This window comes from Sceloporus undulatus, chromosome 3 (assembly GCF_019175285.1).
Source record: "Sceloporus undulatus isolate JIND9_A2432 ecotype Alabama chromosome 3, SceUnd_v1.1, whole genome shotgun sequence".
In the NCBI taxonomy this organism is placed as follows: domain Eukaryota; kingdom Metazoa; phylum Chordata; class Lepidosauria; order Squamata; family Phrynosomatidae; genus Sceloporus; species Sceloporus undulatus.
In genome coordinates, this window is record NC_056524.1 from 259,633,864 (window position 1) to 259,705,952 (window position 72,089).

Consider the following 72,089-nt stretch of genomic DNA (forward strand, 5'->3'; position numbering starts at 1 on the left):
CAATGCTCTGTCCAGTGCATCTTTCATTTCCCATTTTGTTGCTCTCTGCCTTCCAGTCATTTTCAGTTTATGTAGACCCTAAGGCAAATCTTTCACAGGGTTTTCTTGGCAAGATTTGTTCAGAGGGATTTGCCTTTGCTTTCCTCTTAGGATAAGAGAGTGTGACGTCCACTGTGTCATTCAGTGGGTTTCCATGACGTAGCAGGGATTTGAACCTCAGTCCAGCAGAGTTGTTGTCCAGTGCTCAAACCACAACACCAAGCTGGTTCTCTTTAAGTTCCCATAATCATGCAATTTCTATTATATCTATGATTGCTCATCCACATTTTGTAGACATTTTTCTTCCAAAAAAGGAGAGACTGGCTGGTGATGAGAGGTTAATCATATCAGTATCCCATTTTTGAGGAAGCTGACCAAATATCTTCAGGATGTTCAAAACCTGGGTCTCAAAGCAAGAAAACGTTCCACAGCCTCCTGTCACTCAACCAACAGGTAGTCTCTTGCATTCTATCCCTGACTTTTCCATATGGCCATAATGATTAATTTCAAAACCGAATCTTCCATGACTTTATCTCTCCTTCATTTTAAGGCCACCAAAGACAGTAACCATCACCAAATGTTATGACAATGAATCCAAGAAATCAGATCTCTTTTGACTTTGACCACATAAATAGGAATAGGTGAAACTGCTAGTTTTTCTTTTACACACATTTGAATTTTTAAAATCCCATTCTCTTTCCATCACATTGATGACAAACTATGAATTTTGTTAGGCTCCTGTTGAAAAAGGAATATACTGAGATCTTCAGTCATCTACATGGGCCAAATTTTGTTGCTGTTGTTACATGCCATCAAGCTGCTATTGTTGTGTGTCTTCAAATCATTTCTGACTTATGGCAATCTTAAGGTGAAAACTGTCATTGGGTTTTCTGGGGCTAAGAGTATGAAAACTCATGTATTATTCTGTTTTAATGATATATCTTTAGCATGAGTGCAAACAGGAAAAGAAAGATGTGTTGATTATCTATTTTAAAAACGACTTCTTTTTTTTTTTTTTACTTCTAACCAGGCTGCATCTGCAGAAAAAATGCAGTTTGACACTGCTTTAACTGTCATGGGTCACTCCTATGGAATTCTAGAATTTGTAGTTTTGTGAGACATTTAATCTTCTGTTTCAGAGAGCTCTAGTGTCACAACAAACTACAGATCCCAGAATTCCACAGCATTGAGCTATGGCAGTTAGTGATATCAAACTACATTATTTCTGCTGTGCAGATTCAGCCCCAATAGAGGCAAAGGGTTTATTTGGACAAACTATAAGTCAACATTCCTACCAATTTTTTCAACATCTGCTTTATTGAGAACAAAGTGGCATGCTGCTATCTGCTTTCTAATTGTTCCCACTGTACGCAAGTGCATCCATAAAAAATGAATGTTCTTAAGTTTGCATAACTTCACAGTGAACCTGAAACTTTGGCTTGTTTTTTATCCCACATGCCCCTCCCCTCACAAAATAGACCAAGAAGAAATTAGTTTATTTCTCTGGCTTGACAAAGAAGAGGAATGCCAGAGGGCCAGCTCTGGATTTCAAGAGAAGCTATGATGGTTGTCTTGTTTCTAAATGCTAAAGTATTCTGGCTTGCTGTTGCAGCCAAAGTCAATGAAATTTTAGAGAAGAACATTACTAAAAACTAGCAACCCATAAGATCAAGTGTGCTATAGTGGTTTGAATGTTGGCTTAGGACTCTGGAGATCAGAGTTCGAAACCCCAATTGGCTGTGGAACGCCCCTGCATGACCTTGGGAAAGACACACTCTCTTAGCCTCAGAAAAAGGCAAAGGCAAACCTCCTCTGATTAAATCTTGCCAAGAAACCCCTGTGATAGCTTCACCATAGGGTCACCATAAATCAGAAGGAACTTGAAGGTGCACAACAACAACAACAACAACAACATACTTTGATGTTGTTATTGTTGTTGCATGCCTTTCAGGTCATTCCTGACTGATTTCTCTAACTGGAAAAATATCACTTAATGTGGGAAGTTGTTGAGAAACTTCTGTTCAACAGTAACAACATGTATATAAGGTTGTTTCTGTAAGCCAGTGTTTCATTCTGCTATTTATGCAATATTCTCTCTCTCTCTCTCTCATGCCTCATCCTTTATTTCTCCCTCCTATTTGTAGACTTTCAACACTATAATTTATATTTCAGCAACTTACTAGCCTAGATGAATATACTGAATACATTTTTCATAGCTCTCCCATTGTTACTGATGAATAAAACACTTATTTACAAGAGAGGTGGATGAGAGTTGTATGCCAGTTGTTTCAAGGAGTGGTTTCTAATTTAAGAACCCTTCTGGTAAATGCATTGGAACATTAAAAACAATTAGGCCAAACACTTGCACAGGTATCAGTTTTGCATATGATGGACAAACTAGATGTTTCTCTAATACATTAGCAAATGACACTATATACCATGCAGCAAAAAACTATATTTAAACACTGCCTGACATGATCTTCATCTTGGTAACTTCAGCCTTATCAAACCCAGTATCTCTAGTATATTTGGGTGCCTGTATCTTTCTTTCTTTCTTTCTTTCTTTCTTTCTTTCTTTCTTTCTTTCTTTCTTTCCCATATATTTGTATAGTAGTAGTATTATCTCTGCAACCTTCTTTTACGTCTACTTGTGATCCAGTAATGGGACTCAAGCCATGAACTGAAGGCCAGTGTTTTAAAAGATATGGTACATGGCCTCAGATGGGCAACTGGAACTTCTCTCTCAAATAATGGCCAGTTGAAAAGACAAACCGATGGGTCCTAGAGCAAGTCTGAACTTTTCCTGAAAGCCAACCCAATGAGGCCACCATAATTTGAACACATTGTGAGAAGGCATGACTTGCTAGAAAAGACAATAATGCTAGGCAAGGTTGAGGGTAGTAGAAAGAGAGGAAGACCACATGCCAGATGGATACATTCAGTTAAGGAGATCATGACCCCAGAGCCTACAGGACCTAAGCACAGCAGCTGAGGACAGAGGGGTTTGGAGGTGTCTCATTATTTTTCCCATTATTAATGTCTCCATTATTAATATGATATGTAAATACATGCCCAAACAAGTGTAACTAGTTTGTTGGATTTGTCACAGGAATGGCAGATCTCAGCCTTATTTGTTGCTGGAAATGAATAGTGCTATATGGCTTGAATTGCTCTACCAAGGCTAACCACAATTATTGCTAACATGCCTGCAAGTAACAGTCATCTTGAAAGAAATACAATAGAATTTTCAGGTATGGTTTATGGTGAACCATTTTTTTATTATGCACAGTGATGTGAGATTTGTGTATCTACAGTACAATTCAATCACAGCTTGATGGGTGAATATTTTCCAACTGCTATATAGCCCTTCATGCCTATAACTTTTGACTGTTGATGCATCTTGTCAGGGAATATGAAAAGGGAGGGCAGAGAATTATTTTGGCTCAGTGTGGCCCAGCCTATCAACAGATTCATTTTTGTTAAAAGAAAGAAAGCAAGAAAGCAAAAAGACAGCCCAAATTATATACTCAACATGTTGTCAGTTCTGTTCATCATTCTTTCCTCCAAGAATGGCATGATCTCTGGCACAATCAGGTGATTAAAAAAAACACATCAGAATAATTCTAATTTTAACTTGACTCTATTTAGCATGATTGAAAAGGAGGTTGCTCCTGCAGGGAGCTTCATGCTTTTGAAAGAAAAATGCTAATTCAAGACGATCAGAGCTGATTAGATAACACAATGGGAGACTGAAGAATTTCCTTCTGCCGACCTACCCAGCCCCAACTCCCATAATATGCTTGAAAAGGAACCATCCTGTAATTACAGATTTAAAGCTGCTTTCTTTCACAATGGAAGTGCCTTTAAATCTAAACAGGGCTCTGCAAGCAAAGAGAAGAATAACTTACATTTCCTTCCTTCAAACCAAGATAAGATAGCCATGTGTTTGACTTCATCAAGCTTGGAACTCTATTTGGATGGCTGTCACAGGCCACTCCTCTGTTCTAAGCCAACCTCTAAATTCAGAGAGGGGCACCCTTGAGCTGGGCAGATGTTGCTAAATTACTACTTCCACCATTCCTCACCATAGACTAAGCTGGCTAGAGCTGATAGAACTGGAATTCAACAACATCTGGATCAACCTCTCTCCTCCAACAGGTTCAACCTCTCTTCTCCAAATCTGACTTTAAAAACAACAACAAAAGAGTGCATAAGTGTTAAAGTTTCCCCATCAGTAGTTAAGCATCTGGACAGCAAAATAAGCACATACACACTCACCTAGTTAGTCAGTCTTACTATTGTGAGATCTGTAGTATTGCTATTTAAATTACAACAATTAGTCCTAAATTGGCATCTGTACGTGGAAATCAGCACATCCAAATTGTTGTAGATCCATTTAGTCCTCCTTTTACAAGATGAATTTCCTCATTCAGGATGAAGTTTAAGTGAACATCCTTAATAAGGATATAATTTAAATTGAAATACACTCAGATCCTTAGGTTCAGATCCTTAGGTTCAGGTAAAAATATCTGGTCATTCAGTCACGCAGTTTGTGCTATACTGACTGTTTCTAAGGTTTTCAGACAGATAGTAGAAATCTTTATTTTATAAACACCACTTGTACAAATGAATGAGAAACTTTAGGATTGTAATCACAATCATTTTTATGTTCATACAATTACATTCCAAAACATTATGAGTTCTTAGAGCCTGAGATGCTGGTGGAAGTGTTGAATTCAGCTCATGGTGAAGCTCCTGCAAAAATGGGATTGGTGGCCTATCAGCTGTTGTTGTTCTGTGCCTTCAAGTCATTTCCAATTTATGGCAGCTATTACCTGTATCTGATTTTTTTTTTCTGAACTTGGTGGATTTCAATAATGAATTGCTTTTGGGGGCAGAAATTAAATTTGCCATGTTGTGTTACCTTTGAACAAGTGCAAGTGGGCCAGATTTGGAAGACAGAGATTATCTTTTGTGTCACATATCACATTACCTAGCTCCCTTGGGCTGATTCACATATTAAAAATTTAATAAGTGATACATACATAGAATCCTTCATATACCTGTAATGGCCACTGTTTCAGAAAACTACTACAGGCTTTGAAGATTTGAGAGCCACCCATGCCCACTCATTCTCATTGCAATACTGTTCTTTCTTCTCTTCCTCCAAGAAAATCAAATCACTCCCTATTTTCTTTTTCTTCTTTTTTTAATGTGTTGCTTTCTTCCCTCTGGCAGTGCAGCTTTTCCATGCTCTTCCTTCCTCTCCCACCTACAATGGTACCATCACTCACCCACACTGCTTCAGGAAATGTACTAGAATGCAGCATGAAAAGAATCTTCCATTTAAAAAAATTCCTCATACTCGAAATGCCATGGGACTGCTTTGGCTGTCCATGCCACTTTTTCACAGTCAGACTCAAATAAAATTACTGTAATGAGTATGAGCAACATAAGAAAAAGCTAAAGATGAGACCTACTGCCACCCAATAAATCTTGCAAGAGCCTAATATTCCTAAAAATGGTGCCTTAGGACCCAATGCTTAGTTAATGAAGCAATGTCTGTGTTACTGAGCTAAAGGGTCTCTCTGCCTTTCTCAGAAGATTATCACATATCGTCCTCAGAACGTTCCAAGACGGAACGTTCTGGGAACGGATATTACTGCATTGAGGAAAGTGGAACGTGATGGGAACGCATTTTACCGCACAGCACATCCCTTTTTCTTGAGGACGTTCCCAGAACGTTTTGCTGTAGCACATGCGTATTTCGTTTGGAGGACTGTGTAACGATGACATCTCCACTCTGTGGTTGTTTACATAATTTTCCCTGGGTCCTCTCCGCTCCTTGAGTCTCCGCTTTGGCCTCTGCTGTCTCCGCTGTCCTTCTGGCTTGCCTCAATCGTTCCTTTCATTGTCTTAGGGCTCATTCCCACTGGCGGTTTTTAACTGGAAGGAACTGGGAAGATTTGGTTTCTGCCTCTCCAAATGCCTCTGGAAACAAGTGCCCACTACAAATACCTCAATCCGGGTATTTAGCCCCGGCAGCCATTGCATCTCTTTAAACGGGTTTGAAAGGAAGAGTCCTCTGCTGTCACCCCAATTCCCCTTTTTGGCAGCTTGTCACCCTTTTGCCTCCTGTGTGTGTGCATGTACTGTGTGCCTTCAGGTTGTGAGCTTCCCTCCCCGCTTTAACTCTCTGGCTCTTTGCTATGGAATTCTGGGAGTTGTTTGCTTGCTTTTGTGAGGTGCTCCAAACGGAGGGGCTTTTGTGAGTTCCCTCCTGGAACAGATGCCTCCTCTCTCTCTCTCTCTCTCTGCCCTGGTCCCCTCCTTCCCTTCCTTCTCTCTTTTCCCTCTGTTTTGCCCTCCTCCTTCACTCTCTCGCTGCTCATCCTTCCTTCCTTCTCTCTCCCTCTTTCCATTTTCACCTTCCCTCTCTCTTTCTCTCTCTTTCCCTCCTTTCCTCTTCTCTCCCTTGTCCCACCTTTCTTCCTTTTTCCTTCCTTCCCTCCCTCCTTCTTCCCCCCCTCTCTCTCACACACACACCTTCCCTCACTGCAGTCGCTCGCCTGCCTGCCTCCCTGCCTGTCATTCTTTCAGCCAATCAGGAGATGGAGGAATGAGAGAATGGATTTGGGAACGGATAAGAATACTGCACAGACCTCTTTTGGAATGTTCTGAGAACGGTACAGCTCGCTGGGAACACATCTAATCTATCCCCACCCTGGAACACATGTGGAACACATCAGGAACGTTCTGGGAACCCGATGGGAACACATACATGCGGTATACTTAAATGCGTTCCATTTCCATTTCCCAGAACGTTCTCAGAACGCAGTGCGGTATTCTCCTCAGTCTCCATTTCTTCCTAAATAGCTACCATTCTTGGGAAGATGATCAATTTCTCCATAAAAAAGTGTGTGTGCTGGTAGAGCCCCTGTGTTTAATAATAACAACAACAACAACAGAAACAACAACAAAATTTTTATGACACCCTTTCCACCAAAGGATAGAAGGTTTGTCACCTACTGACTCTTGTCCTATTTGCATTTGTTTGTTTGTTTGTTTGTTTGTATATTTATATCTTCCCCTATATCTAAAGATCTTAGGGCAGCATACAATAAAATCAACACAATCATTTTGAAACAATTTAAAAGAATACAAAAAAATAAAAAATAAAAGCATGCTTTATAAATAAAGGTTAATAATAATAATAATAATGTTAAATAATTTGACAAGTTAAAACTAGGCATTTAAAACAGAAAGTTTTTAAAGCATAGGTTTCGGTGTTGTGTTGTTTACTGTAACGTCCTCCTGGCTGGGCTTCCTCTTTCTCACCTCCATCCTTTAATCTCTGTCCAGCATTCAGCTGCATGCATTATCACTTCCACCCACCGCTCTGACCACATCTCTCCTGTGTTGGCATCCCTTCACTGGCTCCCCCTCCCTTTCCGCATTCAGTATAAGCTCCTGCTGTTGACATTTAAAGCCCTCCATGGACTGGCCCCTCCTTACTTATCAGACCTTCTTTCTCCTCACCTTCCCACCAGGGCCCTCCATTCTGGTAGTCAAGGTCTGCTGTCTCAGCCCACGATTTCCTTTGCCCCATCCCGGATTCGCCCCTTTTCACTTGCTGCCCCTCACTCCTGGAACCTTCTTCCCCCACAAGCAAGAGCCATCACTTCTTTAACCAGCTTCAAAACGGAGTTGAAAACCATCCTGTTCAGAGAAGCGTTCCCAGGCACTGCATAATTGGCGCTTACTATTTGATGTTCATTTGGTGCCTGTTTATCAAACCATTTCCTGTATTGCTATGTACTGTATATACATTATCCTACTTGAGAGTATGTATTTTCCCTGGATGAAGATTAACCTTCCATTTTGAAGCCATGCCCTCCCTTCAGTCCATCTGCCTTGGTCCAGGCCTTGGAGGTAGAGAGGAACTGCTGGACCTCTTACCCTTTCCCGCCACCACTCCCTTCTCCTTCTGTGTCATGTCTTTTTAGATTGTAAGCCCGAGGGCAGGGAACCCTCTAACTAAAAAGATTGCATGTACAGCGCTGTGTAAATTTACAGCGCTTCATAAATAAAGGTTAATAATAATAATAATAATAAAAATAATAATAAAATATTTTTAACATTTTTATCTTTTTAACTGTATTTTATTCTTTTAACATGTAATTTGTTTTAATATTGTGATAATTCTATTTTAATGTATCATTTTTGTATGGTTTTAATTGTTATGTTTTTTTAATGTAATGAGCTGTTCTGAGTCCCAGTTTTGGGGAAAGGGTAAGATATAGATTAATAATAATAATAACAATAAGAATAATAATACAAGACATTTTAAAAGTAGTTGAAACTATTTAAGTCAATGTAAAACCATGCATATGTGTGGATTTGTATGAGACCAATTAGAACCCAAGTCCGCCTAAATCCCTAAAGGCACTAAATCTTGTTTCATCTTTGAAACTAAGCAGGTTTAGCCCTGGTTAGTAATTGGATGGTGAACTACCAATGAGTACTACGTGTTGAAGGCTACGTGTTCAACACCACCTCTGAGTACTCCTTGTCTAAGAAAATGCTGTGAACTCCATGGGGTCATCATAAGTTGACAGGCAACTTGAAGGCCTACTTAGGACCCAGGCAGTTTGACTTAAAAAACATGTTTTTACTTGGGGCCAGAATTACACCAGTGTTGGAGGGTGGGTGAGGGGAACGTGTTCAGCAAAAGCACTACAGTAGAGGCCCTCTTCTTCCACATTCTCCCATAGTCTATTATACCCACCGGTGGAAGACCACGATCCATATATAGTAGAGCTCCTCCAGTGGACCTTAATCTTTGCGTGGTCATGTATGTTATCATATGCTACCATAGTCAGCTTTCCAGGATCTCACAGCAAGGGCTTAATTTGAGCAGACACTCCCTAGTGCTCAGCACTAGATGCTATGTTGTGAGCCAGAGAAACAATCTCTGGAATGGTCCTGGGAAATAATGCCTTTTGACTAGCTGATAGTTATGACCTAAAAAGGCTCAGGCCCAAGTTATATGAAGGATTGTATTCTCTTACCAGAGCCTTTATGTTTTGATTTCCTAAGGAATCCCTTCTCTTATTCCCATCCATCAGCTCCCAGATGTGCAAATTCCTTTCCACAGCAGACTAGATTGGTGCCATCCATGCTATCCTTCTATAAGCATGTGAAGACCTGTTTCAGCAGATCTTTGAAGTCTCATTCCTTGGGGAGATAAGGGCCTTTCAGAGTGTTATATTATTTATTTGTTGCTTTTTTTTTTGGAACAGTCATGGTTTTCAACTGCTTTTAATTCTATTAATGCCTATAGAATAATAGGTGATTCTATCTAATTGTATTTTTAGCTTTTGTATAGTATGAATTTTTAGGTGTATTTGCTTTAGCCTTTGCCTTGCATCCTATACGGGGGAAAACGTAGAATATAAATACAAGAACAATAATACGAAGAAACAATTGACACATTTTTAGAACATAATATGTCAGACATAACTGTAGTTGAGAAAAGGAGAGCTTGGCCTATAGATGTGGGAGGCCCAGGGACCAAAAGAAGTCAAGGAAAAGAGAGGGAAAAGATTATGATATAAAAACCTATACAGAGCTCTTGGGAAATCATAGAATCAAAGAATCATAGAATCGGAAGAGACCGCAAGGGCCATCTAGTCCAACCCCCTGCCATGCAGGAAATCCAAATCAAATCATCCCCGACAGATGGCCATCTAGCCTCTGTTTAAAGACCTCCAAAGAAGGAGATTCCACTACACTCCGAGGGAGTGTGTTCCACTGTCGGACAGCCCTTACTGTCAGGAAGTTCTTCCTAATGTTGAGGTGGAATCTCTTTTCTTGTAGCTTGCATCCATTGTTCTGGGTCCTAGTCTCTGGAGCAAGTTAAAATAAGTCAGCTCCCTCCTCCGTATGGCATCCCTTTAAGTATTTAAACAGGGCTATCATATCACCTCTTAACCTTCTCTTCTCCAGGCTAAACATCCCCAGCTCCTTAAGTTGTTCCTCATAGGACATGGTTTCTAGCATGCCCATGTACTTGCAGGTCCTTGACAGGATCCTATCAAGGACCTGCAACTGCCAGTGGGATGCCTCTTGATGAGAGAGGTGGGAAATCATGCTAAACAGCCGCTATTTGTTTAACAACCTAAGGATGTTTAGTGTCTAGTATATAGTGCCACTATATTCTGCTCTGGTCAAGCCCCACCTGGAATATTGTGTCCAGTTCTGGGCACCACAATTTAAAAAGGATGTGGAGAAACTGGAGCATGTCCAAAGGAGAGCGACTAAAATGGTGAAGGGTCTGGAAGCCATGCCCTACGAGGAACGACTTAGGGAGCTGGGGATGTTTAGCCTGGAGAAGAGAAGGTTAAGAGGTGATATGATAGCCCTGTTTAAATATTTGAAAGGATGTCATATTGAGGAGGGAACAAGCTTGTTTTCTGCTGCTCCAGAGACTAGGACCCGGAACAATGGATGCAAGCTTCAGTAAAAGAGATTCCACCTCAACATTAGGAGGAACTTCCTGACAGTAAGGGCTGTTTGACAGTGGAACACACTCCCTCGGAGTGTAGTGGAATCTCCCTCCTTGGAGGTCTTTAAACAGAGGCTGGATAGCCATCTGTCAGGGATGCTTTGATTTGGATTTCCTGCATGGCAGGGGGTTGGACTGGATGACCCTTGCGGTCTCTTCCAACTCTATGATTCTATGATTCTAGTGTTTGCAAGCTTAATATACTATATTTATGCTGTATTAAACCAAGTCTATGTTATTTGGATATATGGTTATCTGCAAGTAATTTAATGATTGGTATGTGGCCTAGACATTTGAGAATGACTGAAATGGAAATATACAGACTAGCAGTTGGTCATTACCATGAGCATCCTTCCAATGTTTCAGTTCTTTTCTTTTCTTTCAAGAGGAGGCAACTGTATATATTGTTGCTGCAGTAACTCTAATAATAACTAAAATTACCCTTTCTAAGAAATGCTGTTTTTAAAAATTACTTCCAGGGGCCTCTTCTTGGCTTCTGAAGGTTACACAAGAAAGGGATTGACATTATGTTGTGTAGTTGTGCTCCAGTCTAGATGAAGGCATATCTTTTTGTCTGTTACTTCATGCTTCTGAGGACAAAGTAGGTAAGCTTTACCTAGCTTGTTTTGAATGAGATCAAACATGATCCTTATATCAACTGCTGTAAGCTGGTTGTGTTCCTACTTCAATGTCTCATCAGAGACCCCTTGCATTCAATTTCCACTTTCTGCATAGTCTCAGTGCTATGGTTATTCTGTTTTTATAACCTACTTCAGATACTCTAAATTTCCAGTGTACTTTTTAGCAGTGGGGAAAAAATCTGTGCAGTTATTCCGATAATTAGAATCCAATAGAGTGCCTTACTATAGTTGTTTTTCCCCTCTTTAATGCCTACTGCACTTAGGTAGAAAAAAATGAAATGCATAGATATAAGATGAGGGACACTTGTCTTAATGAGACTACATGTGAAAGGGATCTAGGAGTCCTAGTAGATCACACGTTGAACTTGAGTCAACAGTATGATGTGGCAGCTAAAAAGGCCAATGCATGTCTAGGCTGCTTCAATAGAAGCATAGTGTCTAGATCAAGGGAAATAATAGTGCTACTCTATTCTGCTTTGGTCAGGCCCCATCTGGAATACTGTGTCCAGTTCTGGGCACCACAATTGAAAAAGGATGTTGAGAAGCTGGAGCATGTCCAAAGGAGGGCCACCAAAATAGTGAAAGGCCTGGAAACCATGTCTTATGAGGAAAGACTTAGGGAGCTGGATATGTTAGCCTGGAAAAGGGACTATTAAGAGGTGATATGATAGTCCTGTTTAAATATTTGAAGGGGTGTCACATTGAGGATGGAACGAGCTTGTTTTCTGCTGCTTCAGAGACTAGAACACAGAACAATGGATGCAAGTTACAGGAAAAGAGATTCCAGCTCAACATTAGGAGGAATTTCCTGACAGTAAGAGCTGTTCGACAGTGGACCGCACTCCCTCAGAATGTAGTGGAGTCACCTTCTTTGGAGGTCTTTAAGCAGAGGTTGGATGGCCATCTGTTGGGGATGCTTTGATTGTAAATTCCTGCATGGCAGGGGGTTGGACTGGATGGCCCTTGTGGTCTCTTCCAACTCTATGATTCTATGATTCTATGATTCTTTTCTGCTGTAGTGATCTGCACTTGTAAAGGAGTCAAACACTTGTTATTGTTGGTGCGGTACATACCGCCATAAAGTAGCGTACCTACGCCGATTCTAGGGTTAGGGACCATGCAACAACCGTGCCTTATGCCACTTTAGGGACTGTGCCTTATGCCACTTTAAACACTGCTATACTTGTGTATGTCCTTTCTTTCACCACCAACAGCCCTTCCCCCAGCATGTTACCTCCTTCCCAAAAGGTGATTTAGTGGCTGGTGGAGATCAGGACTGAAAAGCTTCTGGCTGTCATTCATTCATTCATAGACAGCTAGACAGACAGACAGACAGACAGACAGACAGACAGACAGATAGATAGAGCCATACACACAGTGATGAAAGCATCCTATGGGAAGTTGGAAGGTGACATTGCTATAGACATACAGTCTGTCCTTGTCTTACGCGGGGGATCCGTTCCGGATCCCGCCGCGTAAGGCGAATTCTGCCTATGCTCGAGCCCCATTGGAAACAATGGGGCTTGTGCGCGGCGGCACGGTGGTGCGGGAGCGCGTGGAGCGCAAGGGGCGTGCGTGCCCATTCAATTGAATGGGACGCACTGCCCCTTCCGCCCCGTGTGTGCCCCGCGGCTTGAGCGCGTATGCTCAAGGCTGCGTATGTCACGCCCGCGTATGGTGCGGGCGCGCTGTATAACCAGAGATGTATCATAGTTCGTGCATAGTAAATTTACAATTCATCTGCTAGGATCCTGGCCAATGTTTTCAATTCACATCCAGGATTAGTATGGCTGATTATCAGTTTTGACTGGAGAGCCACATTACCACACTACACTCTTATAGTGTTGTTATTTATTGCTCTGGATGCCTCCTGTTGAATTCTGAGGTTTGTAGTTCAGTGAGGCCTAGGAGCTCTCTGTCTGACAATTCTAAATGCCCTTCCTTAAACTATAAATCCCAGAATGCAACAGGAGGCAATCAGAGCAGTAGAATTGGAATAGCAGCACTATAAGAGTGTAGTGCAGTATTCTAGCCAGAATCAAATCCATCTACACATGAAGCTCACTGGAGACCTGCCCTCTAATACAACCTAATTGTGAATGCTGTGGGTAGAGATTGATGAAACTGTTTAAGCTTCTTAAGAGCATACGTGAAGTGGAGTGATTGTTCACTTAGCATCTTATATGCATAGTTCTTTATAAATAACAGGTAAGATGGTGGATATAAATGCAAAAAAAGAACCACTAATTAATGCATTAAGAACAGCAATAGCAAAAATAAAACAAAGCACCCAAGGTTTAGTTCAGTTTAGGGAAATTCTCAGTGTATGAGAATACCAGTTCTAACCTCTTGAATTTATCAAACCTTGTAAAAAGAGAAGCAGAGACTCAAGACTGTATGGAGCACAAAGAACAAGGATTTTATTCAGCAGACTCTGTTCCAGTGGAGTGCTGATCAGCTTGCACACAATAAACTTTAGAGTACAATTTTCATATCCTAAATTAAAGAAATGTGTTTAGTGATCTAGATTTAATGCAGTAAAAAGGAATGGTTACTATAGCCCAGTGCTTCTCAATTATTTTCTGTCATGCCCCCCCTAGGAAGAAGAAAACATTTCGTGCCCCCTGCGTGACTGTAAATAGTATCATTTGTCTATAATATTGTTATAAGTACACCTCTGCATAACAGAGCCTCGCGCCCCCCCTGGGGGGGCCCGCCCCACTATTTGAGAAAGGCTGCTATAGCCCCATATAAACAGGCCAAAATAAAGCTGCTTTGAGTCACTTTGGATGCATGTATCCTAAGAGTCCGGAGGCTGTGTCAAAGCCACGCTGCTGTCCTATGCAGTCGAGTTCCCCACATTTGGGGAAATCATAGGACACATGCATCATTTAAACAGCATACCTCCAAAGTGACCCGAAGCAACTTTATTTTGCCCTGTCTGTATGGGGCCTATGTTCACATTCATGAAAACATTTCAGCCTTGCTATTAGTAGCCATTGAAAATGCTCTTGCAGTCATTCAGAACAGTGCTATCAAGGATGATCTCCCAAGCAAAGCAAAACCAACAGCTATAGCAGTACTGAAGAGCAGAGAAAAGACAAGGAAACAGAACATTTTTCCTCCTCTTCTTGTACATCTCTGTAATAGTACCTGTCAGGTGAGTCAGGATTAGGATGGGGCTGCTCAGTTTGCTAATATTTACTTGTATGGCATTCCACCTCCCCCAGAAGCTGCACCTTGAAATGGCATTAATGGCTTCTTCCATTAGACATTCCAGGAGGATGTCATTGTGATGTGTGAATTCTTTCCAGTTTATTTTATTTTAACTCATCATTGGCAAAACAGTGCCATCTACAGGAAACAGAATTCAGATGCTCCATTTTGCAAGGCCCCCACGTTTGCAATCAAGAAGTAGAAACCACTGATGTTGAAAATGTAAGTGTCAAAAATTAGCCCTGGTCGATCAGTCTGACAAACTGTGCTATTTTACAAATTGTCCAATATCATGGCTCACCAACAAAAATATTATATTAAGCCAGCTGCTAGTGGTGATTAGAGTTGGCTCATCTCTGCTTTCAGGGAGTTACAAAGCACACAGGGTTCCTCTTTGTTGCAATGCAATTATGCGTTCTTGTATATGGTTACCCAGTAGGCTCAAATTGTTTGCTGAACCATGTGAGAAGTTGCATGTTATGCATGCAGTGAGACACATGCACCTTTCTTTATAGGACTTTAAAAGGCAAAATTTCAGCTAGAAGCCCTGATTGCACAATAAACATATCTCTTGAATATATAAATTGGGAGGGGATGAGACCATCTGTTCCTATCCCTACCTGCTCTTAATCCAGTCAGTCAGCCTTTTACTCATATCCCACCTTCGCCCCCAAAAGGTGAAGGCATCTATTTTTACAAATACCAGCTATATTTGTAGAGTAGCCATGTGTCCTACTATGTCCTGAATCCTATTGGTTAGTTCCATTAAATCAGTTGTCAATACATAGGTCACAGAGATTAACATAGGATTTAGAGTTGTAAATCTTACATTCTGTACATTAGTAGAGCAGAAACTTTCAAGGCTCAGGTGATACTTTTGCATTTGAAAGCATTTTCTGTTCCTAGGGCAGGGAATCATATCCACCTTCAAGCTGCATCTGCATTTCAGAAATAATGCAGTTTGGCACTGCTTTAACTGTCATTGCACAATGCTATGAAATTCTGTGTTTTATAGTTTTGAGAGATATTCAGCCTTCTCTGTAAGAGTGCTCTGGTGCCACAACAAACTACAAATCCCAAGATGCCATAGGATGGAGCCATGGCAGTTAAAGCAGTGACAAATTGCATTATTTTTGCAGTGCGGATGAGGCCTCAGATGTTGTTGGCCTACCATTGCCATCAATACTAGCCAGCATAGTCGGTAGTGTGGATTGTTATGAGTTACACTTGAAAACTCTCTGGAAAGCCATATGATTCTCATCCCTGCTGTGTTGAGCTGTCCTGTCTTGATCTGATTTAATGCTAACCTTTTTTTTTAAAAGGGAAAGCAAAGACTTTGGGGGTTGCTCATCAACAGCCACTTGGACAGGAGATGGAGTAGGTGATAAGATCCATTATGATTCTTTTGAAATAATAGTAGCTATGTGTAACTTTGTGTCTAGGGATACACATTTACAGTTCCCCTTCTGCCCTATTTTGCACTTTTCCTTGGTGATGCATTTGACTGTTTTGTCAGTGCATAAGTGGCCACAGTTGCTAGTTTGTTTGATTGTTTCAAATTTATCCCATCACATAATCTGTATACTCTGGACAGTGTGTAAATTAAAAACATAAAAATTCAAAACAGCAGTAAAACAAGTCTGTTAAAACAAGATAAAAGATGTCAGATAAAAACCAACATAAAGTCAACCAGCCACAGCATGTAATAAAACCAGAGGAGCAGAAATAAAACATTGCAAGATGTTGAAAGCAATAACAACAACAACAAATTAACACTAGTCTGTGATGTTGGAAAATCTCTGTCCTTATTGTAGGTCCATTTTTTGTCTAGATGTAAATGTTAAGGTGTCATAAAGTGAAGTATGGACAATAGAGATACTGGAAGTTGTAGTCCAACAACATTTGGATGGCCACAGATTTTTCTGATGTCTAAATTATAGCTGAACATTTAAAATGAGTTCCTTTGTTTGTTCTTGTGGGTGAGAGGCATAATCAGAAATCACTTCAGGCTACTCACTTCTATAGTAAATATGAAAGATTTATTTAAATCTTACTAGATGAACAGAGAATTGGATCTGTGAGATGAAGGCACAATAAACAAGAAATCAGAAGAAAATAAATGAATTTTAGAAAAAATATAATGAAAGGATTAAATGAAATGTGCAATGTAGAACAGCTTGGATTAAGGCATTAGATGAAGTTGGCTCTTACAAACAAGATTTACAATAAGTAAAATTAGCTACAGTCCCTTTATAAAACACCACATTTGCCCTAATCTTTCACCAGTCCTCAAGTTAAAGCTTCCTATGTTCATAGCTGAATAGTAATTCATACTGAATAGTAAGAATGGGAAGAAAGACTTGGCACTTACCTTTTTCAGTAAGTCTCAGCCTGGGAGAGAGTTGAGATATAAATAAAGGGGGTAGGTGGGCAGGAGAGCAGGTGAATAAATGGAAGCCCTCAGTTCACGTAAAAATGGCCTTGGGTCTGCATGTGACATGTGGGTCATGCATTGTCCTCTCCTGGTGTACACTAACTTGGCCTTCTTAGAGATAAGACAGTACATATATGTTGTTACGATTGCCAGTGAAAACTGGGACAGGGCTTCTTCCCTCATAACCTTGAATGGTACAGGAGTCTTGTCTGTTTTTCACATAGCAACCTTAGCTGTTGTACTAGGATGTGTTTTAACAATTAAAAGACAGAGTGATATTTAACAGACAACATGAACCCAAATAATAATTAAATTGATTCCAAAGGAGTGCAGGGATCACCAGAATGACCAAAGTGGAGATGGAAAGATATATTTATTAGATTTTATGAACAAAGTTGGCTGTTGAACATCCAGAATTCAGACTGGAGGTGTGTGGATCTGAGTCACTGGCAGGAAGCTGGGATGCAAGCAAGACGGGATCCATCTAATAAACAGAATAAACACATTGGAAGTTTATATTATGACATGAAATGTACAATCCAGAGAAGATTTGACTGAAGATTGAGAAGGAAACAGCCCAATTTATTCAGCAATTGACTTTCCAGTGTTAAATGTGAAATGAATTTCATAGCAGTTAGCATTCCACTATGCAATCAGACATTAATGTTTGGAAATGGAGTGGCAGAGAAAGTTTGCAGAGTTCAAATACAATGTCAAGTAAGTTAAAAGCTTTAGAGAAATTGGTCAGTGTTCTATCTTGGGGTGGTGGGGTAGAGAAAAAGTACGAACATGCATCAGTGGCTGAAGAAGCAGGACATCACCAAAGTGAAGTTTTTGACTTTGACAAAGAAGCAGAACAAGAGAAATTAAGGAGTGATCAAGGAGGCATTTTGTGGCATGTGGCAGGGAGAGGTGTCAGAGGGTGAAGTAATCAGATTGAAAATGTGACCTTTGCTTCTTCGTGAGATAATGTGCTGAACTTAATTCAAAGAAAGTAATAAAACATTATTTGGACATAATTGGCACTCTGAATCCAGCAAAAAACATGTTTTAGAGAAGTGATGAGAATGAAACACAATGAAAAGAGAGGAGGAAACTGCATTTTTCCATTTATAAATTTTGCATTTCCACCCCAATCATCCCATTTATTTATTTATTTATGTATTTATTTATTTATTTTAGAGTATTTATATCCTGGTCTTCAGGCACAGAGCAGTTTACAGACTATTATTCTGGCAGTTCCCTGCCCTCAGGTTTACAATCTAAAAAGACATGGCACAAAAGGAGAAGGGAATGGCAGTGGGGAAGGGGATCAAGTCCAGTAGATACTGCTGGTTCCTCTCTTCCTCCAAGGCCAAGATGGCGGCATATGGAATGGAGGGAGAATTTTCTACCCTCTTCTGGATCTAGGCATGGTGGAGTTGTGCCTGCCTTTTCTTCTCTCCCTCCAAGTCCAGAGTGGTGGCAGTTAAGATGGAGGGAGAGGTTAGGGAACCCTGGTGGCACAGTGGTTAAATGCCTATACTGCAGCCACAGCATTGTAAATTTGCTCCTAGAGAAGGGGTCAAAGGTCCACTCCATCCTTTTGTAGATTGGTAAAATGAGTTTCTAGCATGTGGGGGTCATTTGGCTTACATATTGAAAACCGCTTTGGGAATGCGAGTTCACTGGTAAATGGTATAGAAATATACTTGCTATTGCTATTTAATCTGTTTCTACAATTACATTGTTCTTCAGTGTAGATATTAGAGCACACTACACACATTCAGAGATTAGTATTTGTTTAATTGCTTCACTTGTTTAGATTAGAGTAGATCTAGAACAAACCAGTGCAGGGTTAGATTAGAACAGAGCTAGAACAAACCTAGAAAGACTAGATTAGCCAAACAAGTTTAGATTAGTCAATAGAGATGTTTGCTGACTCTGCTAGATAGCCGTCTTGAATTCTGGAAGTCTATTTTACTGGTTAGGATTATCAGAGCAGAAAGCCAAGTTACTCTTCCAGAGGTTTGTTGTTATCATTTGTCATAACAAATACAAAAGCAATCTACTGCAATCATCTCATTTTGGAGGTGCATGACTGGAATTCTTCAAACTATAATCAGGAACCCAGAAAGTAGGAGGAGTTCCAGAAAATGCAGAGTTTTGTAAATATATTCTATTTCACTGCATTTCAGATCTCCATGGAAAATTAACTAAGGTCCAAAACACATTGCAGAAATAATCTAGTTTGAGATCGTTGTAACTGCCTTGGCTCAGTGCTAGAGAGTCCTGAGAATGATAGTTTTGTGACAAATTTAGCCTTCTCTGTCAGAAAGCTTTGATGCCACGATAAACTACAATTTTCAGGATTCCCTAGCATGGAGCCAGGGCAGGTAAAATGGTCTAAAACTGGCTTATTTCTGCAGTGTGTTTTGGACCTGTAATCACCAACAAGGGCTGGACATGTACAAATACTGATTGCTTGGCTTGTGTGTCTACTCCACTGCCAGTTAGCTCTCATGTGTTAGAGTTCAGCACCTTGGGTAGTTCTGCCAACAAGCCCAGGGGAATGTACCACCTCACCATTGATCACTGCCCAAAAGAGATTCATGATACAGAGTAAAGAAAGCTAAAGAGATGACACCAGCAAATGCCTACGTAGAACGGTTAGTTCTCAGCAGTGACCATGTAGATGAGAGATTCTGGGGAGCCAAAGTCCAAAATAATATATTTTCCAAACTCTAGTCTTTAGTCCTCTGCTGATTGGGAGAGAGTGATTGCTTTTAGGTGGACCAAAATAGATGTGAAGTGCATGGTTATGACTGGATCTCTCAGCATCCTTATATATTTTTCCTAAATACAGCTCTGTGGGTGATTTGGGGGAAAGAGTTTAAGCCTCATGTGGATAACCTCCCCCAGAGCTGTTATTAGCTTCATGGTGTGCAGAACAGCATTACCACCCACTCAGAACCGCATCAAACTGGAACTCATAAAGGTTTTCAAAATAACTATTATCCCCTTCAGCCTCACAACTCTGAGCAGTCTCCCTCAAATGAGAGAATCCTAAAATCTAAAACCACCGGGAAGCTGGTATACTAAGTTCACATGCCTGGTAGTTCACCTTTCCTGCCCCACATCTATCCTCTTGTCATTTAACATATATCCCTCATGAAGATCGATGTGATAACAAGCTTTCCCTGTCCCCAAGCAGAGGTAAATGCTGCCAAGTCTTTAAAATTTATTACTAACCAAACCCTCTAATGTTCTCATCTATGAAGACATCCCACTGACAATGAGTTGACAAATAGAGCCACAGCTCAGCTATGCTTCTTCTGGATTTACAAACAGCTGTTGTAACCCCAGGTTTTTGCAGGCCAATAAAGCAAAGGGATCTTCTTGCTTCTATTGCATTGAGAATTTTGACAGGTATTTGTTCAGGGAGGGTTCTTGAAGTGGAACACAGGGAGTTCCAACAGAGGTAGCAGTATGCATCACTGAAACATCCAAGGCTGCAAGGCAAACAAAAAAGGCAGGGCTTACTCTTCTAAAGGGCTGCTGCCAGGCACTGAGTTTGGCACAGCAAATGCAAATGCTTGGGTTTGAAGAACCCTGGATGATAACCATCCTAAAAGCACTAAGCATTAACCAAACCTAAGGAAAGATTTGCAAAAGGTTTAATTGAAAGTAAATCGATTACAGCCTTTCTAAGAGCCTGGTTTGCACATCTATTAATGAGATTTTGTATCCAACTTCCACATCCCAGAGGAATCCAAGACAGCCTGCTTGAAGAATTTAAAAACAGGATAAAGTGAAGTGATTTAAAACTAAGACAAAAGATGAATTGCTCTCCAAAAAGGTTAAAAAGAAAAACCACCATGACTGAAATTCTGTTGGTTAGTCCTCACCAGACCCATTGAATTAGTTGGTGAATGGTGAGTGAACACCTATAAAAATCCAGTCAATTCAATGGCTCTACTCTAATGGAGACTAACAATAGGATTTAGGCCTTTTTAAAAAAAATAGATGAGAGAGAGAGAGAGAGAGAGGTGTGCAGCTGCAACTCTGGAGACCAGGGTTCAAGTCCTGCTTGGCCATGGAAACCCACTAGGTGACCTTGGGGAAGTCACACATTCTCAGCCTCAGAGGAAGGCAAAAGCAAACCCACTCTGAACAAATCTTGCCAGGAAAAACCTGTTATGGGTTTGCCTTATGGTCACCATAAGTCAGAAATTATTTGAAGGCACACAACAACAACAACAACAACAACAACAACAAGAGATGGGGGAGATGGCAGTGTAATGATGGAAACCCATATTTGTAGGTGAGTAAGATGTGGGGTGGAAGTGTAAATGGAAAGCCCCCAGTAGTAATGGTGAGGACCCAATAGGCACTTTAAAACTAGCTTACTTCACATGGTTGTTAAGCTGATAAAATGGAGGCAAGAGCTATTTTATGTCTTCTTTTGTCACAGAATTCACACTCAGCTTCCATGCAGTGGCAGGGAGAATATTTTCCTTACTACAACACTAAATTAAGGTAGACATTCAGAGATGTCTGACTGCTAATCAATGACAATTAATGAACATTTTTCCTTATTTGAATGGGGAGCATGATTCCAAGAGTTCTCTTTCACATGCTTACCAAAAAACTTGTGCAAGAGAATCCCTCAATACCAACACACACACACACACACACGGATTCTAGCCTTTATTCAATATGCCATTTTAAAATTAGCTTTGGACTTACCTGAGGACCAATTTAAACAATCTATATCTTTCAAGAAAGTGTGATGGGATGATAAACAAAAGTCACCCCAGGTCCCCATAGGCTTAATGTGTTTTTTCCCCTACAATGCACATTTCAAAAAGAAAGGGAAGAGGAGATTCATATTCTATGCTTGAAAGGTTTAGTGATGATATTCCAACTTCTTTAAAAATCTATTTCTGAATTTAGAAATGTGTTTACAGGCTAACTGTAGACTAAGATTTGTCAAATAAATTATTCATTGTAAAGTTGGATGTGTGTCTCTCTGTGTGTGTGGGTGGGTGTGTTATTGTTGTTTTCCAAGTAAGCAGTTAATTGCTACAATCTCATGTCATTTTGGGAATGACAGTTTTTATGTATTTACTTTACTCCAACATGAAGTTACTTAAACACACACACACATCATAGTTTAACCTCAAATACTACTCATGGACACATGGGATTGTTAGGTTCAGATCTGTTCATTCTCTATGTCATTTTAAGAGCTCCATGCTAGAGAATAAGCTGGAACAGGCTCCCTACCCTGCTTCATTGGGCCTTGTTTTCTAACCCTTCCCTTCTACAGAGATGAGACACAGCCCAAGATTCACTTGCTACCAGAGTGCAAAAGCCACAGATTATAAACTATAATGATTTACTATTTTTGTGTCAAGTAAGATGCAGCGACTTAGTGGTTAAGATGCCAGTTCTGATGACTGGAAGATCAGAAAGTTGGTAGTTTCAGGCCCAAGTGCTGCATGATGGGGTAAACTCTTACCTCTAGTCTCAGCTTCTGCCATCCTAGCAGTTCGAAAGCATGCAAATGCAAGTAGATAAATAGTTACCACTTCTCAGTGGGAAGGTAACAGCGTTTGGTGCAATCATGCTGGCCACATGACCATCAGAGCAGTCCTCAGACAACACTGGCTCTTTGGATTAGAAATGGAGATGAGTACCAGCCCGTACAGTCAGTTACGACCAGACATTCATATCAAGGGACAACCTTTACCTTTACCTAAGATTCCAAGAACCACCTTCCCACTGATCTTGCCTAAATGAGCTGAAGATGAAAAAAATCAGATGGTTGACTTATGCAGGAGTGGTGTGTCAGATTCTGAGCCATTCACTGTTATCATGGGTAAGCTAGGAACCAAGAAAGTGAAAAGCAACGCATTGGAGCTGAACACGGAGAATTACAGAGAGCCAGGATGTGTGTTGCTACTCAGACAAATCACTATAACTGTTGCATGTCACTAGAACTCTTGTAGAAACACATATCCTACCCAAACAAGAAGTTTTACTGTTCAGGAGGGGGCAATAGTTACCCTATATGTATAATAGGGTCATATGATGAGGTCAAATGAGAATACTTCCAGGAAGATGTGCAATAACATAAAGTAGTCATACACAAAACCAAATGTTCCTGGTTCTAGTACTTGCAATGCTAACAGTGAATTCCTCCAATTGAATTCTTAACCTATACTTTATTGGTTTTAATCTGTTCAGGCATAAGAGTTCCTCCATTAATTCCGGAGAGGGGACACTGCAGTTTTCCCAGGCTGTGCAAGTAACTGCCTTATGATGAACATAATGAGAACTTTGTTTGTCACTATAACTGTTGTCAGTACAGAACATATTAGTGGCAGCCCAGAGATTGAAGAAATATAGAACTTTATTGCATGGGCCCTAGAACGGGCCTGTCGCATTCCAAAAAGGGAACGTGGCGAGAACGGGATGAGATGAAGAACGCATCTTACCACACAGGGGAACACCACCGCTGCCTCCGGATGTTCCCATCGCATTCTACATCCATCCCAGAGGGGGTGATTTTTTAGAAGTGTTCAAAAGCGTACTCAAAAGCGGCAGCAGCGGTAGCGTTCCCCTGTGTGGTAAGATGCGTTCTTCGTCCCATTTCGTTCTTGTCATGCCCACTTTTTGGAATGCAATTGGCCTGTTCTAGACTGCTGTGACTCACCCCCCCCTCCCCAATCTGAGTATCTGAGGATCCATCCCAGTTGGACACACATGCAACCACAGCAACCAGAGGTATGCCAGGTTTACTAGGTCAGCCACAACCTGTATGCAAGGGAGCAAGCAGAAAGAACCTAATGAGAAAAACAATTACCACTAAAGAAATTCTGGGGATTTCCTTTACTTCAGGGTAGATCCTGATGTACAATTGCTGATATATCTCCTCAATGATTCCCTGCAGGGTTCATCACCCCAAAGCTATCGAGAGAGAAAAGAGAGATTGGGTTTTAGCCTGCAACCCATGGAAAGAGGGGAAGGGGAGGGGAGGCAAGGGGACAGAAAGGAAACTTTCATCTTTATATTATTGGGTGCAATTGTTCCCCCACTGAGGACACAACCAATGTCTTAGGTCTCACCCTCTCTGTTTATAAGTTCCCTTTTCTCCCTTTGCCATCTTCCTGGGTTTTGTTCTGTCACACCATCTTTGCTTTTGGTTTCTGCTTTGAGCTCTAATACGTTCCTCTTCTTTATCTCTTCCACTGAAACTTTTTATTTCCTCTATTATGGATCTTATCACACTAGTGGAATCCCAGTAAGAAACAGGATTTAAAATAGATTTAAAGTAGAAAAATCCCACAAATGTGAGAGGTTTATCACATGGCATTTCTACAAACCTGATATAACATGAAAATAAAGCAAACATAAAGGGAACAAAAATGACAGCTTTTTACTTTCAGAAAGTTCCATAAGTAAAAAGCTGTTGTTTTTGTCCTCTTTACAAAAAGCTGTTTGTTTTGTCCTCTTTTTCTGTCCACTTTAGCCCTGCATCCCACCATCATTTTTTCACCAACATCCTCTGTTCTGGGGACCCCAGTGCAGCCACTAGCTGCTTGTCAGCTTCCAACTCAATTGTTTGGGGCTCCTGCTTCTATGGGGTCCTTCTCCATTGGTGGGGTAAGTCTGTGGTTGTGAGAATGGCAGGAGCAGGCACCCTGCAGCCCTTCTTGATCCCTCACAAAATTCTTTTTCAAATAATAATATTTTTTTTAAAACAGGACCAGCGCTATGTATTGAAGTGCTTGGTTATGTGGCTCTACCTGTTAGGGATGTAATTGTCACTAAATTTCTTCTCAAAGTAAACAATGAATAATTTTTATCATTGTTCTTTCCACTTTGAGAAAGTCTTTAAACCACACAGTTTCCAAAGCCTATTCTCACTTTAGAACTTTGCATAGTAAAAATATGTAATGGTTTTTAATCAGGAACAGAATATTCTGTACAGAAAATATTTCAGAGGAGAATGTTCCTATGCAGAGAATACGGTAGTCAGTGCAGATCAACCATGGTCAGTTTTGCACAGAATAAGTCCAGGAATGCAAAGATTCTTGCCAGTCCAGAGTTCTTCTTATCAGGTTTTCTCAACACTGGAAAAACATGTTTTTAGATGTTTGGGGGCATTTTAAAAATATTCTTAATATTTTTTTTCATCCCTATCAACCTTTGCCATGTGCAGTATCCCAATACTGTTAAGTCCCATCCTCAACACATAACTCACTAAGGCTTAGACTCACTGGAGTATAGATACATTCTACTGAAGTGAAGATGGTACTAATTGCCACTGTTTCACTCTATACTTCCATTCTCAGGACTGAGATGAAAATCATTGCCCATTCCTACTGCTGCCCATTGCTGCCAATCCCACTTCTGTTAAGCTTATTTAGGGCAAAGGGGTTGATGGCTCAAATGTCAATAATCTGATGAGTCTGATCTGGTCTTTAATCCAGATTTGAAATGAGTCATTCAAGGTACTGTACCCTATCCTCAGAATAGGTTTAACACTTTGGATGGCACTTTTAAAGTTTGGACTTTACAGAGTGAATTCACTTTGCCACTGACATGGGAGACCCCCAGCACCCACTGATTCAGGGACTCAATAAATTGTTACTTGGAGTGGGTAGCACAGGTCTCTTTGTCCAGGGTCTCCTCAAACCCAGCAGAGTCCTGCTTGTTATCCATATAATACTTATAGGTGTGTTTTTTCCTGCCTGTGGTTGACAGCACAGTAGGAGATTGAAATAAAAGCATTGGTGCTGCATCCCTGTCATTTATAGAGAGAACAACCACCTTGACATTTGACCACCCAAAGCTAAAATGTCATTAGTCGTGTCATGGCTAACTAGGTGATGCATGATTTTTGCATTGTGCTTGTGGCATTTTATCCTGTATCTGGATGAATTACTTTGAAAGGATGACATTTAGTAAAATGGACACTGGAAACTCTAGAGAGAAATTGGTCATCATTAAAGAAGAAAAGGAACAAAAGTAGAGACGAACAGCCAACAGATCTAATGGTCCATTGTTCAAAGGGTGGTAGCTCTTCTTTAAAAAGGCAGAAGTGTGTTATGAACCAAGAAAGAAGGAGGAGAAAGTAAAGTAATTTTGATCAGCATTATGTTACAAAGGAGAAGAATCAAGGTTCCAAACTATCACTGAAAGAAAAAGATCAAGAATTCAACATGTTGTATGGGTTTAAATCTGGAGATAACAAAAAGTCTTGTTTATGAATAAAGGAGTGGTGCAATCCAGTGTTGATATAAAAATTAATGAACGATATAAAGAGAGAAGAAGAAATACCCATTATAATATTTTGTAACATCTGAAGTATTAGCTTAGGGCAAATATGGAAATTATCTGAGCTTATAAGAGGTTTCCTATAATTATATTTTTACACATGCAAAACTTGTAGTTTTAGCTTGGGTTTATCAGGTGCATTTGGTGTCATAAAGCAGGGATGTGCAGCTACTTTAGTTGAAGCCTGAATACAGTACCAAAGTGACTTCCTTTAAAGATATTTGCATTTTGGGACACTGGGGCCAAAAAAGACCAAAACAAAAGTACGAAGTTGCATAGAATTATGTAGGGATAGATAGTCCTTTGTCAGTGAAGCTCAATTTTCTGCCAACTATCCCATAAAATGGCAATGTCAAACAAGTATGAGAAAACAAAGAAGCTGATGGTGGCATTATGACTGACCATTCTACCTTCTTTATTGAGGTTCACAATGTACTCTCCTCACATCCATCTTGTCCTTGCCTCAATAGCCACAACAGAACAGAAGGCAGTAGTATGAAGCACTGCACATGTCCATACATATGTGCCATTTAATAGTGCTACATCAACATTTTGCAAAGCTGCACCCCAGTACAGTGGTGCCTCGGGTTACGAAATTAATTCGTTCCGCCATTCCCTTCGTAACGCGAAAATTTCGTAACCCGAAATAGCTTTCCGTTAGCGCTGGAAGCCTATAGCATTTGAATTTCGCGCCGAAATGAATTTCGTAACCCGAAAAATATTTTGTAACCCGAAACAGTTTTTGCCAATCCAACTTTTTCGTATCCCGGAAATTTCGTAACCCGCGCATTTCGTATCCCGAGGTACCACTGTAATTATAAAAAGAGTTAAGAAGTTACAGTTACACCACACATTGTGAGCTGCAGTCACAATGTAATTTAAAAAATGAATTTATTGGGCAAGTCACACCTACTCCCTCAGAGAATGGCAATGGAAAACACCCTCTAAAGAAACTTGCCAAGAAAATCCTGTGGTCTTACAGTCTCAGAATAGACTTGAAGGCACACGACAACAACAGCAAACTAGTCATATGCTAATTAGTCTCATCCATGACTGCTTTCAGATTCTGAAAAGCAATGATCTACTCAATGATGGATGAAACAGGAGTCATGCAAAGCTCACATCACCCACAAGACACTTTCTGAGTGAGGAAGAGGAAGAAGCAATACAAACTGCTTCCTTTCCAACTCACTCCTACTCCCGCATGCCACAGCGCTCAAACAGATTTGTGTTTAACATAACTTCTTATGTTAACACAGTCACATCTGAAATTGTTCAGGAATCTGAAATGGAGATACCACCATGATGTATGGCATGCTCAAACAAACTGCCCACAAGACCATAGCAAGGGGTGAAATCACACTTTTTTTAAAAAAAGGTCTCCTTCAGTAAAACCTACTATGGGTATAGATGGGCCAGTGTGTCATAGTGGTTTGAGTATTAGACTGGGATTCTGGACACCAAAATTCAAATCTCCACATGGCTATAGAAACCCAGTAGGTGACTTTGGGCATGTCACACAGCCTCAGAGGAAAGCAAAGGCAGACCCCTCTGAACAAATCTTGCAAAAAAAAAAAAAAACCATGTGATAGGTTTGCCTTAGGGTCACCATAAGTCAGAAATGACTTGATGGTAGACAGCAGCAGCAACAAAAACAACAGCAACAGAATGTAGCTGTGATGAAGACAAGGGCATTATCCCCAAATATGCATTGAGTCCCCTAATTAATTTTCCAGCACTCCCCAAATTTCTAGTATTGTAGAGTGTGGCACTGAAAATAATTCATACCTAGAATTCTAATATTTGCTTTGCTCACATTCCCTTGGAAACTTTGCCTGCCCCTTTTCTTTGGATGCCTACACTCTAAATTTCTAAATGCTCACCTTAAGGTTTAATTTACTTCAGTGCTAGATATTAGAAGATGACCAATGACAACAACAACAACAACATTCCTTTCCCTACACCCTGGGAGGGGTACATCATGCCTGCCAATATACATTTCAGGGAAGATGTTAAAGATTGATAATCGATTTCTTCAACATAGTCATAGATCCAAAACACATTACAGAAATAATCCAGTTTGAGACCACTTTAACTGCCCTGGCTCAGTGCTAGGGAATCCCAGGAATTGTAGCTTATTGTGGCACCAGAGCTCTCTGATTGTTAAATGTCTCAAAAAACTATAGTTCCCAGAATTCCCTAGCATCGATCCAGCCCCATTAAAGTGGTCTCAAACTCGATTATTTCTGCAACGTGTTTTAGACTGTAAAGGAGGTTTCTGAAGCTTCAGGCTTTCAAAGGTGAGGTCTGCACTGGATCCAAACTAAAGTGAGGAGTTGATCCAAAGTACTGTATTGAAGTGGTCCACTCTTCAAAGAACTGAAATGGAGTCCAAAGATGTGTATGTATGTATGTATATCCGTTTCTTTCTATACCTATCTGAGTCTATCTCTATAAGCACACCATTGCTGAAAGGGACGGCAACTATTTAGTTCATTCCTCCAAGACTAACCTCCAAATAATATGAAAAATATCTGCAATAGCAATGACCTATTATTTTCCATAATATTTAGAAGTTATATATATATTTGCAAGGGGGGAAGAGAAGCAAACATGTCTATTTCTGCATTTCTTTTTTCTTTCTTTCTGTAACCATGAGAAAAAGAAACTTTTAAAAAGGAATATCAAGATTATATTCTCAGGACTTCCTAACGTACAAGATCACAAAATCTACCTGAAATCTTTGTCCAACTCCTCTTAATTTCACTAGAACTTTCTATTAGGAGCATTGTACCCAGCAAAGTCAGAGTTAACCTGCCAGCTGGCGCAAGCAGGTTTCTCTCATGTTTTCAAAGGGTTCTTATTCTGAAAGGTTCAGTAGAGAATTTACAAGTTGTACCTTTTACACTTGGCAGTAAAATTAAACCTAGCCAGTATCCATATAATTTCACAAATTTTAATCGTAAGAATCAGAGATGTTTTGTGAACAAAAAAGGCAAACGGCATCCTCCAGGCTTCACTGATCCTTGTTCTAATTCCCCTTACTTCGGATTACCCCACGGATGAATCTGACCCTGTATAACATCTCTATCACTTGACTGACTACAGAGAGAGAGCTTGTTCTGCAAACAAATTATGTGCTAGTGCGAAGAGCACTCAGTTCCCCCAACACGTTCCTGCCTCAATAGAGTTGCCAGGTCAAGGGCTAAATCTTCAATATACCAGAGTTCTTAGCCAGCCTGCCCTATGATATAATATGCATGAAGGTCAAAGGAAAAAAAGCTGTCATCTCCAGTGTGTATTTTTCATACGGTTATCTTTCTGGTCTAGAGGAAATTTCACTGATGTCTACAGAGGGAAGGGAAATAGCATGAGAGAAAAATGTAAATAAGCAAAGTGTCTTTTCCTTCACTTAATTCTCTCTCTCTCTCTCTCTCTCTCTCTCTCTCTTTTTCTTTCTTAGTCCATGGCATCCATACCAATCTCTCTGGCTTGCACCACTTCCAGTTCTCCATCTCCGCACTTTAGATGCATTTTCCTTTTTAAACAGCATTAAGAAGTGTAAATTAGCTTTATAAATATAAATCAGTTAAGTGTGATGCAATATTTATGCCCCAGAATCTGATGCTTTTAGTTCCCCTTGAGAACTCATTTAAAAGGGAAATGAGAAAGTTGTTTCTTAATGACTTCAGAAAACAAATAGGTAGGCAATTTTGGCAGAAGGATTAATCCCTCATGTTATTTGATGGGTTTTGATTCTGAAAATCAAGAAAGCCCCTGTCCATACCTGCCTGAATCATATCTCTATATGACCACCATTGTCTCATCTATGGAAAATTGTCATAAAGGCAGTAAAGTATATTAATATATTGTCAATCGTTCTGTGAGTGGCATTCTCCACTAGAATCCACATTCTTGTGTATAGAGCTTGCATTTGTGCTTATGTCTGAACTGTCATCTCCACCACCGACCCACCCTACAAAGATTTAGTTTAAAACCCTCTTTATCAGACTGACCATGATATTACCAAAGACATTCTTCCCAGTCTTTGTGAGGAAAGCCTATCTATCTTTGTGCCGAACTGTAGCCAGTGATCCTCTGTCTTAGGAGATTTTCACATGGGTATGGGATAGAGATAGGATTGCTCCCCCATCCTTATCCCATCCTTAACCCGTCCATGACTATGATGTCACAAAAGGCTTTCAAATCATAGCACCAATCCCACTATTAACCTGTCAACTTCAGTTGATGCAAAATGCCGGCCAATGTCACTTTAATGACAGGTTAATGGCGGGACAATGATGAATCCTGTCTGAAAGTCCTTCCCATGATCGCTCAAGAAGGACTAGAACATAACGGGACAGGGAAGGAATATCCCTCATTCAATGATCCCCTTAGAAGTGAAGAAGCTAAACCTCACCTGTCTACACTATCTATGTATCCAGTCATTTAATTTTAATTTCTTTCTGTCCCTGTGTACTCCTCTATCCTTCACTAGCTGAAGGATTTCCATTAATTAGACTAAGACATATTAAAGATAAATAAGTTTAAAATATTAAAACAGTTTAAACCCCTGTGCATTGCATTTGAAGTAAATCAGTGTGGCACAAAGACTTTAATAAGGCTTTAGTAAACAGCCATTAAAAAAAACCTTGGTATCTAAATGAAACTCTGGTGCCAGTTAAACATCCAAGAGAGGGACCTTTTAGAATTGAGTTGGCATGGCTAAGAAAGCCCTCTACTACATCCTCACACATTGTAGTGATTTCACTGGTGGAACACAAAGGACCTCATCCCTGGCAGAATTCAGTCCATGGGCAGGCACATCTAAGGAGAAGAACTGCCTCATGTAACAAGATCCCAAGCCATTACAGTCTTTAAATGTCATCACAAGCACCTTAAATTCAGACTGGAAGTATATTGGTAACCAATTCTTTTGGGACTGGAATTAATGATATCTATATGGCATCCCAATTTCCAAGAAAGAGGATACACCAGGGATTGCAGTAACCATCAGACCATTGCATTAATTTCCCATGCAAGCAAAGTGATGTTCAAAAAATGTCTCACTGCTTCTGGACAGAAACTTATGCAGGCATAAGACACCAATAAAATTCCAGACATAAATAAATGTGACTCAATGAATGAATGAACAAATTAATATTTAAATAATAGCATGGACCAACGTTCACAAGCCAACATCCTCTTGTCATTCCTGGTTCAAATAAGGACAGCCTCTCCAAATAACAGCCACCAACAGTTTCAGAAGGTACTGTATATACTTGACTATAAATCGACCTCATGTATAAGTCGAGGGCAAATTTTGGGGCCAAAATTATGGATTTTGCTATGACCCGTGGATAAGTCGAGGGTAAAATTAAGGGGCACATAGCAAAGGATCTAAAGGATGAGGCAAAGCAAAACAATGTCAAAGAACTTACAAAATTCCAGCAGACATAACTCTTTGTACTTACTTTTAAAGCTGGATGGATAAGAGTAGAGGGGGTCAGTGCTTTTAGGACAGATTATACTCTTGCTTTTCACCAGGGGATGGTTCCTTCTTTTAAATAAGAGTTAAGATACAGTACCTACATTGACCCATGGATAAATCGACTCAGGTTTTTTGGGTAAATATTTTGACCTAAATTTCTAGACTTATACATGAGTATATACAGTAACTATAGAATTTAACCAGCTGCTTCCTACAGGTACCTTGTTCCTTTGCCAACCAGTGCTCTTCTCCAGAAGAACATAAAGCTATCACAAGTTTCACATTCTGGCCGGAAGGAGTCTGAAAGTATCATTCAAGGCTCCATCTGCTCATTTTGTGCTTCCAAAGGTATTTAAGGTTCTTTGCCATAATTAATTATTTGCATAGGATTTTTGCATTAGTAACATTTGCCTGTTATATTGATTAGTTCAGCTTAGATTTGTGACCTAAATAGGACTTGTATGCCATTTTTATGTTCTTTGAGTTCCGCAGCTCAATATAAATCTCTCAAAATGCCAGCCACAGATGTTGGCGAAACGTCAGGAAGAAACTCTTCTAGAACATGGCTACATAGCCCGAAAACCTCACAAAAACCTATGTATGCCAGCCATGAAAGCCTTTGACTCCACACTCAATATAAATCGTTGGAAAATTATATCAGTACTGTTCCAGAAAGAAAGATTTATACAGTGCCGTTTGAGCATACAAAGTACTTCCTGTACGTTATTACCATCATTGTTGTAGTGTTTGCTTCCTACCTTCTTTGGGCATGGAGGGGGATATTCACTGTGTGAGAGAGTCTGCCACCACCACTCTCAGAGAAGAATATTGCAATCTACTTCATTGTTTGGGAGTCTTCTCCCTTATGGCTATATAATGGATGGAAGTGGATGAGGGTGGCCAAGCTGCAGCCAGCTACAGGAAGACAACATCACCCATCTGAAGCTCCAGGGGACACTGAAGAGGTCCAGGAGGATACCTCTTCCACTCTATGATCAGTTGCATGAATATAACAAGCATCTGGCCCTCCATCCTCTCCTGGCCAAGATGTTGTCATGGCAAGTTGCTCAGCCTGCACTCAGGTAAGTTGTATAATGGATGGAGGTGCTGAATATCTCCATCTGCATCAACCAAAATTTGCAGGTATAATTTGCAACCAACCCTGCATATGTAACCAACAGGATTTCACCCTTAGTAGAAGGGAACAGGGCATGATGATTTCCATTCCAGACACAGGCCATTAAAAAGTGTTTGTTAACACTGGCACTAAAACTGTGTACCCAAGAAGTATACACTTATGGATGCTTTCTAGATAACACCTTCCATCTCTAAGTTATTCTGAACCAAAGAAAGTCTTTATTTGCAGTTCCTGGTCTGAAGTAAAATTGAGTGTGTTACTAATATTAGTTGACAGGAGGATAACAGACGTTCTAATGCCTCACAGTATTTAAATAACTCTCCTATATTCATCTCCCAGGATGAAAGCACTTTCTCTCTCTGTATATTCCCATGGAATCAATATCATCTGCATTTCAGCAGCCATTGTTTCATAAGCTGAGACAGGATGTAGGAATGCTTAAATTCCAAATTTCATGCTACATGATAGCAAACAACTCACCTGGTGGCACAAAATAAGAATGTGATGCTACCCCTCACAATATGAGGCACCAATATAGCCTACTTTGGTTGCACATCTGCCTGACAACATTGGACCATCTCTGTTGTCATTGGAAAGTGTAATACATATTGCAGTATACCAAGGATTTGATATAATTATTATTGATGCACTGTTTATGGCCCAAGGGTTCAAGGGTTCATATGTATGGACCATGATGTAAGCATTTTTCCCTCAGGGGATGAGGAATGCCTTGGCTACATGGCAAACATGCAAGCATTGCTCCTCCTAACCCTATACTGCTGAAACTACCATAAATGATTCTTAATTACTACATTTCAATATCTAAAAAAGGGACAGAGGAAGCAATGCTTCTTCATCCTACAGAATCCTGGAATTTGAAAGTTTTGAGAGACACCAGCACTCTTTGGCAGAGATAGGGACTCGAGATGGCTAACAAAATTTAAAACAGTACAAGTTAAAAACAGTACAAAGCATTAAAATATAGATACAAAGTTTTAAAAACAACTTTTAAAAGTTAAAAAACATTATACATTAAAATTTAAAATATATGAAAAACTCTATACAAAACTCTATATAAACCTTATACACTTTATCACCTGGATGATAAACAGTGAAAGAAAATTAGGAACGTGACAGAATTCAAGCCCCTACTGTAAGTGTAGAAAATTATTCAGAAAAATCCTAGGTCCAAATGGCCTGTTCTGGAAATGAGTCAGACACTCTACGGAGTTTATCACACCAGGGAAATCCCGTGGGAAAACAGGAGTTAAATGAGATTGGAATTTAAACAAAACTTGCAAATTCGGGTAGTTTATCACACTAGGAGAATGCCCAAGTGAAATAACGCAAAGTTAATCCGAATGTAAAGCAGAGAAAAACGGCAGCTTTTTACTTTCTGGTTGTTCACATTAACAGCAATGTTGTGTGATAAACCTTGAATCTTGTTTAACTCCCATTTTCCCACGGGATTTCCCTAGTGTAATAAATTCCTAGGACTCACTATGTATACCCAAAACAGGTTGCAAATCTGTTCAAGTCCATCCTGGAGTTTGACATCTCTGTCAAAATGTTTATGATTAAACTCCAGTGATTCCACTCATGTCCAGAATAAAAACTAATTTCTACACCACATAAGTGGAGAAATCAAATTAGTCATGCCCCATGGAAACTAATTATCAACCTGTCCAGTCATTAAAATCTACAGGAGTAGATGTTATGTAATAGGTGTCATGTAATAGGATGCACAATGTATGTACTAGTAGAAGTTTATTTCAGTAAGAAGAATAAAGGTGTGACCAAAGTAAGGAATCGGGATACTTATTTTTGGTTGTACAAAGAAACCTGTACAGCAGAATGTATCTAATGGAAGTTTAAAAGAAAAGAAAAGAAACTCATTGTTATAACAAATTGTTAACACTTGTATTTGGAAAATCTTATTTTATGTTAATTTCAATACAAATATATATTTTTAAAAATCTACAGGGAAAGCTCTCTTCAGAACAAACACATAGCAGTTAGCTTTTCCTATGTCATTCACAATCTATGGAATGTGTTCCCTTTGGAAATATTATAGTCCACATCGTCATTTTTAGGACACTACAGTGCATCTTCTGAATTTGATATTTTAAATTGTTTTAGTGGGTGCATTACTGCTTCACCATCTATAACCACTTAATGTCAGTTTTAATTTTTTTGTACTGTTTTACACTATATTGGTCATTCTTTTCTATAGAAAAGCAATACATAAATGTAAGTGAAATAAAATGAAATAATGGAAGATAATTACATCAATGTACAGCTGCTTGACTGAAAACTGGAGATGGCTTCTGTCCCTTTAATGACTGCACAGAAGGGGAATTTCAGGAGGCATTGGTTGTTACCTGACTGCAGGACTAGCAACACCTATTGAAATTCCCTCTTCTACACAACCATTAAAGTGACAGGAGCCTTCTCCAGTTTTCAATCTGGAAACCCTATGTCAATGTGTCATTTCCAAAGCAAAAGTCAACACATCCTTTATCTCAACCCATTTCTAGAACCTTATTTATTTATCCCTCACAATTTCCCCCTAGTCTTGAGACTTACAAGAAGAGTCTAAACAGCTATAGATAAATGTACACCTCAAAGAGATATTTAAAATACAATTAAAACATCAATCAGATGAAACACACTTTAAAAGTTAGCAAGGACATTCTGACTTCTGATCTAAAGACATCCAGTTTTGTAGCCTCTACATTTAACTCTGAAAAACATTTACACTAACTTCCATTTAAAGACCAAAGTTAAAAAGAAGGGACCCATGTATATAGTGGATAGTGGCAGTGAGGGGGAGCAACTTGATATTTGTCTTTAAATGGTTTTGTGGCCCAACTGTAAGGCATTTTGCTGATGTATTTTGAATTATATATCAAGCAGAAACAATTAATAAATAAATGCTGGACCCATTAAAGGAACCTCTCAGGGTAAATAAAAGCAGAATAAAACTTCCTAGGTCAGTTATCAGAAGAATTGGTTTTCATCTTGCATTCCTCACCTGCATTCCCATGAGTCTCCAGAAATCTTTTCCATCTACCTTTCTGTCATCTTGTCAAGAGAAATCTCTCTATCACCTTTCCCTCACTCCATAGATACATTCCATTTTAAAATTTCATCACAGATGGGTTTTTTTGGGGGGGGGGGGGAGGGGGAGTAATGAAGCCTTCCCAGCTGTGGGATTTCTATTTCTGAAACTAAATTCAAACCTTTAGACAACAGAGTGATGAAATAAAATATTCCTCCCTCTTTCTCTGTTTCCTGTTGCAAAGACATCTTACAAGTAACAAGTGTGATACTAAATGGTGTTACTGCAGACTATAGCCCATTAATGTAATGGTTTTCTGGCTTATGTAGAACAAATTATTTTACTCGCCTTTTAGTATATATATAGAATATTTATTTCATTTAAATCATGAGATCCCAAACAAATAAAAAATATACAACACCTTCACCCTGTAAACACAATACTGTGTAGAACAATGAATAATCTGGTCCCTCAAATTAATCGAAACCTATAATCCTCCCTCTGTCCCTCCACTTGAAAATACTAACCATACTTTTACCCAAACTAAATTGAACTAAATAAAACAATTACATACAAAAACATAACTAAACTTGCCTTTCCTCCCTCCCAGCCCAGGCAGTTCAAAACAAAGTCAAATTAACTTCTCTAAAATTCCTTTCTACTTCTAATTTGCTTCTGTTCTAGTATTGCAACATGAAAAGCACCTCGGCACCCTGGTCTGTAAGCATTATCGTTTCTTTCTTCTTCACATAGAAGTTAAAAAGCTCCCAATCTTTTAAAATGTTCTTCAATTGTTTTTTTTCCATCACTAGTGTTAAAGATTTGCCATCTCTGCCAGTCTGAAACTTTAATAACACCTGTCTTTTGTTTTTAATCCATGCTTTTAGCATTTGGGGAAAGGTGGGGTTGAAGTTAATTAATTAGATAATCAATTCAATTAATTCATTTGAGTGGCAATATCCATTAGTAATTTTATTTTTTTAAATGTACAAAATATGAATCCAGCTAATAAATAAAATTTCAAATAAATAAATCTTTTTCTCATATTTTAAAAATTCAAAAATGCCTGCTTTAAAACAAAGTGACAGTGAGAAATCAAAGAAGCTCAGTACTCTATGATTGAGTATTAGTCATAGACTGACTTGCAAACACAAAACTGACTTGCAACGAGAAAAAGTTGAATTGTGATGTTGCACAATGCTTGTATTCTCAGGGAGAGAGCAGACATATTGCACATTGGAACATGTTGTGTAATGGGACACCTTGTGTTGTGCCTTGGTGTGCATACTCACAATTAAGTAGTATGGTTGTGTACCATTTGAGTGATATATAAAATTTATTATTATTATTATTATTATTATAGCTCTGATGCAGTTACACATCATAGCATCTGACGCAGTATCTCAGTCTGACTCTAAATAGCCCCTTAGAAAACCGAAACAACACACATAAACCAAAAAAGCATCAGGCTTTTCTACAAAATATACTATCATCATTTGAGCATTTTGAGATATGGTCCACTTTCTTCCATGGATTATACTGAAATGTTGTTGCTCTGTGTCTTCAAGTCATTTCTGACTTATGACCCTAAGGTGAACCCATTCTGTGGTTTTCTTAACAAGATTTCTTGGGGGGTGTCTTGCCTTCTTCTGAGGCTGAGAGAGTGTGACTTGCACAAGGTCACTCAGTGGGTTTTCATGGCTGAGTGGGGATTCAGACCTTGGTCTCCAGAGTCATAATCCAACACTGAGAATATACACCACTCCAGATCTACATTTGATGCTCATCATTTTTTGCTTCTTTTGGGATTTACGAAGACCTAAAGCCATTTGTTAGTCCCACCTAGAGTAGAACCTTCAGATAAATGGCTGCTTGGTAAGGCAATACCAATGCAAGTTTCATTGATTCAGCTGATTGACTCTGACTGTAGCTACCAATAGCAGTCTGGTCAATATCTCACCAGGTGCCACTTTTTGAAGATATTGTGTATGCTTTTAATTATTATTATTATTATTATTATTATTATTATTATTATTATTATTATTATTATTATTTATATCCCGCCCCTTTGAGGTAAATCGGGGCGGCTAATAGCAATAAAATACAATACATTTTAGGCACCTAACTCATAAAGGTTATTGTAGAGGTGAAAAGTGAGGCTGAAATGGCCAACTAAAATGATCAGGAAACTCAGAGGAATCCACTGAGAACACCAGCCTCTTTCTGTGTAGCCAAAGTCTGATCAAACAAACAAACAAACAAAAAAGCTGCCTTACATTGTCTTACACCATTTGATCCAAATAACTCAATATTCTGACTGGCAGTGGCTCTCCAGTGCCTCATGCACAGATCCTCTCCATACAAGCAACTACTATAAATGGAAAAGACAGATTACACTTCAGACTTTCTGCATAGAAAGCATATGCTCTACCATTAAGAAAAGCCTTCTACTACATGGTCCTACATTTGCCCTGGATAGAGAGTGGCAGCATGTTGGGAACAGAACATATCAAAAATTATCTCTCTTTTCCTACTTCCTATACTCACATATTCGTCATAACAAAGCTGAAAAAGAGCGTGACAGAAACTGCTTATTTGATGGGGAGATATTAGTTGCAATAATATGAATTTATACTTCTACATGTCAAACGTAAAGTTAACAAAACTCAAGAAAGTTAGGGACAGTTCAGTAATGATCTCTGATCCACTTCTTAAAAAACTGAGCTGAGATTTGGTGTGATGGTCTCAAGTACAAAGAGGATTTGTCTCTACTTACATCTGTTCCTCTGACACCTTTCGGCTATAAAGTTATCAACAGATTTGGGGACAGGGCTATTGTTATAAGCTTTTCTTATCACATCAACTCTAACTCTGTTTTTACAGGGAGAAATGACAACACTTTCTCATCATCCCCACCCTGAAAAAAATTGCCCAGTTTGGCAGAAACATTTCATTATAGCTTGCAGCAACTTCAACTGGCGTCACAACTGTTTTCTATCTGCCAAAACTCAGAAGTGAGAATAAGTGGATAATGATTTGCTTCCTCTCACCCTCATTTTTCTCCTGCAAACTTGCAAAAAAAAAAAAAAAAAAAAAAAACACCACAAGTTTACTTTCAATGAATCAATTTTGCAAAGGCATTTGATTAAATCTTGGATTCACAGGAGGAAAGGGGGAAGGTAGCAAACCTTTTAGAAATACTAATCAAGTCTATGCCTCTTCAAACTGCTGATGTTTAAAGTTTGTTAAAATATTTTTCCCTCCCATGACACCAATTATGATAATATGTGTCATTCATGTAGCATTTTGGAATACTGAAAGCATGACCCAAGTAACCCTTACAACAGTCCTGTGATGTAGGGTATTATCTCCATATAGAAGACTGGAGGGAGGAGATTGAGAGATTATTGGTTTGCCTAGATATCCCTGATATTTCTCCTCAATATTCCTAGATATTTCTCCTCTGACATGCCTTACATCACTTTTGTGGGCTTCCACCAGACTGGAAGAAAGAACAATTTGGGAAATTAACAGTGTAACCTGTGTTTACATGAGAGTAAGTACCACTCTGTTTGATGGAGCTGAAGCCATATTAGTACAGTGGACCCTTGTTTTACGCTGGGGTTTGGTTCCAAGATCCCCGTGTATAACAAAATCTGTGGATGCTCAAGTCCCACTAAATATAATGACATAGCAAAATGGTGTCCGTTATAAATTATGGAAAATCAAGGTTTGATAGGTGAAATTTATACTTTTTTGAACATTTTCAAACCGTGTATAAAATATCTGTGTATAAGAAGAGGCGACTGTATATCCATTTGAAAAAAAGAACATGTTGACTTTTGTTGATCATGGCATTCCTTTTCTAAGTACTTACAGACTTTCTAATGACTGCTCTAGAATCTTTCCTGGTACTAACATCAGGCTGACTGGGACTGCATCTGCACTGCAGAAATAAACACTGCTTTAACTGCCACAGCTCCATGCTATGGAATTCTGGGATTTGTAGCTTTGTGTGATATAGATCTCTAGTGCCACAACAAAATACAAATCCCAGGATTCCATAACACTGAGTTTTGGGAGTTAAGGTGGTGTCAAATTGGATTATTTCTGCAGTGGGGATGCAGCCTGGGTGGCAATTGTTTGTGTCCTCTTTTTTTTCCCTTTTTGAAGATAGGGACAACATTTGCCTTTCCCCAGTCTGCTGGGACTTCTGTTCTTAAAGATTATTGCCAGTTGTTAGGAGATTACCTCTGTTGCTTCTTTTAATACTCTTGGATTATGTTATTCTGGAGAAAGCTGTGCAGATGTCAGCAGAAAGCTACCTATTAGGGATTTTCAAAGGGGAATTAGAGAATAAATTCAACAAGATTTTGTTTTAACACACAAACAGCTTCATTTATATACCGCTTCATACCAAACTAGCAGTGTCTAAATGGTTTACAACTGTAAGCTAATTACCCCCAAACAAACTGGGTACTTTAGTCAAGCTTGAGCCCTTTTGCTGGTATTGAACTCGCAACCTTATTGTTTTGAGTGAGTGGCTGCAGTACAGGCATTTAACCACTGCGGCACCAGGGCTCCTTTTATGTGGTAATGTCAGGATTGTTTTTGCCCAGAAATGGAAACCTAGAGTTATACCTCATGAAGCGGATTGGCTGCTAATTAGGAGCCCTGGTGATGCAGTGGTTAAATTCTTGTACTGCAGCCACTAACTCACAAACCAAACCATAAGGTTGTGAGTTCAATACCAGCAAAAGGGCTTAAGCATGACTCAGGCTTGCATCCTTCCAAGGAGATCGCTAAAATGAGTACCCAGCTTGTTAGGGGCAATTAGCTTACACTTTGTAAACCGCTTAGGAAGTGCTTAAGTGCACTGTTAAGTGGTACAGAAATGTACTTGCTATTGCTATTGGATTAGTAAATTATATGATATATTAGAAATAGGGGTGCTTATGTTGAGACTGAAAAATGAATTAAAACAGAGAAGATATATAAGGAAGGGAAGGGATGCATGAGTTACATAATATCCTCAAGTGTAAAGAAATAACATTACATATCAAAGTCAGAATCATCCAGGCCATAGTATTTTTGATCTCTATGTATTAATGTGAAAGTTGGATAGTGAAAAAGCAGAAAAAAAAGAAAATAAATTCATTTGCAAGGTGCTGCACAGATACCATGGACTGGTAAAAAGACAAGCAAACGGATTACAAAGAAAACGAGACTGGATCTCTTACTAGAAATAAAGAATATTAAACTGAGGCTTTCATACTTTAGACATATGTGATGGCATGACTCACTTGAAAATATGATATTGCTCAAAGTGGAAGGCAGTAGGAGAGGAGATGGATTACATTATACCTGCACTACAGGTGGATTGATTTGATCAAATAAACATGTTATTGAATTTGCAAGACCTGAGGATGTCTTTGAAGGTCTTGCAAGACCTTGGAGGTCTCTCAATGTGGAGACAAAATAAGTCAAAGTTGACTTGATGGCAATTAATGAGGAAGAAACCTGAATTAAGTTTAATATAATTGAGAAGCCATGTATTGCAACAAGCCATATATTTGGGATCCCCTGGTCTTCTAGGCTTGAGATTGATATCCACCTTGGAAGACCTGCATAAATGTTTGATGGATTGCTTTCAGTGGATCACAAATTATGCAAGCCCATTCTATGGGGATCACTTCAAAAAGGAAGGGGAAAAGGAAAATATGGTGACAATGACATTACTCATTTAAGCAAGAGCTGAGATCTTCTGGTAGAAACATATCACAGAATTCTTTCATGGGCAAATTAATATGCATAAGACACAAAGCCAGGAACTGATTGATTGCCTACATCATGGCAAGCAAGGGGAAGTGAAGCAAGGACAGTTTAAATCTCTGTGCATGCTATTTGGCTGTGCTGTGACAGTTTGAAATTAAACATGCACAAGGCTTTCTATTGGACTTTTCAGACTGTGTTTGCATTCCACCAAAGTAACCCAGTTTTATCATGCTGCTCTTATACACTGCTGCAAAATAAATAGATAATTGTTAAATCCAAGGCGGTTGAAGTGAAGTTGCTATCAAGAAGTAGATGTGATTGCTGAATATGGGGCCAGGCCATATTTGAAATGAAATAAGGGTCAAGGAAAGGAAGATATGGCAAACTTTAGATGTTTTAGTTGTAACTATCAAAACCCTGCACTGCAATAGACCTGTTAAGTCATCAAGAGGTTTATGTTTGCATGAATGTGTGTTCCTTATTACACTGGGATTCTGCATATTGAGTGACTATTTACAGCACTCTGACCTTCAACAGTGTTGTTGCATTAATGCAATACATTTGATGAAGCAGAGATGGTCTGTTTTACAAATCAGAGGCAGTTTTATTGCCTTTGACTGGATCAACACAGAACTTAAAGAAAGTGACAATTAAAGAAAATGGCACTGCCAATTCACAGGGGACAGCATAAAAAAAGAAATGCAGACTAGGCCATGACAAAAATTCATAAGTGCTTTGGCCTAAATACAGTTGCTAACTCCACTGAGAGTAGGCTCATTGAATCAATGGAACATACACAATTGTTAGTTTACCAAGTTCCCATGAATTAATTGAGTCTATTCTAAATGGGATTAACAATTGGCTGTAAGGCCTTTGAGTGTGACACAGCACATGGGAAGAGGAAGCATGCATCACCAATGCTACTACTCTGTAAGATCAAAAGACACAGTATAAATAACCAGCCCAACATGTCCTTATTCACTCTCATTATAACAAACTGGAAAACAGGAAAATGAACCCCCACAATGTGAATCTTATTAAAGGAGCAGCCGCAATAGCAAAATAAACAACTGCATAGTATGGTATAAATACATTACTGAGCATTCATTCCAAATGAACCACTTGTGAAATTCTGAAATAGTTCCTTAACAGTATGAGATCAGCGGTATATAGCTTGATTATTTCACACCCTAAAGCTTTCTTCTCTCCCATACTCTTACATTTGCACTGACATCTGCAAACAATAATGGAGTTCTCTCTGGGATGGGGATCATTAAGTCAAAGCACTCAAGCACAATGGGCAATGAAAGATTGGATTTGTTCATAGGCATAACAGTTGACAAAGACATTGATATGTAGAACTTCACAGAATTTTATGTGGCATACTGAAGCATCTGGAAAGTTTTCCTCCAAATCTGATTCTGCCAGTATAACATTTTAAATACCATGCTTTAGGGCAGAAACACTTTTAAATACATATTTAAAGTGTGATGAGATTTAGCAGGAGGAGCTCAAAATCCCTGCCATATCAGTGAGCTATTAGAGCTTACAGAATGGTTTATATACAAATGGAAAACAATAAAGAATAGAATTGCACTAAAGATGAAGTGTGAGAGAGAGCCAGCATGTTATAGTGGTCTGAGCATTTAACTACAACAGTGGAAATGAGGGTTCAGTTCCTTGGTTGACCATGGAATAACTGGATAACCTGGTGTGAGTCACACACTCTAAGCTCCAGAAAATCTTGTGATAAGATTGCCATATGTCAGAAACAACTTGAAGGCACACAACAACAAGGATTAAGTGCTGACTTTTATTTCCAGTTTCAGAATGAAACCTACAGAGGCATGTTCTAAGGGCCTCAACAGAATGGCAAAAAGAGCCAGCCTCAAGGCAGAGTGGGAGCGTGGCATCCGCACACAGGCCACCGAATCCCACCCTAAATAGCTGATAATATGACCTAATATTTTTTTAAAAAAACAAAACTTGAAATTTCCATAAAAACATTTGCTTCTTTCATTAGAATTAATAAAGTACCCTGCACACACAGAAGAACTTGTTAGAAAACACATAGAGTTTCAGTGTGAAGTCGAAGACTTTCATGCCCAGGATCCATAGTTTTTTGTGGGGGTTTTTTGGACTATGTGGCCATGTTCTAGAAGAGTTTATTCCTCACGTTTCACCAGCATCTGTTGCTGGCATCTTCAGAGAATGCATTCTGAAATGCATTCTCTGAAGATGCCAGCCACAGATGCTGGTGAAACGTCAGGAATAAACTCTTCTAGAACATGGCCACACGGTCCAAAAAAACCCACAAAAAATAAAGAGTTTCAGTTCAGCATACAGGATTATGAATTCTAAAGAAGCCACCCACATTTCAAAGTTAGTTTCCACACCAATTTAGAGTTCTTCAAATTCCATCAATGGATTTTCAAAGTAGTCAAAAGAGGTTTTGATAAGATTAGTAACATTTGTCAGGCAATGTCCCCAGCAAAAATGGCATTATTTTCCATTTTTAAAAATCATCCTTACCCATGATAGTTGCTTTCTAATCCCATTGTTTTAAATATATTAAACCCCCTGCAGTTTTTAATCCACTTTCAAAATCACAGATTTTCAGCCTCCCAGTTGTTATCTACTTTGCAAACTGAGAATTTGGGAATTGTACAGTAATTTCCCGTGGAGAGCCAATTCACTTTGTTCTTTTGTTTTCAGCCACATTCCTCTTTAAGTGAGAAAGCAGTGTGCTGGAACCAACCCCAATGATGAGAAGCAAAATAGGCTGTATTGCCAATCACAAAAGCTTCTCATGGAAAAAGCAGTAACAATAACCTGATTTATAATGCTCATTTATAAACTAAAATTATACACATATTCAGCCTGAGGACCAACAATTGGGAACGTCAAACTGCTGCAATGCAGTAGGAGTAGGGGTGGTTTGCATTGAAGAAGAAATCAATGGGGCAAGCATGTTACTCCTTCCCCCCCACTTGTAAGGGATGATCTGGAGAAACAGCAGGCAGGAGAAGCCCATTTAATCCTTCCCCCCCCCTGCTGATTTGCCCCTGAATCTCCTGTCCTCCGCCATTTTTCTCCAGCTAGGGACTTTAAACATATAGGCTGACATCTGTTCAGTAGCATGAGATTGTAAAAGGGATTTACAATTTTGTAACTGCTAGGATTAGAAACCCACCCCCCCCCCCGCAAAAAAAAAACACCTAACTTTGCAGTCTGACAACAACATGAGTTCAACAGTTTTAGAAGCACTGCAGATTAGTGCAGTGGGAAAATACACCTTTAGCTCTTTTCTGGTTGCAGAATGCCTTCAAATAAGCCCTTGAGGAAGGACCTCCAGCTGCCAGTTTTCGGTGTGCTCCTTGATCAGGACAGTGCTGTAGATATTGTTTCTCAGGTCACCTGATCTCCAGCATCATAGATACACTTCAGTTAGGGTGCTGTTGTACTGCAAAAGTAGATTTTTTGGAGGGTGGGGAGGCATCATTAAATGTAACTACAATTCCATAGTAGTTACATTGACAATGCAGGATCTCAGCCTTAATTACTGTATTGGCCAGTTATATGAGGAAAGCAATGGCTTGGGAACCAGTCAGGCCCCCCTGGACTGACCTCTTCCTAGCAGGCCTTGCATTGCCTGGCAAAGACTTTTCTATTCCAAGAACTTTCAAGAATTTCCTGTTTTCAAGGAAATGCTTTTAATATGATGATATACTATTTTTAATGATATGTGCCAATATTCTACAGTTATTGTTATGAATGTGTAACAAAGTACTGTACTGCAATGTCTCCTGGCCTAACCCACACCACACAGACTCCTGCCCACCTAAACAGTGAGCAGTTTCATCACACAATGGAGATCTGTTCAGCTGCAGATTGGCATGCAGAGAATATTATGTTTCAAGTTCCCTACTACTAGGGAGCATGGCAGTGACAATCAGAATCATACCATGATAGAATCATAGAATCACAGAGCTGGAAGAGACCACAAGATCCAGCTTGTCAACATCCATTTGAACTGTGGTGGCCAGAACTGGACACATTATTCAGGTGCAGAATAGAGTGGCACTATTACTTACTTGATCTAGACACTATACTTCTATTGATGCAGCCTAGAATCACATTGGCCTTTATAGATGCCACATCATACTGTTGACTCACGTTCAGCTTGTGGTCTGCTATTCAAAGATATAGCTGTGCTAGTCTGTAGAATAGTATGTAGAGAGATATTGTAGCGCCTTTAAGACTAACTAAAGAAAGAAGTTGGCAGCATGAGCTTTCATAGACTAAAGTCTACTTCCTCAGATGCATTCAGTGGAGTGGTAAGCCAGGGACAGACTTATATATGCTCTTGGTGTCTGGGAATATGAATTGGAATTCAAAATCCTTTGTGTATAGAAATGAAGTGCCAAGTCTAGTTTTAACAATGGCTGTTTGTGAACAAAGGCCTTGTGAACTAGCCTTTGTGCATAGAAATGATGTGGCAAATCCTAATCACATCTTGTTTGGCAATGAGACTGACCTGCGGTATTGAGAATAAAGATGGGGTACCTCCTTGAGGATGGGGTCAGGTAGTGTAGTGGGCCAGTAAACTATTGTCTTTCTTCTATCCATTGTTGTGGGACCGTAGTTTGTGGACGAACTCCAATTCTGCTGTTTCTCTTTCCAATCTACTTTTGTTCTGTTCTGAGGTCTGAGATGGAATGCCCAGGGAGACTGAAATGTTCTGGTGTCATTTTTATTTTAGTTTATTTTTTGTATTCCCATTCCTAATGTCTGATTTATGGCCCTTATGGTCTACTAGGACTCCTAGGTCTTTTTCACATGTAGTCTTGTTAAGCCAGGTGTCCCCCATCCTATATCTATGCATTTCATTTTTCCATCCTATGAGCAGTACCTTACATTTCTCCGGCTTGAAATTTTATTTTGTTAGCTTTGGCCCAGCTTTCTCATCTATTAAGATCATTCTGAATTTTGATTCTCTCCTCTGGGGTATTAGCTACCCCTCCTAATTTGGTGTCATCTGCAAATTTGATAAACATGCCCCCTATTTTTCATCCAAGTCATTGATAAAGATGTTGAATACCACAGGGCCCAGAACAGAACCCTGTGGCACCCCACTGAGGAAGAGGAGCCATTGCTGAGTACCCTTTGGGTTCAACTACAAATGCATTGAACAGTTGCCCACATTTTACTAGTTTGTTTGAAAGAATGTCATGGGAAACATTGCTAAAAGCCTTACTGAAAGCAAGATATGCTTCATCTTCCAAGATGGTAATGTTATCAAGAACAAGAGAGAGAGAGAGAGAGAGAGAGAGATCAGATTAGACTGGCATGACTTGTAATTGAGAAACCCATGTTGACTTTTTGCAATTATGGCATTTCCTTCTAAATGTTCACAGACTCTGTTTAATGAACTGCTCTAGAATCTTTCCTGGTAGATGTCAGACTAACTGGATGATAATTATTGGGATCCTCTTTTTTCCCTTTTTGAAGGTGGGGTCAACATTTGCCTCCTACAGTTTTGCTGGGACTTCTCCTGTTCTCCCGGAATTCTCAAAGATTGTTGCCAATGGGTCTGAGATTACATTTGCCAGTTCTTTTAATACCCTTGGATGTAGTTCATCTGGCCCTGGAGACATGGGGGCAGAACAGACCAGCATAATACACTGGCTTGGGAGTGGAAGGGAGCATGACATTTAGATGACAACCCAACAATAACATCTCTGTTGTTTCCCTCCCTTTTAATTTTTACCCAGATGCTCTCCTCCTGGCTTCCAGGATTGAAGTTCTAGATCTCTTCACAGGTATCATCATCCCTGACATATAATGCTGTTCCTCCTCCTTTCCTGTTTGGCTTATTTCTCTTTAAAAGGTTATACCAATCATTCCAATCATGAGACTCATCTCACCAGGTTTCAGTGATGCCTATTATATTGTATTTGCTTTGTTGTGCTAGGACTTAAAGTTCATCTTGTTTATTTTCCATGCTCTGTGCATTAGAAGAGACACCTAAGACCATGGGTCCTCCCCACTATCTGCCTGTGTAAAGATTTTTGCCTCCCACAGTTAGGTCCTTGCATTATTTGCCTTGTTCCTTCTATAATAGTTTGAGTATTATCTGAAATATCCTCCACTGCCCCCAAAGGAAGCATTCTCATTTAGGGATACAGAAAAGCACGTGATGCACGTCTATATCCAGTAGCATCAGTAGGGTTGACATCACCCAGTGTTGTGATTTATGGCATCAACCCCCCTCCACCTGACCTCCTCCCATACCACACCATACAGAATATTTAGTAATGTTTTTGTACCGATATCATTATTCTTGTATACTGTATCATTGACTGTACTGGAAATAGTTGTGATGAAACTGCAAGATTTGGAGAAATTAATTATATAGGAGTGATCTCTCAATATTAAAAACAGCTGTAATACAAGGGCAGTTAAAATAAAACTTGAAGAAGTCTTTGTCTCACATAGATGAACAGATGGAAGATATAGGATGACCAATCCATAGTCTAATTTTGTCCAAAGACAACTGGAAGGTATTTTGTGCTCTATGGATGATGTATTCTACAGTGATCTTTCCATACCTTATTTGGCATTATATATATAATGTATGTTGGACCTGAAATATAGGAATGAAGTACAGTGGTTTTGCCCATGGATATAAAAAACATTGGGAGACTGTTGTTTTTTTCACTGGGCTAATTTGAGACATGCTCTAGCTCAGTCAAAGGCCCATTACAGACCGCCCAAAAGGGGCAGTCTTGGGCTGCTGCCAGTTGCAGCGCGGGGAAGCCGCTGCAGCCAAACTGTGTGACTCCCCCGCACTGTAAAAAAGGAGCACGAAAATCGCGCTCCTTCCGGCAACCCAGAAGTGACGTCGCAAGTGCTAAAGCGCGCACTCGCGACGTCTCTTCCGGGTTTGGACGTCCGGATGCACAGCGTCCGTTATGTCAAGATGGCTGTGCCCATCTGTATAGGGCGCCGCCATCTTGACGTACGGAATACGCGCAAGGGGCAAGGTGCATCCGGAAGCGCCGCCCCTCGCGCGTATTCACGGTGCAACGACAGCGCCGCTTAGGCCCGTCTATAACGCGCCAATGTCTTCTTGTTTTAATCTTCTGACTCTTGTTTGGACATTGGCTATTTTCTGAAAAAGAGGGAATATTTGCCTTTTTATAGGCAATAACAGTGACATAAACAGCTAGCAAAATTAAAATTATACCTTTAGATTACAATATTGTACACACAGCTGACATTTCCATGAATTAATGTGAAATTTTGGTAAGATATATTTTTAAAGAAAAGTTTAAGACAGTTTAAAAAAATTCAAATCCTGAGGCCTCTCTTTTCTTCTCTTCCTGAGCCTCACTCCACTCTCATATCATTTCTTTCACTGAGTATTTTAAAGGAACACAGGTAAATACCACAGCCTATTTCTGCCCAAAGACGCTGTGGAGGAGCTTTGGCATCACCCACCTTAGGGTGTCATCTAATCCATCCTACAACACCCCCCCCCCCCCCACACACACACACACCAGTAATGTCCTTGGATATATCCTCCAACAGAAAATGACTTGGGAACTCAGGATAAATGGGGAAGATTATGTTAATGCCTTCCCATCATAATCTGCCACCTGAGGCAGTTGCTTCACTTCGCCTAAAGACAGGGGGTTGGATTCTGCTTTATTTCTTCATCTCTCTTGTGTGTCAAAAACTCACTCACTTGTTTCTTTCCAAAGCCCTGCAAATGCCATGCTGGGTTACATAATTCAGCGACATTCTGCTCTCTCTCTTGTTTTCTGGATATTGTACTCATTGTATTTCACAGCATGCATTCTCCATCAAAATCATGACTACTGTGTCTTGATAAAATGCCACAGATGAAGAAATGTTCCCAGGACAATATCATTACCACATCTCCCACATTACCACAATGCTACTATGGTGCTCCTTGCTCCTTCAGTTAAGTAGCAGCAAATGAGATGTCCAGTTCTAGGAATTTCTGGTTGTATTTGTAGAAATCATTTCAGAACAGCTTTCTCACATTATTATGATTAGAAATGTTTAAAGCAGGACTGAGTCACCCTTCAGTCTAGAGAACTGCATCTGGCTATGGGGATGTAGGCAAATGCTTCTCCAACCCTGTCTGGTCACTGTGAAACATGGAATGGCCATGTAGGGTGGCTTCAAGGCAGGACTTTTCAGTAAGTGGGGTGGGGGGAGTCTTTGAGCACTGTGAAGGGAAGAGGGAAATACCAACTCCTGAAGTCCTGGAAAAAGGCATAGAGGTGGAAGAGACAATGGGTATCCAGTCCAACTCCCATCATGCAGAAATACGCAATAAGAGCCCTCCAGCATATTGTCATCCAGCCTCTGTTTAAAAACCTCCAAAGAAGGAGAATCCACCACTCTTCATGGTAGTTAGTGTTTTCTACTGTTTAACAGCTCTTACTATCAAAAAGTTATTCCTAATGTTCAGATGGAACCTCTTCTCTTGTAGTCTGAATCCATTTCTCTGTATCTGGAGACACAGAAAATAAGCTTGCTTTTTCTTCAATATGATATCCCTTCAGATATTTAAACATGACTATCATGTCACCTCTTAACTTTCTCTTTCCTATTAATGAAGCCTAGAATCATATTGTCTTTTTTAGTTGCTGCATCACCCTATTGACTCATGTTCACCTTGTGGTCTACTAAGTATAAGGGAAATCTGTGCATGCAGATGCCACAGCCACTATGTTGACAGAATTCTCTTTGTTTTCTTTCCTCTTGCTTTTGGGTTGGGTTTTTTTGGTTGTTTTGTTTTGTTTTGTTTTTTGCGTGAAAAAAATTGAGCACATGTACTGACACCTTTATCTGAACCAATGGACTCTGGTGCCAATTGGGAAGGCATGGGGATGAGTGCCCAAGCTTTAAAGCCACCTCAGGGATTAAAATCATTTTTTTCTTCCTCCCTGCCACTTTCCCTGAGATTTGATTCCCTTCCTGGAGACCTCAAAAAACCTAGCAATGGAGTCCTGAGACCTGGCAACCTTATCCATGGTAGTGGAAAACAGGGCTGTTTATAACAAGGTCAGATTACTGAGCAAGTTAAGAATGCTTTAATCCATATCCTCGATTTCTGTAGCACCATAGTGGCAAGTCTCTTATTTTCCTCCTGAATATGTCCTGTTGAATGAGCCCTTCTCAGTGGCTTAACCTAAGGGCCATGAGTTCCTCGGCTGGGGAAATTATGATGGGGTTGATGGTGATTGTGGTTTTCATAATGTGGTGCAATTTCAGACTGTAAGATCCAGCACTCATTTCAAAACACCAACAAGAAACATTGAAGTAAATTATGCACTTTAATTAAATTATGCACTTTCATTTTTAGAGCAAAAAAGGGTTTTTTTCCCCATTAACTGGCCTGCTGAGATACCCAGCAATTTACATAATAGATTAATACCTAGAATATACTTCAGAATGCTCTGCAGTGCATGTTGGCTCTATGATGGAAAAGGTGTATTCTTTTGATAGGTCTAGGAAGGGGGAGTGAGAATTCAGCCACCTGGATTGTCCTATTGACTACAAAACAAACACAAATACACACAAGCATGTGCTATCAAAACTGAACAGTGCAGCAGCAACCAGATTGGGGAAAAAAACACTTTTGATTGCTGGGAAAAGGACTTTTTGAACTAAAAGAAGGTATGTAGAGATCATACTATATGCTTTTGAAGAGAATTGTCCTTCTTTGAGGTCCCTTGGGACACAATTCTTCTCTTGCTGTGTGCCTTCAAGTTGTTTCTAACCTATGGTGACCCAAAGGTGTATGTAGCATGAGCATTTCAAGACAGGTATTTGTCATTGCCTTACTCTTGAGGCTGAGGGAGTGTGACTTGCCTAATGTCACCCAGTGGGCTTCCATGGTAGAGTAGGGAATCAAACCCTCATTTCTCAGAGCCCTAGTCCAGTACTCAAATCACTACAACACACTGGCCCTAAGCTTGCCTGCAAGAAGGTGTAAAATGTCAGTGAGCTTGTTTTAATGGAGACATACAAGGGTTATGTCACTGTATTTTGGTGATGCACAGAGCCACAAAAATGGTCACATGCTGGCCACCTCTCATGTATAGGGATGATGGTCAGAAGATAAGAATCTGGAAAATTGTTCTATGAAGTCCAAGTTTTCAGCTATATAACATGATCACTGCATCTGCCAAATATGTTCCAGGTTGAAGTTACATATCAGGTTTTCTTCAGATGCTGAGAAATCATACTTCAAATTAAAATATTTCAATTTAAAAAAAATAAACTAGGTTTAGTTTATGGCCATTTAATTGTCTTACATTCTCAGAGTGCTGGTGTTCTTTATCCCTCAAGTGTTGATATAAATTAACTCTCATTCCAGACTAGTAGAGAAATGTCTGGGAAACTCTCCCAATGTATATGTGTGAGAGTGTGTATGTGCCTCCAAGTCATTTGCCAACTTATGGGAACCCCATGAATTTCGTGCATACAACCCTGAAAAAGATCAGACACAGTTGCTGTGTAAGATTATTTTTTAAAATGATGCGGGTGGCTGCTTCTATCATTATCATTTGACTTGTTGCATAATAAATATGAGATCTGGTAATATGACATGCCTTGGAGGAAAAACTCGGGGCTTGAGCATAGATGTCACTACTCATAACAAAGCCATGCATATGTATATTCCACACTGACTTGCTAGCTTCTTTCAGTGCTTTATAGTACCCTGCAGTTATAAATCTGGAGTTAAATTCTTATAGCAGGCTATGCTTCCTGGAGCCTTTAGTTTCTTATATATTGTGCTTACTACAATAGTAAAATAGTTAGCAAGAAACTATGAAGAAAAATCATTGTAAATACCAGAATTATTAATTTGAAAAATATAAATTTTCAGTTTCTTCTGTCAGGACAGAATTAGGTTTGCTGGCAAAAGGAACAATGCAGTTGTGTCACTTTCCAAATCCTGGCCCCAAAATTTGATACCTATTCCAAAATTGACCATGATGTCAGCACTTATCCCTTTGGGTCAGTCTTATATGAACTGGCATTCTGTATTCTCATAATCTTCAGTCTCATTATAGCCTTATTTTTGAATGCAAATAGCATCAGCTGGAGGTGCTAATTATTATCAGATCTGCAGTAGATGGGATGGAAAATGTAATCCTTTCCTTCCCTGCTGTGGTATTCATTGTCAGTTGGGTACTTGCAATGTGGATGAGTAGCTTCATTAAGATAGCTTTAGTTGCACAGCAAAGCTTGGAAACGGTAGCATTAGCATTAATGTCTTAGCACTGAATCATTAGCAGAGAATAATTTGCTAATGTTAAAATATTCAGAGAAAAATGATAACCTTCATGTGTGGCCTTATTCCTTAATAAAAATCCATTGGACATTAAATTGCTAAATAAAAATTCATTTAAAATTACTTTTTTAAAAATCATTTGAAAATTACTAAAAATGGCAAAAAAAAAGGTCATCATGATCTATTACTCTGCAAAAGCAACATGTTATAGTGAAATGTCAATCATTACTCCAAAAATCAACCTTAACTGAAATCATGCTTGTGTTTTTTGTTGTCATTGTTGTTCTGTGCCTCCAAGACATTTCTGACTTATGGTGACCTAGGACCTATCATGAGGTTTTCCAGATGATTTCGTGCAGAAGTCACCATTGTGCATCTTACTTTGCACAATAGGATGGTAAACCAGCACATATGCAGATATCTGCACAATATCTGCACAATATCTGCACAATACCAATATCTGCACAATCACCACTTAACTACATATGAACGTAATCATAATCAAAGACACAGCCATGTTTGTCTGTATCAGTATATAAAGAGATCTTGTAGCATCTTCGAGTAACTGAGAGAAAGACTTTAAAGCATTAGTTTTGATAGTTTTGATTAGTTTTGATTCAGTCTATTTCATCAGATGCATTTGATGGAGCATGTGGAGGAGCTTTGGCATCATCATCAAAGTCCTTTCTCTTGTCCTCTTACCTTGTTTCTTTGTCAGTTCTATGTCATGGTGTAATCCCCCCCCCTTTTTTATTTTATTTTTTTGCATCATGATAGATAACACTTTTCTTCATCTGGTGCTTTGGAGGCAAGGAGTCAAACGAAGTGCCACATGAAAGACACTCCTTAGTCAACTGGCTGATGGTCCCATTGTCTGGCAAAAGACATACGTATTCATTTCTGTGTTTCAAAAAGATTAGGGATGGAGGGGTGGAGAGAAGCAGTGAAAGCCTATATTGCAGATGAAACCTGTTACCTAATTAAACAAACCTGTTTTTTAAAGTTTCTCCTTTTTGGACAAGGAAGAAATTGTTGTTCTCTCTGGCTTTGTGAATTAAGTTGCTGCCTTTCATTATCTCCAAAGATTATTACTACTCTTTTTCGTACAAGTGCAGTGAGCTAGAAAAGCAGAGATAATAGGTTATTATGGGAAAATTTGGCTTTGACATTTATATGATAAATTGGTAGTCAATTAGATGAAAAATACTCCATTAGATCAAGTGAGTGTACCAATTACTGCAGTGAAGAGCCACTGCTAATATAATTGAAATTTATAGAGTGTTGGGCACAGCCCTGCAGGAGTAGATTGTATAAATGATGGAGAGAGGCACGTAAACATTTTAGTTTCTTGTCATTTTCAGACTGTTTGTGGACTCTTCTGTCCACATTAGGAGTCTACTTTTATAGAGTTGTTAAAAACACAGACTGTGAAAAGCTTGAAAAAAAATCCTTTAAAAAAATCTTTTAATTGAGTTTCCTGTACTACAGAGAAATACATTACACCAAATATTACAAGTACTACAACTGTTTTCTGAACTTGTGGCTGGTCTGCAACATATTCCCATCATCAATGATATAGGCCCAAGACACACTGGCCAAAAGCAATGCACAGAAACAAGGATTCCAGAGCGCGCTGCAACTGCACACTCTGGAACCCTAGTCCGTACAGGCGGTGGCATCATGGTGGCATCCTGTCCACATGGGCGCCACCAAGATGATGATGCCATGCAGTGTCTGCACGCCACTGCGCATTGCGTATGTCATGAGTGTGCCAATGGCGCACTCGTGACGTATGCAATGCACCACAAAAAGAACCTGAGAGGGACGCTGCACGGTTTGTTGGCTGCGACATCCTTCCACAGTTAAAACGGGTGACTCCAGCCCACCATTTCGGGGCAGTCTGTACTGCCCCCTAGTCTCCATTCCATTTGTTCATCACTACTAGCTCCCTAGTGAACTGGGGGGCTCATTTGGCTACAGTTCATGGGAGTGATCATGTCTCCTGCCCTGGCCATTTCCCTATTCCAGAGAGTAAACAGGATTTCAATACCTACCATATCCTTTATCATTATAACATATGTACCTTATAAGAAGACATGTTTTTCTGTCTATAAAGATTTTCACGAGGCTGTTAGTATTCTTAAATCATTGATATATCAGAATTCAGTAATAAATGATTACAAAACGATTTCAAAACAGTTACATTCACACACTGGACACAGCAATGATTTAAGAATGATTTAGCAACGATTTAAGAACACTAACAGCCTCATGTGAAAATCTTTTATGAAAGAGAATACAGCTAGGCAAAAGATGAATATATGCTATGATGAGCCTCCACAAAAAGTTGGATTGTTCATAACCTCAGGAACTCTAGCTACAGATCAACATTCACAAAGGAAGAAGCTTTAGTCCTCTATAGGATGAGGGAAGCATGCCTGTTCCAATGTCTGCAATAAGATGGCTTATTTTAAAGGAACTGGAACACAACTGTCTTTCAAAGAAGCTTGCACAACCATCATGCGGCTTGTCTTTCAAATTTATCATTTTTGTTAATACAAAAAAAAGCCCTGCTACTGTCCTGCCTTCTTTTGCTAGGTCTAATCTTCCAGGATAGATATGGGTCAAACAAACAAGTAGTTGACATCACATCTCCAACTATATCCAGGTAAATACATTGTTTAGAAACTTCTGAAAGGTTCCAAGGTTCCGAAGTAGAAAAGTCAACATGGAAAGCATTCCCTCAAGGTAGAAAGGTTAGAAACCCATATGTGTGTAAGTCATAATTGTAAGAGGATATGGAAGCATCAAAATGCTATCATGGTACACTCTGTCAGTAGAGAAGGTCATATCCCTGATGGCAATGCTGGAATTGGTGTTTCATGAAAATAAATGTTAACTGTGCCATTTGATTCCTATGTACCAAGGTACAGCATTTGGGTGACCTCAGTTCCTGCCAGTCATTCACTATGGAGACCATGTGACTATCAAGTTAGAAACTTCTCTACCAAGAAATTAATGTAGCTTAAAAGGGTTTTTTATTGTTGTTATCAGAGCCAGAGAATAACTGAAGAGTTTTTGAAATATGACTTGGGAGTCCCAAAAGACATTAGGGCAGCAGGTTAGGAAGAAATTAAATTCCATTTTCTCCTGTGCTATATTAAGAAATGGGGAAAAGCTGAATGTTATTCGTTTAGTGCTGGATTTATAGCCCAGCTAAAAATGTAAAGAAGAAATAATGCAAAGGCACAAGAGTTTCATTGGTCTTTAAGACTCAGCTTCTTGACTTTGTTCTCTAGAAAGTGACAGATACACACACACACACACACACACGCTCTAGTAACTGGAAATTTAGTTTATTGCATGATGCTTGTCTTTTGAGATAAGAGCTTAAAAGCCAAGGACTTGCCTGCATTCTGTTGACATTAAAGTCCCATGATGCTTTTACTAACGGTAGCATTAATGGCTAACATTTCCCTTCACTCACGCTGTGGTGCACCCATCTGGCCCATCTGATTTAATATTTTATAACTTACAAAGTCACATTGGGATCCCTCCAGATGAAAAGTGCTGCCTTATGTGAACGATATAGTGAAACTCAATCCAAAGTACTTCAAACTATTTAGTTTGACTGGAAGTCCTAATTTTTGGATTGACCCATTTTGATTTACATCTTCAACACTATCCTTTTAGATAAGACCAGAGGACACCCCTGTTCATGTTTGCTGTCTGCCATTTTAGCTTTTCAAAAAAACCTCTAGATTAAAATATCTTCTCAAATCATTCCTTTGCAACATGTTTATCTGTATTTTAATACACCTTTAACTGTACCTTATTTGCACACACCCCTATGCATTATCTTTGCTTTACACAGTACAGTCCCATATGGGTACCCACTCATAAGTAAGCCTCTTTGATTTCAGTGGGAGTTTCTGCAAGGTAAAGGCTTAGTCTCCAGACTTCTTTCTGTTTTTGTGGGAAAACAAGGACAAAACCTGGTTTTCTTCTGAGAATGAAATGGTGTGGTGAAGCTTGGAGGAACAATTCAAGTCACCAGAGAAGGTGAGAGATCATTGAGGAAAGGTGAGCTCAGCATGATTCCCTAACTTTGCTGACCCATTGCACAATAGACATGGAAAACAGCCATGGCACAGACCTCAAGACCCTTGTAATGACTCCACATTTATTTTTTCCTATGGAATGCAAACCTCTACTCCATGCACCAGTCTTAGGCAAATACTATGTGGTGATGCATAAGTGTGTATTTGTGTATATACCTGTGCTGGAAAAGGGGGGTGGGGGTCCTGTGAAGAAATAATAATAATAATAATAATAATAATAATAATAATAATAATGACAAACACAACAACACAACAACAAAAATGTCTACACATCTCCTGCCTGGCATAGGATCAAAGCTAAGAATAAACCATAGAATCATAGAGTTGGAAGAGACCACAAGGGCCATCTAATCCAACCCCTGCCATGCAGGAATACAAAATCAAACCACTCCTAACAGATGGTCATCCAGCCTCTATTTAAAAATCTCCCAAGAAGGGGACTCCATCACCCTCCAAGGCAGTGTATTCCATTGTTGAACATTAATTTACACAGTACAGTCCCATACGGGTACCCACTAATAAGTAAGCCCCTGCAAGGTAAAGGCTTGCTCGCCAGACTTCTTTCTTTTTTCAGGAAGCTCTTTTCAGGAATGCCCTTTCCCTGGGCATTTTTGTGTGAAAATAACTCCTATCTCTTCAACTGCTTACCTGTCCATGGGGGCGGGGGGGGGGGATATGACAGATGAGATGATACTGAAATAGTTTTGATTAATTAAATGCCTTGTGCAGAACAGCATTTAGCACCATATTTCCCACTACAGATTGCATTCATACCTGTCCACTACCAGATATGTGTTAGCATGTGTGTATACAGAGCTATAAATCAAATATATATTGACATTTCAGCTTAGAAATATTATTATTATTATTATTATTATTATTTATATAGTGCTGTAGATTTGCACACTGCTGTACATAAAAACAATTAATATAAAAGAGTAAACCTTCCTATGGCGTACAATGTAAAAAATAATAGGATAATACATATAAAATACATAGCAATACAGGAAATGGTTCAATAAAACAAGCAACAAAAAGAACATCAAATAGCAAGTGACAATCACACAATGCCTGGGAACTTCTCTGAACAGTTACTCTTTCTTTACTTTTCTTTTTCTTTTTTCTCTCTTCTTCTTCTTCTTCTTCTTTTGGATTCCATTTTCCACAATCCCCTGGGCAGTGGCCATGTTGGCTGGCAGTTTCAGAAAATCCAAAATATTAACTTTTTCCAAACCCTAATAGCTATATAGACAGACATTTCTATATCTTACCTTGTCACAAGTAGTCCATGTGACATATACTTTGGTCCTAAAAAGTAAAGCTGATACTCTGGAATATTGATGTCTATTTGTTTGCTGAATATGAGAAGTATGAATCCATGCTTCTACCATGGGGGGAAGAATCTGGAGATGAGTTTGTTTGTTTTTTCTATATTGGATACCAGTGGCATCACTGGGCTTTGGTGACACCTGATGCAGGAATGACTGCCAAAGAGGGGCAGTGGCTGTAGCCTTTCCTGCCCCCACCCACAGTTCACCTCTCAGGGCTTTGTCACCAGCCTAGCTTGTTCCCCAGAGAAAGAACTGGGCTAGCGATTAAGCCATGTGGGGCATACTTGCCCCTCTGCTGCCCTCACTGCCCCCACAGGGAAGGAAGGAGACACCCACCACTTCACCTTTACCCAGGACTGTGGTGGATGGTAGTGAACTGGCCTTCCATAGCAGTGTCCTTCTCCGTGCACTACACAGTAGCTCCTGAGCAAAGAGCATGCACATGATTGGCATAGGTCAGGTTCACATAGATAGCCTTGCAGTGCACATTACTTTTCCTCAGATCATTCTGTGAGATCTGGCACTGCAACCCACAACCAGACACAGCTGGTGTCAGGGCCTCTAATCCAGGCAAGCCCTAGCCAAACTCAGGTAATGAGATGCTGACACCAATCACCAGAGAGTGAGACTCATGTTGTTGTGGGAACTGTTGAGTAGCTCCTCTGCTCCACTGGTGCCACCAGGAGCAGGAGCCCCTTTGGGGAGGAGATAGTTCCTTCTCTTCAGCCACTTCTCAACCAGCTCTGGGTATCTATTGAGAAAACTCTCCACTGCCTCAAAGTTGAAATTGGTGGAAGCTGACATGATAGTCTCTTTCTCTTCTCTCTCCAGCTGTTGTTGTTATTGTGTCCCATCAAGTCATTTCCAGGGAGGGATCTGGGCCAGCAACAAAACCACAAGGGGTGTTCTCACCACTCCACAACCCATGCTGCTGCCTCAGCTCCCTCACCAGGGGTTGTGGCAAAGTTGCAAAGGGCACACTCACCCCTCCACCACAGTGAGAAGAGAAACCCACCAGTGTGTCACCCCTCTTGAGTGTCACCTGGTGCAGCCTGCACCCCCTGTACCCACCCGGTGATGCCACCCAGTGCATACATGCTAATAAAATATCTTTCAATGAGCATTTACACACTGCACTGATTTGTTGTTAACTACCACCAAGTCAACTTTGACTTTTGTGGCCCTATGAATGAGAGATTCCAACTCACCCTGTCATCAACTGTCCTACTCAGGTCCTGCAGACTCAGGGGCATGGCATCCTACTGCCTTTTACCTTACCAAGCACTTTCTACTGAATGGGGTCTTCACATGATAGTGCCAAAGTACAAGAGTCTCTGTTTAGTCATCTTGGCTTCTTGGCTTGATTTGCTCTAAGACCCAATAGTTTGTCTTCTTAGCACTCCACAGGATTGATAGAACTCTTCTTCAGCACACATTTCAAATGAATTGATTACTGATATTCTGTACTATTTCAACCTGAGATATCAGCAATCTTTATTTGGAATGAATGGCAAGTCCACTGCCAATGTTGTCTTTAATTGAGCAGAGCAGAATTTCTCCAGGTGATTGTTGGTTATAAAGCAGGGCAACAAGGTGTGATTATAATAAAAATATATCAGCTTAACCTACTCCTCCTTCGAGTCAAGACTCATCCAGCCAAGAAAGTGCTCTGGTTTTGATGCTATATTATTTCCGACGATGGCTAGGCTGCTTGAATTTATCATGCATTTTCAGTTCCGCTAAGGGACAGCGTCTGGAGATGTGATTTTCATCCATGCTTACAGAAATAGCATGCTTTGGTCTTGCATTCGCTTGGGGAATATTTGCACTACAAACTTAGATTAGTTTTATGTTGTTGTTTTAACTGTCATAGCTTTCCTCAAAGAATCCTGGGGATCAGAATTTGAGAAGGAAATATGTCAGGTGCTGTAGGCTGTATTTCAGAAGAAGGGGCAGTCAAAACCACCTCTGAGTATTCCTTCCTAAGAAATCCCTATGAATTCATGGGGTTGCTATAAATTGAGACTTGACGGCACATGCATAGAGAAAGAAAAAGAATCATGTAAGCTTTGCCTCAGATAACTGGAGTTCTTAGGGTATCTGAGAAAGAGGAAATTACTCTTGCGTCATGGATATACATCCAGGTTGAGATTTGGAGACAACTACCATATATAGACTGATTGTGAGGTTCTATAGTGTTGAATTGTTTGGGTAGTTAGGTGGTTCCCTAGAGTTTCCTCTCCATCACTTGGACAGATTATTCATCCTGGTGGCTAGAAATGTCTGAGAATTATATAACCTCCAACTGTCCCAGTTTGGTAGAGTTAATCCTCTGTCTTCCCACTTTTTAGCTGCTTTTAAAATGTCCCAGTTTCTCTCTCCTCTTCCCACATCCCCCCTTTGTACTCACTTTCCTTCAGTTGCTGTACACTGAATTCAAAATACAAAAGTAGCTTGCACTCAATTCTGGGGGTGGGGCAGGGAAAAAAAGTAGCAGAATTTTGTCCTTCCCAGTAAACAAGACTGGTGCTACCGTTAAGCCAACTAGGCAGTCGCCTAAGGCACAGACCTCAGAAGAGTGCAGTACTAACCTTTGACAGGCACAGTTTGATATAGATTCATTTTTAATCCTTTTTTTAAAAAAAATGCAACTGACAATTTATAGGGGTTTTTTTAAAGATAAATACCACTACAGTGCTATAGAAACATAATTAATTATAAAGTTTGATAATTTTAATGTAGACTGTATTTTAATTATCCTTTATATAAGTTTTTTAATTCTATTTTTGAAATTCTGTCATATTTCTGATCAAAAACAGCAACAACCTTTTTGTGTCCTGCTATGCACACTCTTTCAGCTTAGTGGTCAATGATGCTGCAGAGTGTTGTCTTGAAGCAACTACTGTCATTTCATTGATTTGGTTCAATAGACCAATAATTGTTTCTCTGCATCAACTCAGCATTGGCAAATTTGAACTAACCATGTATCAGACTTAGGCATAACTGTTAATCATTGAGTGAAAGAAAATGGCCGAGTCAAACTGATGCTTTGAAAGTATTAAGATACCATCTTGGTAGTACGTATGGTGGCGTAACAGAGATCTTTGAAGACACAAGCCTAAAAGATTTATTTGAAAATAGTTTTCAAATTGAAACTAAGAGGCTTGATGATGCTGTTTGTAAGTTCAAGTTTGTGTATCCTTTGTTATATTGTCCAACATCCTTTTTGAATATGTCAAGTCATGCAAGCTACTACAAAATAAGGAAGGTGATGTAAATTCAGCTACAAACTGATTGCAGCTGATCGTGGATTCGCTTGTGGGCAGCCCCTGTGATGAGGGTTTTCAACTGGTTTTGATAGATGCTACTGAGACTACTGAGATTGCAAATTTTGAGACAAATCTAATTATAAAAAGAAAAAAAAAACAGGAGTTTGAGTATGAAGCCAAAGACAAGGCACTGCAAGATCCAAAACTGGAATTAAAAGTAGGTTTCTGCTATGCTGCTTTAGACATGGTCATACAATCTGTGAAAAGAGATTCATCCCAACAGTTAAAATAACAGCTGTCTCCAGTTCTGGGCACCACAGTTCAAAAGGATGTTGACAAGCTGGAGAGTGTCCAGAGGAGGGCACCCAAAATAGTGAAAGGTCTAGAAACCGTGTTCTTTGAGGAGTGGATAAGGGAGCTGGGTATGTTTAGCTTGGAGAAGAGATGGTTAAGAGGTGATACGATAGCCCTGTTGAAATGCAAACGGATGTCATGCTGAGCAAATTTGTTTTCTACAGCTCCAGAGAATAGGACCCAGAACAATGGGTTCAAACTACAGGAAAAGGGATTCCAGCTCAATATTAGGATATCTTCCTATTCGACAGTGGAACACACTCCTTCAGTATGTGGTGGAGTCTTCCTCTGTGGAAGTTTTTAAACTGAGGATGGATGGCCATCTGTTGGGGGTACTTTGTGTATTCCTGAATGACAGAGGTTTGCCCATGATATAATAAATAATAAATTTATTTATATCTCGCTGCTCTGGGACAATCGGAGAGGCCTTTGAGGCCTCTTCCAACTCTATGATTCTATGATTCTAATCAAATTCCCTATTCAGCTTCCTGTGTGATGGATATAGTACAGTGGGGCCTCACTATCTGCCAGCTTGCCAACGGCCACCCTGTTGGCCACAAAGGCAGTGCATGCATGCTGCCATACCGGCAGCTACTAACACCTTACGCTGCCATTAGGGATAGTGGGACTTAAGTTCCTGCATTTTTTCATGGGTGGAGAGGGAGGGTTTCTGGAATGGATCCCCTGAAGAAATGAAGGCCTGACTGTTTATCTGCAGAAAATGTACTTAAGATATATGCAAGAATTTGGAAACAACATTGGCGGTATCCAGACCGGTGCAAAGAGCCGGCGTGGATACATACTAGGGTTGCCTCGGGGTCTCCTTTACAGACGCCCCAAAACCCTAGGACGTACTCTAGAGCTCAAAATGGTGGCACCCTGTCTACATGGGCACTGCCATTTGATGTGATGGACGCACCGTGTCCAAACGCCGTGGTGCAGGCGTCACATCATGGCACCGCTGTAGGGTTCTTGTGGCAGCCTTTCAACGGTGCCGAAAGGAGTTCCATTTCAGAGCTCCATCCGCCGTGTGTATCGCTAGCGCAGCCTTTAAATGGCCGCACCAGCGATACAGAGAGAAAGGGGTCAAGTGGCCCCTTTCTTCCTTTCCCCGCTGTTGTCGGGGTGTCCTTGGGGTATGAAGTGTTTTGCCGCTCCCCTGAGGCCAGGAAAAGTGGCTGCTCAGGGCCTCTGGGGCTACTACTGTGGCTGCTCAGGCCCCGATTCATCGGGGAAAGGGACGGGTGCAGGCCACCCCAAAGGGGCGGTCTGTATCCCGCCTTTGATACATAATGGTAAATGACATTGATGCAGAAGATCTGTGCTATTAACTTCCAGCAATAATTCAAAGACATCCAATCTTTGCCACAATGAAGAGTACTTGTTTCCATCATACAGCAAAAACTTGTGAGCAATGTGCCTAAAGTTTCTGTTGTTCTAAGGATCCTTCGCACATTTCCAGTGTCAATGACAAGGAGTGAACAATGTAGCAAAATTCACATACGGTCAACAATGTTGTCAAAAAGACTAGTTTGCTTGGCAACTACACGTATCAGTTGAACATGCCCAATTAACAACACTTGACTTGAAGTCAATTGTTGACCACATTTGCAGAAGAAAAAAACATAACATGAGATTTTGATGTGGCTAAAATTGTATCTTTTTAGGGTTTTAAATATTAATGTCACCGTTCACAAGATTAATTAAAATGATACATATGCTACAACACAAAGATGCAAAGATACAGTGGACCCTTGTTATACGCTGGGGTTTGTTTCCAAGATCACCTGTGTATAACAAAATCCGTGGATGCTCAAGTCCCATTAAATATAATGACATAGCAAAATGGTGCCCCTTATAAAAAATGAAAAATCAAGATTTGATATTTGAAATTCATACTTTTTTTTAAAATTTTCACACCGTGTATGCTTGAATCCATGTATAAAAAATCTGTGAAGGGCCAACTGTAATTGAATATTGCTTTACTACCTAAATTTTAAGTTTAAAATAAATTTAGCAGTTTCAAATTTTGTGCTTTTCCTTTTTCTACAAGACTACTGTTTTGGAAAACTGAAGTTAGCTATTTTGGGGAGAGGGTGCAAATGCCCCATGGGCATTTTTATGCTCCCAGCTGCCGCCACCCCATGCATCTCTAAAATTAAGCCACTACAGGGGCTTTACTGGGAGTAAAGCAAAACATATTTGTAGCTATCAATGGTGGCCGCTGCCTTTCACTTCCATGGAGCAATGAATCCACCCTGGTCTGATCCTCTGTCTGACCTGCAGACAAGCTATCCAAGTTGCAGACCTTGTTTGAGGTTTAGGGTTCAGCCCTTTGGATAGATCCTTTCAAATTCAGAGTAAAACTCAGAGTCCAGTCACCACCCCATGTATAGTAGCCACCAACTGCAACTGTGTCATGGCAGTAATGGTTTGCCCATACGAATGGGTGAGAAGGTCATGTCTGTTCATCTTTAATCAGAAATTACCTAAATTCACAAAATTCAAATGTGCAAGAAAGTGAAACCTGTTCTCTCCATGCTTATTAAGGGAAGCGTCTCATAATCTGTTCTATGCAGGCATAATCTGTTATGTTATGTGTATGGAGATTTACTGCTATACTTTCTTCACTGTACACTAAAAACAGGCTTTCTACAAACCAAGAGATCCTCTGAAAGTGTTTGATCATTTATAGAACATATAATGAGGCAAAAGCTTTCTACTGGTAGCCATCACAGTACATCTGTTAAGAGTCCTGATTACATCTGTTAAGAGTTGTGAATACACCACTTCTCCTTTCTTATCTCTCACTGTACTTTCCCATTTACAACAATCTGTGGTTATTATCTGTGATGATACTCTCTCTCCACTCCTTCAAATATAGTATACCACTGGGCAAGCCTGCTTAACACACCTACGCAGTTTGTTTGACATTCCTGGACACTCTATAATTTAAGCTATGAAAATCTATTAGCAGTTCCCTTCCAGATCATAAAGCCCACCCAACAGGACATCTATTTTACAAGTTCAAAATGGCAGACTCCCAGAACTATATTTTCATCAAGATCACAAAAATGAGTAATGTACAGAATTTCCCGCATTGCAAGCTGTACAGACTAAAGAATGCCATCACTGGGGGCTGTGCATTTCTAAATTCTGGAACCTCTATTTCCAGCACATTACAACAGCCTCACATGGTACTGACATTTTAAAATCACAGAGGAATACAATAGAGTGGCTTCCTCTACCTCCACAAGTCATGGGTTTGAATTTCACTTCCAGTGTTTTAACTGAGCATACCAAAAAGCATGCACATCTTAGATTAAATGACGGAGACAGAAAAAAGAGTGTTTTTTTTCCACTGGCAACAAAATGGGCTGGAGTCAACAGTAGCAGTGCTGCTCTAATTTGTTTCCCTTGGTGAAACAGCACATTTGTAGCTTTGTCACTAGCTTTTCTCCAAAGGATGCTAGGTGAACATGGATGGCATTGAAAGCCAAGGCCTAAATCCAAGTACTAGTCCCAAATACAGCAGACCCATTGAGTTAATTGCTGCCTGAGTGGGTCCACAGTAGATGAGACTGGCAATCAAATATATAGACTACAGAGTTAGGAATGCCTTTAAAATCATCTAAATCAATATACTTTTGACATAAAAAAAATCTATAATATCCCTGATAGACTGCCATCCAAATTCTGCTTTAAAACCTCAGGGCAGTCAGTTCTTTTGTAAAAATGCTCATACCATCAAAATGTTTACTGTAAATCTCCTTGATTATAATTTTGGATTCATTGGCTCTGGTCCTATCCTCTGCAATAAAACAAAATATCAAATTTTCTCCTTCTGTATGACAGTCAAGAAATCTACAGCCCTGAATTTTCACAGCCTGAGTACTGTATATACTCATGTATAAGTCTAGAAATTTTGGTCAAAAATTGAGCCAAAAACCTCCTGTACTTTAACTCATATATATATATATATATATAGAGAGAGAGAGAGAGAGAGAGAGAGAGACTTCCTTTCTCTGTGTAGAGAGGCAAAAGGCAAATGCTTTGTCCATCCTGAGAGCACCTAAAAGATGCACCAATTGTCTCTACCCTCTCATCCATCCAGCCTTTAGGGTGAAAACAAACAGTTATGCCTGCCAGAATTTTGTAAGTTCTTTGGCATCCTTTTCCTTTGCTTCATCTTTTACAACCTTTGTTATATGTCCCTAAGTTTTACCCTTGACTTATCCACGGGTCATATCAAAATCCATAATTTTGGCCCCAAAACCTGCACTTGACTTATACATAAGGTCGACTTATAGTCAAGTATATATGGTAAGTCAGATTTCTTGGGCTCTTTGAGATCTCATTCACAGGGCTGCCATTAATCAAAGTCACCTTGATGACAAATTACAACAATAATGGGGAAAGTCAAGATTCTGACCCCTCCTCTCTTGTTGCCAAATTAATTGTGAGTAAACTACTTTTACACTTTGAGCTCCATTTGCAGCAAGTGAAATAAGCGGAGGATACTAGAGGAAAGTGGAAGGAGAAGAGAGAAACTGGGTCATTTTTAAAACAGCTGAAAGAGTGAGATGACAAAAGATTAATATGGACTCTGCCTGCCAAATCAGGATAGTCACTAGTTACCCAGGTTAAACTACTTAATAAGGCAGATTAAACTACTTTTCACACTTGCATACACTCCTAAATTTTAGGGCAGAGATGGACCACTGTCAGAGGACCTTGGAAGACTGCCCCACCACTGTTGATTTCTTTAGTTTTAGGGGGGAAAGCTTTGTAAAACCTTTCAGAGATCCCCTTGGGGATATGGGAGCAATTTTTGTTCTCTGAGGGGAAAGAAGGTAGGGCCATCTCATCTGCCCTCCAGAAAGGAACTCTGCCCCCCCCCCCCCCCGAAGGCACCTGGCTCCATCTCACTCTCCTGCTGGTCCCAGAATTCTCCACAGGAAGAAGGACAAGTATAACCTGTGCTCCCTGGAAGAACTTCCTGCTTGCATCGGACTCGTCCCCAGAAGGACTGAGCTGGCAATATTATTATTGTTTTCGTTATTATTGTTATTGGTGTTGTTGACCTTTAATTGTAAAGCCCTCAAACTCCTTTACCGCCTCAGAAGGAGAGCCAGCTACACCTCTTTCTTTTCTCTGCGAACCCCATCGCCACATTCCTCCTAACCTGATCCCCATTCGGCCTCTCCCTATCTCCCTGCTTCCCTTCCTCTGTCCCCTCTGGAAATGCCGCTATGCTGCCCCTAAAACAACAGCAATTCATGACCTTTTTCTCTCTAAATCCTTTAACCTCCTCGCTCTCACAGAAACCTGGCTCCCAGCCCATGATACTACAACCTCCACTGCCCTTTCTTTTGGTGGTCTCTCCTTCACCCACTCCAGCCACTCTGAGGGTCGAGGAGGAGGGGTTGGTATCTTGCTATCTAACTCCTGCCAGTTTCAAGTTCTATCTTTTCCCCCAGCTATCATTTCTCTTCTTTTGAGTTTCATCCTATTAGACTCTTTTCTCCTCTACAGCTCCGGGCCGCAGTTATTTATCGCCCTCCTGGCTCTGCCACCCAGTTTCTCTCAGACTTTGAATCATGGCTGAAATTCTTTCTTTCTGATTCAGTCCCCACTCTGATCCTAGGTGACTTCAATATCCATGTTGATGATTCCAATAACCCTACAACATCTCGCTTTAACTCTCTGCTAGCGTCTTTTGGCCTCCAACCACATTCCAACTTTTCAACTCATTCTCTTGGTCACTGTCTTGACCTAGTTCTTGCTGCAAACTGCGCCATTTCTGACTACCTGGCACTTGACTTTCCACTATCTGATCATCATTTAATCTCCTTTGCTCTTACTTATACTCCTCCTCGCCATACTATTCAATGCCATTTTCGTGATCTTCAATCTGTCGACTCTAATCATCTTGGTAGTGGATGCGCCATCGGCATTTGAAGCTCAACATGTCCAAGACAGAGCTTCTTGTCTTTCCTCCTAAGCCCACCCTTCAACTCTCCTTTTCTGTCTCTGTGGACAACATTCCTATTCAACCAGTCCAGCAAGCCTGCAGTCTTGGTTTTATCTTTGATTCTTCTCTGTCGTGTATCCCTCAGATCCAGACCACAGCCAAGGCTTGTAGATTCTTTTTGTACAATATTGCCAAAATCCGACCATATCTCACTGCCTCTACTGCCAAGATCCTGGTCCATGCCCTAGTGATCTCACGACTTGATTACTGTAATGTCCTCCTGGCTGGGCTTCCTCTTTCTCACCTCCGTCCTTTAATCTCTGCTCAGCATTCAGCTGCACGCATTATCACTTCCACCCACCGCTCTGACCATATCTCTCCTGTGTTGGCATCCCTTCACTGGCTCCCCCTCCCTTTCCACATTCAGTATAAGCTCCTGCTGTCGACATTTAAAGCCCTCCATGGACTGGCCTCTCCTTACTTATCAGACCTTCTTTCTCCTCACCTTCCCACCAGGGCCCTCCGTTCTGGTAGTCAAGGTCTGCCCAGGATTTCCTCTGCCCCATCCCAGATTCTCCCCTTTTCACTTGCTGCCCCTCACTCCTGGAACCTTCTTCCCCCACAAGCAAGAGCCATCACTTCTTTAACCAGCTTCAGAACAGAGTTGAAAATCATCCTGTTCAGAGAAGCCTTCCCAGGCATTGCATAATTGGCGCTTACTATTTGATGTTCTTTTGGTGCCTGTTTATCAAACCATTTCCTGTATTGTTATGTACTGTATATGTATTATCCTACTTGAGAGTATGTATTTTACCTGGATGAAAATTAACCATCCATTATGAAGCCAAGCCCTCCCTTCAGTCCATCTGCCTTGGTCCAGGCCTTGGAGGTAGAGAGGAACTGCTGGACCTCTTACCCTTTCCCTCCACCACTCCCTTCTCCTTCTGTGTCATGTCTTTCTAGATTGTAAGCCCGAGGGCAGGGATCCGTCTAACTAAAAAGATTGCATGTAGAGCGCTGTGTAAATTTACAGCGCTTCATAAATAAAGGTTAATAATAAATAATAATAATGGGAGGTGCCTTTTCTTCAACAGGAAATTACCCAGAGGTTGATTTTAAGACCACTTTTTATTGAAAAAAAGGCCTTACTGGGGTTCAAAACAACCTAGGTGGCCAAAAACATAGCAAAATTGTTGGGCAAAATATTTGGGGAGCAAATTAGTTTTTTTTCTACAAGGGGGGGGTGTCTAAAGGCCTTATGCAGTTAACCAGCTTCACTCACCCACCCACCCTGGTTTAAGGCCATGCCTCTACCACTTAGAAGTTACTATTAAGAAGGATAAAAACGGATACAGCCCAACATATCCATCCGATACAACCATACCTAGATGTCTTTGAAGCATGCTCTTGATAATGTAATATCAGAATATAATGTGTACGCATCTCTGGACAGGGACGTAGCCAGGATTTTGGGAAGGGGGGGGGTCCAGACTAAGTGTCACCATTTTGAGAGGCTAAGAGCCCCCCCCCCGACACAAAAAGGGGGTTGAGCGTTTACATTAGAATGGCACCACTTGAACTTCCGTTATGGCTCCGTGCTGCTATGGAATCTTGGGATTTGTAGTTTTGAGAAGCTGTTTGGCCTTCTCTGTCAGGTGCCACAACAAACTACAAGTCCCAGCATTCCACAATATGGTGCCAAGGGCAGCTAAAGTGGCATCAAACTGGATTATTTTTTTCAGTGCAGATGCAAACTGAGTCCTTCCTCTGAAGGCATTTACATCAGATAAATTCAGCTCGATAAAGCAAAGCACAGCTGTTCAAGCAATGAGCGGCAGCCACTCTGTTCATGCTCAGAGACACTCTGCTCATGCTTTGAGACACTGCATTCCAACTTCTGAGCTGAGCTAAGAACCCAGGCTGCATCCACACAACATTTCATTCCCACTTCCAAGAGGGATTTTTAATTCCAACACACACACACACACACACACTCACTCTACATACACACATGCACACAATTTTTAATTCCAAGACTCATCTATCTATCTATCTAGCTATCTGTCTGTCATCATTTTAAATTCCAAAACATTATACCTTCCTTTCTTTTTATAAAAAACAAACCCCTTTAAGAGAATCCTATTTTGAGAGAAAGGCAGGGTATAAAATCAATAAATACAAAATTATTGTGCAATAGTCCATCAGTGCATGGCTTGCATTATAAGACTTTATAACTTTAAAATGTTATACATTTAAAAACAATTAAAATCACAGTAGGCTCAGAGTGCTACAGAATCATGGAATCATAGAGTTGGAAGAGACCCCTAGAAGGGCCATCCAGTCCAACCCCATTCTCCCATGCAGGAACTACCAGTCAAAGCATCCTCAACAAATTATGTAATGAAGGTGTCCATCTACATTGTAGAAAGATATACTATAGATTAATGCTATGGAAAATCACCACCTTGAGTCTGTATATTGGGAGAAAGGCGGGATTTAAGAAAATAACAACAACAACAACAACAACAACATCTGGGTATTGTAGTTTTGTGAGATATTTAGCATTCTTTGTCAGAGAGCTCTGGTGCCACAACATACTACAAATCCCAGGATTTTCCATAGCATTAAAGTGGTGTTGAACTGGATTATTTCTGCAGTGTGCACCTAATTAGACTGCAGTTCCCAGCACTCTGTAGTGCTGCTGGATGATGGGCCCTGCAGTCTAGCATTGCCTGGAGCAGAGCCATAGGACTCCAGAGCCCCAATTCATCCTCTGGCAGAATTTTGGGGAAACTCCTTTAAATAGACAAAAATAAGGAAAATAAAAACTCCTTGCAAAGTAAAACCCAGAGGTCTTCCAATGGACTTTGCTTCCAAGGCAGGAGGGCAGAGAGGCCAAGATCTTTAGATTGAGTCCTTAGGTTAATTAATTAATCCTAGAATCCTAGAGTTGGAAGAGACCCCAAGAATGGCCATCCAGTCCAACCCCATTCTGCCATGCAGGAACTCTCAATCAAAGCATCCCCATTGATATGCTGAAAAGGGGCCAGCTAAGTGTAGTTTATTTTATTTTTCTTTTAAAAATGAGAAAAAAACAAGGCTGGAAGGAGCAGAAAAGGGCCAAGCCTTGATATCTGGACCCCAGAACATGCTAACTCCCAGAATTCCATAGTCAAGAGACACAAAAGAGTTAAATCGCTGCCAAACCTGGTTATTTCTTGAGTGTGGATGCAGCCTGATGCAGCTTCCTGTCCCTCCCTCGCTCCCTCTCCTCCAGGGCTTTTTGGCCCCTTCCCTCAGGCCTCGCAACAGAAGTTTAGGGGCGGCACTTGGGCTCCTCCTGGCTTTGCCAGGGCCGGGAGGAGAGCCTCCTCACCCTTCCATTCTTCCGCCCTCCCTCCCTCCCCCTCTCCCTCTCTCTCAGCCTCCCTGCTCCCAGTGAATTTTTCCCTCTAGTCCTCTGTGCTTTTGATGGAGGGGACGGAGGAGTTTTAAAGTGCCTTGATTCACTTCCTCCCTCCCTGGAAGATACTTTTATTTTGGCAAAAACACAAGGGAGGAGGGGGGGAGGAAGGAGCTTAAATGCCCCCAGGCCTGAAGGGGGGGACCAGACCCCCCAACCCCCCCCCCCCGGCTACGTCCTTGCTCTGGAAGGAAACAAGGGAAATATAAACTAATTAGGCAAATCATTCCACTAACAGATCAACCAAAGGAATATGAGGAAGGAAAGCTAGACCAGAGACGTGGAGGGAGAGGAAATAAACCAAGCATGTTAAATATGATTAACTCAATACTTAGCAGCTGTTCAAAGAACCAAACACAAGCAAAATGGTTTACTGTAGTATCAGTGGGAGTGAAAGCAAAACCACAGGTAAGAAATAACAGTATGAAAATAAACATCTGGGTACCGTTTCCAATGAGCTGATTTCTAAGAAATGGCATGTGTATCAAATCAATTCTGCACCAACAACTGTGAGGGGGAAAATAAACCAGAAGGACACGTGACATCT